This window comes from Eptesicus fuscus, chromosome 13 (genome assembly GCF_027574615.1).
Source record: "Eptesicus fuscus isolate TK198812 chromosome 13, DD_ASM_mEF_20220401, whole genome shotgun sequence".
Taxonomy (NCBI): Eukaryota; Metazoa; Chordata; class Mammalia; order Chiroptera; family Vespertilionidae; genus Eptesicus; species Eptesicus fuscus.
In genome coordinates this window covers 66,268,000-66,340,088 of record NC_072485.1, presented here as the reverse complement: position 1 = coordinate 66,340,088, position 72,089 = coordinate 66,268,000, and the positions used below count along the sequence as shown (strand labels likewise).

The 72,089-nt window shown below is 41.4% G+C and overlaps 7 protein-coding genes across 7 annotated transcripts in view; all 7 read left to right on the top strand.

Moving 5' to 3' along the window:
• The window catches only part of LOC103302304 (olfactory receptor 8K3-like), a 951-nt gene extending 353 nt beyond the window's left edge, over positions 1-598 (top strand). Inside the window, exon 1 of the mRNA XM_008159366.2 lies at positions 1-598. This exon is cut by the window's left edge and continues 353 nt beyond it. Within this exon, the coding sequence (XP_008157588.2) occupies positions 1-598 (598 nt within the window).
• A 7,510-nt stretch (positions 599-8,108) lies between these two features.
• LOC129151325 (olfactory receptor 8K3-like) lies at positions 8,109-9,071 on the top strand. The gene has a single exon (XM_054725703.1). It carries the CDS (start codon positions 8,109-8,111, stop codon positions 9,069-9,071), a length of 963 nt encoding a protein of 320 aa, XP_054581678.1.
• A 5,932-nt stretch (positions 9,072-15,003) lies between these two features.
• On the top strand, positions 15,004-15,951 carry LOC103302306 (olfactory receptor 8K3-like). Its single transcript, XM_054725702.1, has one exon. It carries the CDS (start codon positions 15,004-15,006, stop codon positions 15,949-15,951), a length of 948 nt encoding a protein of 315 aa, XP_054581677.1.
• A 7,663-nt stretch (positions 15,952-23,614) lies between these two features.
• On the top strand, positions 23,615-24,577 carry LOC103302307 (olfactory receptor 8K3-like). Its single transcript, XM_008159369.2, has one exon. It carries the CDS (start codon positions 23,615-23,617, stop codon positions 24,575-24,577), a length of 963 nt encoding a protein of 320 aa, XP_008157591.2.
• A 7,169-nt stretch (positions 24,578-31,746) lies between these two features.
• On the top strand, positions 31,747-32,688 carry LOC103302308 (olfactory receptor 8K3-like). Its single transcript, XM_028136201.2, has one exon. It carries the CDS (start codon positions 31,747-31,749, stop codon positions 32,686-32,688), a length of 942 nt encoding a protein of 313 aa, XP_027992002.2.
• Positions 32,689-40,661: 7,973 nt separating this feature from the next.
• On the top strand, positions 40,662-41,624 carry LOC103302305 (olfactory receptor 8K3-like). Its single transcript, XM_008159367.2, has one exon. The coding sequence runs from the start codon at positions 40,662-40,664 to the stop codon at positions 41,622-41,624; it is 963 nt and encodes a 320-aa protein (XP_008157589.2).
• A 23,887-nt stretch (positions 41,625-65,511) lies between these two features.
• LOC129151324 (olfactory receptor 8K3-like) lies at positions 65,512-66,466 on the top strand. The gene has a single exon (XM_054725700.1). The coding sequence runs from the start codon at positions 65,525-65,527 to the stop codon at positions 66,464-66,466; it is 942 nt and encodes a 313-aa protein (XP_054581675.1). The 5' UTR covers positions 65,512-65,524.
• The last annotated feature ends 5,623 nt before the right edge of the window (positions 66,467-72,089 follow it).

The following is a 72,089-nucleotide window of genomic DNA, read 5'->3' as shown; positions in this document are numbered from 1 at the left end:
GTCAGCAATGGCCTATGACCGCTATGTGGCCATCTGTAACCCCCTACTCTACACAGTCATCATGTCACCAAGGGTATGCTGGGCACTGGTAGCAGTACCCTATCTCCACAGTGCTTTTCTCTCTCTGATAACCACCATAAAGATTTTTATTTCATCTTTCTGTGGCCATAATATCATTAATCATTTCTATTGTGACAGTCTTCCATTGCTGACACTGCCATGCTCAAGCACACGTGAAATTGAGTTGATAATACTGATCTTTTCAGTGTTTAATTTGGTTTCATCTCTTCTGGTAGTCCTTGTGTCCTACATACTGATCCTCCTGGCCATCCTCAAGATGCACTCTGCAGAGGGCAGGCACAAGGCCTTCTCCACCTGTGGATCTCACCTGACAGTAGTGGTTATATTGTATGCGACTCTATTCTTCATGTATGTGCAGCCCAAGTCCAGTCATTCCTTTGACAGTGATAAAATGGCCTCTGTGTTTTACACTTTGATCATACCCATGCTGAACCCCTTGATCTACAGCTTGAGAAACAAAGAAGTGAAAGGTGCCCTGCATAGGATATGGAAAAACCTGAGCAAACGCCCCAGATGAAGTTAAATATAGACTGTGTGAGCAATAGGTTAGGTGTACAAGCTGTTTATGATATATGATAGGACTTAGAAAGCAGTGATCTATAAGAGGCATGGGAGATTAGAAATATAATTTTGTTGTTTTCACCTTATAGATGTTGAAGTAGTGATTATCCTCTGGTTTCAACTCTGATTTGTCCTCAGGTTGTACTGTAAGGGATCAAAGCCCCAATAACTGTTTCCACATTGCCAAGTACTTATTTTACTTGTATCTTACACAACATTTAAAGACAGGTGCCCATCAAACCAGCATAGTGACATACAGATGATGGCAGTTACTTTTATCAGTGGTGAACATATACACAGCAATGAATAATACATAAACAATTTGCCTTAATGACAGTTTAACTATATCTTCCTTTTGCTCAGTGGCATCTCAGATTCCTTTTAAAGCATACATAAACAATTATATGTTTTGGGAAGTAGAAATAATACTGTAATTATTTTCAAGTGACATTATTATGTACATTAAAAATCCAAAAGAATTATCAACCTGAAACATGAGAAACAATAAGTGAATATTGCAAGATTGGTGGATATAAGATAAGAAAGCATATAAAAGATCAATTTCCTATATACTAGTAAAAAGGAGATAAAAATAAAATTTTAAACTATTATTACACAACAAAAAATGTATAAAATAAAAAACATCCTGATGAATTATTTGCATTACTTAGTTGCTAGAAGCTACAAAATCATTACCAAGTTATTAAAAAAGACATAAATGTAGCAATATGCCATGTCCATTGATTGGAAATAACAAATGTGATAAGATCAATGCTCCCTAAATTTTTCTATAGATTTAATGCACTAACAGTTAAAAGTCCAATAGTATTTTTTAATACTCAAGTTGATATCAAATGTATGTGTAAATGCAAAATATCTAGGTTAGTTAGGGCAATATCTTAAAAGAAGGAAGAATACAAAGCACTTTTAATTACAGATATCAATATCTTTAATAAAACTAGGTTATTTGAAAATTGTGCCATCAGACCCGGGCACTGGAAGATAGCAGGATTAATTCCAAGTCAGGGCACGTGCTGGGGTTGAGGGTTCGATCCCTGGTCCAATTTTTATGGGAGGCAACCGATCTATTGATGATATATCTCTCCCTTGGATGCCCCTCTCTCTGTCTTCCTCCCTCTGTCCCTCTTGCCTCCCCTCACTCACTCCAAACCTGCCTCCCTCTCCAAAATCATATTTAAAAAACTGTGCCATCAGTGCAAGTAGAAGACCAATAAAATAAATGAAAATAATTCGTCCAATAAGTGACTTACATAAGTGACTTCACTTTATTCAAATATAAGATGCACTGCTATCTAATAAGGAAAGGAGGGTGTCTTAGTAAACTGACCTAGTTCATTTAGGTTTCCTGTGTAAAACATTAATCTTAGTCATTTACTTGCATCAAATGTAAGATTAATTATGAATATAAATGTGCAAACTAAAAGCACAAATTTTCTTGGAAAAAAAAGAATATCTTCATGACTTGGAATAAGCAAAGATTTCTTTATAAAGTTCAAAAATTATAACAGTGAAAAAGATACATAGATAGAACTATATACAAAATAAAAATTTGTATTTATCAAAATATCAACCGACACCACAGAAGAGATAAAATAAAATCCTGAGAGAACACTTCTGAAACACATATGCTCTACACAGAGTACTGATATCAGTAATTTGTAAAAGAAATTGCCAAACTGTTAAATTAAGTATGATTTAGACCATCAATGTACTGTGGGGGGAAGGGGAACCAGGGTGGTCAACACACCTGAAGAAATGCTTCACAACAAAAGCTATCAAAACAGCCAAAAATTCATAAATGTCTTCAAAATATCATTAATCATTAGCTAAGTATGTTAAGGTTATACTATGAAATCACTACACACCCAGCAGGATGGCTAAAATTCAAAAATTTGAACAATAGTTTAAAATGATGCCAATTTGGAAAGCAAATATTATTTTACTTCTTGAGGACATGCACATTGTTATAAAAACTGAAAAGCTAAGGGTAGAAATGACTAAATTTTAGTATGTGTATTCTCTATGAAGCAGCCATTCCATTCTTGAGTAATTCTGCCCACTGGAGGATAAAGTGTTTGTCAGATGTGGCCATCATAGGTGTTAAATGCGTATCAAGGGTAGAAGGGGTGGTGCATTTACAGGGTTGGGAAAAGTAGCTTTAAAGTTGTGACTACGCAAAAAACTTTATTCTTATTTTATTTTAATTGCAATTATCAGGAAATTTTATATATCAGGGCAATATTTTTATAAATAATATGTGATTATCTATAATAAATCCAAATTTAACATTTTATAATACCTAAAGAAGTGAAAAACATTTTATTTTCAAAGCATAAAATGGAATACAATGTTAATAATATCAGCAGTCATAAAACCCTGAAATTGGAAATAATTCTAATATTCAAAAATAGAATAATGGATAAATAATTTGTGATAAAATGGAACTACAAATAAAAATAAGGATGAGCACTCTAGAAATACCTATGACAATATATCAAGTGAAAGCCCAGACACACAAAAAACAATGTACAGGATTTCTTCTATACTGTATAAAGTAAAAAACATAGGTGAAAATAATCTATACCATTAGAAGTCAGACTGTGTGTGTGTGTAAGACAACAGTGCATAATACAAAGGAGAATGAAGGGTTATTTTGGAGTTCTGATAACATTTTGTTTATTTTAGTGGTTATAATTGCTATAATTTGGATCCTGACTACACAGTTGTGTTAATTTTATATACATTTACTAGAGGCCCAGTGCACGAAATTCATTCCCGGGGGGTATGGGGGGCCCTCAGCCAGCCTGCACCCTCTCCAATCTGGGACCCCTCAAGGGATGTCTAAAACGGCAGTCAGACATCCCTCTCACAATCCAGGACTGCTGGCTCCCAACCACTTGCCTGCCTACCTGTATGATTACCCCTAACCACTTCTGCCTGCCAGCCTGATCACCCCCTAACCACTCCCCTGCCAGCCTGATTGACGCCAAACTGCTCTCCTGCGAGCCCGATTGCCCCTAACTGTCCTCCCCTGCAGGCCTGGTCCCTCACCCAACTGCCCTCCTCTGCAGACCTGGTCCCCCCCAACTGCCCTGCCCTGTAGGCCTTGTCCCCCCAACTGCCCACCCTGCAGGCCTGGTCGCCCCTAACTGCCCTCCCCTGCCGGCCCAGTCACCCCTAACTGCCCTCCCCTGTCGGTCAGTCATCCCTAACTGCCCTCCCCTGCTGGCCTAGTTGCCCCTGCTTTCCCCTGTTGGCTGGGTCGCCCCCAACTGCCCTCCCCTGTAGGCCTGGTTCCCCTCAACTGCCCTCCCCTGCAGGGCTTGTCCCCCTTAACTGCCCTCCCTTGCAGGCCAGTGTCCCCCCCAACTGCCCTCCCCTGCAGGCATGGTTCACCCCAACTGCCCTCCCCTGCAGGCCTGGTTCCCCCCAACTGCCCTAGCTGTAGGCCTGGTCCCCCCCAATTGTCCTCCCCTGCAGGCCTAGGTCCCCCCCCCAACTGCCTCCCCTGAAATCCTGGTCCCCCAAACTGCCCTCCCCTGCAGGCCTGGTCCCCCCCAACTGGCCTCCCCTGCTGGCCATCTTGTGGCAGCCATCTTGTGTCCACAAGTGGGCGGCCAACTTTGACCACATGGGGGAAGCCATCTTGTGTGTTGGAGTGATGGTCAGTTTGCATATTACTCTCTTATTAGATAAGAAGATATCTGCTTCTCTGACCTGTTCTGTGGTCCAGGGACCCTTCATGGCCCATCTCCCATTTAACAGTTAGTCTCTAATACTCCAACTCAGCGCTTTAGCCATAGCTTTATTTGTATGTATTTGTTAACATGTAAATTATACTTTAATAAGTTAAATACACCACAAATAAGGGAAAATAGCTACACATATCTATTTTCCCTTATGAATTTCAAAACAATGTAAAACATTGTGCAAACAATTCTCCATTATGTCCTCAGTGGTAAAATCATAAGCAGACACTCATTTTATTTATTTTTTCAACTTTATTTTTATTACAGATGCCCCCCCCCTTCTCCTCCCTCCCCCCACCATATACATACACCTTGGCCCACCTCCACACACAACTTTGCCCACCTTCACTCACTTTTGTCAGTATCTATGGGTTATCCACATATGTTCTTTGGCTAATTCTTTCACCTTCTTTCACCCAGTCCCCCACTCCCTTCTGTTGCTCTGACAACTGTCAGTCTGTTCAGTGTATCCATGCCTCTGTTTCTGTTTTGTTTGTGAGTTTATTTTGTTCATTAGCTTCCACATGTAAGTGAGATCATATGGTACTTGACTTTCTCTGACTGGCTTATTTCACTTAGCAAAATAATCTCCAGGTCCCTCCATGCTGGTGCCAAAGGTAAGATTTCCATCTTTCTTATGGCCGAGTAGTACTACATGGTGTAAATATATCACAGCTTTTTTTATCCACCCATCTACAGCAGACACTCCTTTTAGAGGAGACAATTAAGGATTGCCAAAAAACTAAAATGCTCTCCTAAAGAAACAATAACCAAGAGAATGCAAGGAAAGGTACCTAACATAACTTCATTTGTGTGGGACTAGAAAGATGTCTGTACAATTAGCAGATATCCCATTGGCTTTGTTTGAAGTTTTCAAATGCTTTAAGCATAATTAACAAATTGTATCCTTTCCCCTCAGGGACGATCTCAAAGGACCAAGGAAACCCGTAAATTCTTCTTATTGGGTTATCTTAGGGACACATCATGGGGCAGCACAGTGAGATTCCTTCTTGGAGGTGAGTAGACTGTACCTGCTTCTCTGACCTGTTCTGAGGTCCAGGGACCCTTCATGGCCCATCTCCCATTTAACAGTTAGTCTCTAATACTCCAACTCAGTGCTTTAGCCATAGCTTTATCAACCTGCTTTAATAAATGAAGTTTCAACAGCTACTTTATTATGATTTTTGATGAAAGCTAGACATTTATGTTGATGTAGTAAATATGAGACCTCTGAGGAGCGAGGAAGCATTAAAAATCTCAAATCCCAATATCATAAGATTTGTTTTATCTTGGACCCTTAATCAAGATGTCAACTATGATATTGCTATTTGTAGTTAATTGAATGTGTTTCAGAATTAATAACCTCTATAGTAAGGTATATTCATAATGTTTTTCAGTTACCTCTAAATTAAAAAAATTTTATCAATATTTTAATCAATCATGTCATTTCCCTGTTTAAAATTTTCCACATGTATTCAAACTTTACAAATATCATTGCAAGGATCAATGTTATTTGAAAGTCACCACTTTTAGTGGGAGGTGAGGCCAAAGCAAAATATTAAAGCATAAATTGCACTACACTGCACCTCAGTCCCTCCATGTCATGGAGGGACAGAGGTGCAGTGTAGTGCAATTTATCCCCTCCCTCTCATATGCAAGCCTGGGAAGGGTCTTTGAAATGCCATCAAGTTGTATCATAACTAAATGCACATCTAACAGAAATTGGGAATAAATTTAAAATATACACAAATATAGACTTAAGTAAAGAACAGTCTTTGCAAAATTATAAAGCAGGAATATACATATGCCTAAAATTAAGGTTTCTTTTCCATTCTATTTACTAGTATTTATTTATTTAAATATATTTTTATTGATTTCAGAGAGGAAGGGAGAGGGAGAGAGAATGAGATAGAAGCATCAATGATGAGAGAGAATCATTGATTGGCTGCCTCCTGCTTGCCCCACACTGGTGATCGAGCCAGAAACCTGGGCATGTGCCCTGACCTAGAATCGAACTGTGACCTCCTGGTTCATAAGTAGATGTTCAACCACTGAGCCATGCCAGCCAGGCTCCACTCTATTTATTTTGTAGCTCTTTCTAAAATTCTCTATATTTTCACTCAAAAATGACTTGGGTGTTGAAATATCTACATTATGAATATTTTATTGATCTCTCGATGTATAATTCATTTATTGTAACTTATTTTAGATCTGAAAGCAGAAACTGGCAGAGGAAGGGAGACAGAGCTGGGGAACAGTTTAACTGATCTGAACTCTTAGTGCAATTTTATAGTGAAGGTCCAATGCTAAGCTCTTCCCCTTGCATTTGTTACTTATTTTGAGAGTATTGAGTAAAAACAAATTTAAGAGGTCAGAACCAGGTCATCTTCAGTTATCATATTAAATAATCTAGATCTAAATATAAATCCATGTAAAAAAAGAGGTTAGTGTTTCACTATCTCATATATTTTCTCACATGTAGAGAGACTGGTATTTACTAGCATCGATATAGAAAAGTGTCCAGGTTTTAATCTCTCATTTATTCCATGACACTTATAATGCTACTTATATAAGTGTATTACCTCTTGAGAATTAATTCGGTGTTCCTGAACAAGCCACAAATATTCTGGTTTCTGCCTCTTTCAGTCTCCTTATTCTGGATATTTAATATAATGTAATTGTACAGCATGTGACCTTTATTAGTTGGCTTCTTTCACTTTGCATAATGTCTTAAAGGCTCATTCATGTAGTAGCATGTATCAATACTTTTTTCTTTTATGAATTATTAATATTTCATTGTATGGATATACCATATTTTTTTAAGTGGATGTACTTTTGGATTATATCTATTTTTAACTATTATGAATAGTGCTATGAAGATTTACCTGTAACTTTTTGTGTGAACTTAACAAAGGTTTTCCTAACGTATGGGTATATATCTAAGAGTGGAATTGTTAGGTCATAAAGATAATTCTATGATTAGCTTATTGATAAACTATCAAAATGTTTTCATAGTGGCTTTTTCCACTTTAAATGACCTAGAAAAGTGTTCAAAGGTTCTAATATCTCCACACTGTTGCCAGCATTTGTACTTTTCTGTGTGTGTGTTTTTAAATAACCTTCCTAGAGGGTGTAAAACAGTACCTCAGAGTAGTTTTAACTTGCATTTTCCTAATGACTAATGTTGTTAAGCCACTTTTCATGTACTTATTGGTCACTTGTATGTTTTCCGTAATAAATGTCTGTTCAGGTCTTTTGCCTTTTTAAAATATGTGTGGGTTATTTACATTTGTTGTTGAGTTTTCCAAATCATTTGTATATTGTATATACTGGAACCTTCACAGATATATTACTTGCATTAATTTTACTTTGTGTGGGTCACATTTTAATTATTTGATAATGTCCATCAGTGCACAAAAGTCTGTTTTACAACTTTGATAACACACCTATTTCTGCATATTTACTTTTGTTGTTTTTTGCTTTTGTGTCAAATCTAAAAACCTGTAAGAGCTTTGTTGAGCTGGGAGAGAGATAATTGAGCTGTCAAGTGTTAGAATAGCCAGGTAAAGCAACAAGCCATGAATGAAATAATGAAACCTTTAGTTACTTATTACAATAGAAATCTCTAGGCATAGCTCATGACATTTATTGATTAGCTATATATTTATTCCCATTATAGGTTTCCTGAATGGCCTGATGGACAACCACAATCTAACTATGTTGAACGAATTCATTCTAATGGGGATCACGGACCTCCCAGAGCTGCAGGCTCCATTATTTGGGCTCTTCCTCATTGTTTACCTAGTCTCCTTGGTGGGTAACCTGGGCTTGATTATCCTGACCAAGATAGACTCCAAGCTACAAACGCCCATGTACTTTTTCCTGAGATACTTGGCTTTCACTGATCTTGGTTACTCAACAACTGTAGGACCTAAAATGCTAGTAAATTTAGCTGTCAATCAACATACAATCTCCTATAATTGGTGTGCTACCCAACTCACTTTCTTCAGTATGTTTATCACCAGTGAAATTTTTATTTTGTCAGCAATGGCTTATGACCGCTATGTGGCCATCTGTAACCCTTTACTCTACACAGTGATCATGTCACAAAGATTATGTCACTTGCTGGTTGCAATGCCCTACCTATACAGTGTCTTTTTGTCTTTGCTGGCCGTCATTAAAATTTTCATTTCATCATTTTGTGGCTGTAATGTCATCAGGCATTTCTACTGTGATAGTCTGCCATTGATATCTTTGCTCTGCTCAGACACACATGAAATCAAATTGATCGTTCTGAATTTTGCAGCTTTTAATCTAGTTTCATCTCTTCTGATAGTCCTTATGTCCTACATTCTGATCCTGGTTGCCATCCTCAGGATGAATTCTGCAGAGGGCAGGCACAAGGCTTTCTCTACCTGTGGATCTCACCTGACAGTCATAGTCATTTTCTATGGTACCCTATTCTTTATGTATGTGCAGCCCAAGTCCAGTCATTCATTGGATACTGATAAAATGGCCTCTTTATTTTACACTTTGGTCATACCCATGCTGAATCCCTTGATTTACAGTTTGAGGAACAGGGAGGTGAAAAATGCCCTAACTAGAACCTGGAACATTTATGCAAACATTCTATTGAAAATTCCCTGTAAGATATGGTAGCAATTAGTTATGTATTAGCTAATGTATACTAAGTGTCAATGCTTTAATCTTGTGTTGTTACATTCATGAAATGGGCAAGAATCAATGTGTGATAGGCCTAGAAATAAGAAAAGTATTTATTATTTTCAAACAAAATATATCACTAATAAACGACTGCTTTCTGCTTATACTTCAGTTATTAACCTATAAATATTCAAAGTCAGATTAGGTGCCATTTCTATATGTTCTCACATGTAACTCTATTTTTGCTTACATTAAACATTTATTTTTATAAAACTAGCCTCTATATTATATTCAAAATTAGATGGTATAGGCACACAAAAAAATACCTGATATATATATTTAAAAAATACCTGATTATATGAATAGATACATTCAAGGAAATACACTTACATTGTTAAGAGTAATAAACAAAATTTATCTATTTATGGAGCTAAGATTAAATCAGAATATTAGGCAGAATGAGAAGTAAGCTATATAATATGATGGATGGTATTGAGCAATATAAAAATGTAATAGAACATGCAGCCAGAATAGAGTTTAAATTTTAAGGCTGTCCATAAGGGTGACATTTAAATAAACACTGGAAGATATGAGTCAGTGGACTATATGGCTATCTAGGAGAAGACCATATAACAGAGAGAGAAGTGTAAATGCAACAGTTCTTAAATGACAATGTTGTTGTGGTATTATGTAACATCAGAATCAAAGGAAGTTGAAGAATAAAATGTGATTAGGACATAGAAGAGGTGATAATACACTTGTAACAGAAGTTGACCTTGTAGGACTATATAGACCATTGTAAAACTTGCCCTTTCTTCTGATTGATAAAAGGACCCTGAGGGTTTTGAGCCAATGAGTGATTAAATTAATCTTATATTAAATGACATGTTAGACTCTGTACTAATAATAGGTTGTAGGATACTAAAAAAGGAAGTGGGGAATCCTGAGAGAGTTCATTTAGTTGTGCTAATTGGGAGAGGACAGAAACTTAAGCCATGGCAGAAAGAGTCAGAAGATGAGAAATGAGTAGATTCTTAACACATTTTTTAAGGAAAGGTCAATAATATTTCTTCATATAGATGGGGTTTGTTAGAGGCTTGAAAAAATATTAATTATTTTTAAAGAATAGAAAAACTGGTTCCCAAGCTCACCTAATATATGCTGAATACTCTCTTTTGTTTCCAACTAATGTGGAATAATAGAGACTGGACTTGCCTTTCTATTAAAACAAGAACAAACACAAGATGCAAGAAACAATAATTTTCAAATCAATGATATTAGGCAACAAAACAGTTTCCCTGAGAGATGAAGAATAAGGGAGGTGAACTCTGATTACCCATCTCTCCTTTCTTAAGAGAGTTTCTAGGCCTCCCTATCAAGGTCAAAACCTAGAACACTTCAGCTGATGAGGCAGAGTTGACAGTCCAGTGAGACCAGGCAGCTAGAGTTCACAAGACAGAGTACTAAAGTCCAGGGGCTTCACAGAGAAAAGAAGGTAGGCATCTAACAGATAATCCTTCTCAGTTATTCAAGGGATGACTGATCAGCACATGCAAGTGGAAACCACCCAAGGCTAAAGAAAGAATCATATTGATATGGAATTTTTGGACTAGAACCCGGATTCTTTGTCCACTGGAGTAGAATAATGAATCCACGGATAGAAAGTGATATAGCAAAGGTGGAGATTTATTGTAGAACAAGTACAGACTCCCACATGGGGAGAGGGAAAGAGTCCCACAGAATGGACTCCCATGTGGGAAGGGGGAAAGGATCCCACTGAGTTCCTTTTCCCTAAGGCATATAAAGGCTGCAGATCTTGGTGCCTTGATATCCCCTCTGATTGGTCAATATTCCCTTTCCAATTGGTTACTATAGTGATTTCTGAGGCCCTCCTCCTTCATTGTCCCCCTATTCCTTCTGGGAGTTCTTCCTTCTTTATTTTGTAAATATAAACCTTTTTTGACTACTACCAGTTCCCTTGTCTTATGGAAATATACCTGTTGCTGCTTCCTTGTCTTATGGAAAAGTAACTGCACCTGGCTTCATTGTGTTGTGGAGATGTATCTGTTGCTGCTCCCTTGTCTTATGGATATGTAACCACACTTGGCATTCTTGTGTTATGGAAATGTACCTTCTCCCTATGTTTTTTTCCCATAGACCCCAATTCTAAAAATTCCCTAAGCATGGCTATATCACCCTAAAATTCCTGTTTCAATATGGAAAACAAATAAAGACAACAGTACTCAGAACTCAAACAGAGGCAGGAACTGTGACAATTTGTTACATAGAGTAGAAAAAATCATAATTCATGGGGTTTTATGTAGATTACACAAGAAGGTCTTACTCTGGTAGAGGAGAATAATTAGCCTAAACTGAACATTGTTTGTGATTTAAAAAAGTTATAAAAGGAACATCAGAAAGTAGATAGATAGATAGATAGACAGATAGATAGATAGATAGATAGAGATTTATATAGATATATACTAGTATATATATGCACACACAAATACACAACATATAAACATCTAAAGACCTTCAACTGATTGAATGAGGCCCACCCACATTCTGGAGGGTAATTGGCTATACTCAAAGTGTATTGATTTAAGTGATAATCACATCTAAAGAAAATCTTCACAGCAACCCTAGACTGATTTTTGACCAAAGAACCAGCCACCATAACCTAGCCATTAGACATAAAAAGTAATCATCAAAGCAGGAAAAAAAGAGAGAAAGTTAATCTGGAGTAAAATGTAAGAATTTAATGAAAAACAAACAAAAACAAATCTAACTTACTGATGAATACATTCCATCAATTCCCCTCCTTATACTTTGCTAAACTTTCAAATTCTTCAGGGACAATTAAGAAATTGCTTGGCATGTCTTCAGGGAGTGTATCAGACAGTGGGAATAATCTATAAATTGTTCTCACTATTTCCTGTCATGAAGCACACCAGGAAAAGCAAGAGAGAGGCTTCATCACAGGTAAGCAGATAGATATTTTATGTGTTGCTGTATTATACCAATATCCGGATAGTGTTGGTGACATTTGCAAGATAACAACTTTTTCTATGGAAAACCAAACTAAAATATTAGGGATTCTTATTGGCTTTAGTGCATAGTATGCTACTGATAATGCATGAGAAAAAAAGAGAACTGCTCTCCTTTCAATTCAGATTAGTTGTTCAAATATTTTCACAAATGCTAAAAAGCATCTTTGAAATGCTAGTGTCATTTATTCACAATAAGATGTTCAGTTCTTCACAATAGCAACTCATTTATGTTCCACTTGCAGTCAGGGAGTTGGGTCCTGGTGGAAAGAGGCAAGAGTGTACTAGGAACAGTCACCTCGATAATAGACTACTCGGGCTCTTTATCAGCATACTCGAGACAAAGAAGTTATGTGAAATTTATGTATCAGATAAATACTTAATCATATGAATAACAGAAGACAGAACCAAGAGACAAGAAAGCCAAACAAAAGAGTCAGGAATGGAAAACTAAAAATTCTGACAGAATTATCAAGCTGAATGTATTCAATTTCCAGTGTTATGTCCTTCCAGACCCTGAGTCATTTAGTGCCTCTAGGCTCTCCTTCTCAAAAATATTGTAATAATTATTGGATATTTAAATCCATGTATGAATGTGAATTTTTTTCTGATAAACTTGATGGGCAAAAAAAGAGTGTTTTCACCTTACATTGAGATGTGAAAAGCAATTTTTGGAGGGTAGAAGATTTTTAAGTTTTATGGTGATGGTACAAGGTACACTGTGTTCAATTGCCAGTGAAATCTGTCAGAAATCACATATCATTTCTCACCGAGTATATCTTTAACAATAATAATCTGATAGTCGACACAGGTAGTAAACTATGCAAACCTAATTTGGTGCTTCCTATAGAAACCTAAAGCTGGTGAGAGAGAGCCCTCCTTCCTTCCCTTATCTTACAGGAAAACCATCATCTACCGATGGAATTTTTTTTCTTTAGCCTTTCATTGCACCTAAAAAATTATATTGTTTCTTATTCCATTCACTTACATTTTTCTTAACAGTATTTCAGTATTTCTGACTTAAAATGGTAGGTACTTGGGAACAGGACAGTATATCAGAAGCTCATACCAGTAGAAGCAATGCTTTATGTGAAAAAAATGTGGATTTCCCATAAACACATTTAAAATGTAATGTTTTAATTTTGTATTTTTTATATGTTTTCTTATACCTAATTGAGGGATCCTATTTATACGTTCCTTGTAGCCAGAATCAATTGTATTGTTTTCATAGAAAATATCTATAGCATGTTTTATCCATTATTTATTTGATCTTAGAAGCCATTTTCATTTTACGTTGGCGTTACTCTAGTATTTTTGTAAACTGGTGGCATGTCAGGGATATTTCTAAATATATTTTTTAATAATTATTATTTATGTCTACCTTAAAAGCTTTTTTATACTATGGAGGAGTCCTTTGTGGCCAGACTTTAACATCATGGAATCCATATTTATATCTTTGAACTTTATCTTGCCAATATACTGTTGTATAATATAGTGATTTTACACCTATTTTTTTTTCAGTAGAGAATGTCTTTATCCAAAGGGAATGTTTATTTATTTATTTTTTCTTTTTATATTTTATTGATTTTTTACAGATAGGAAGGGAGAGGGATAGAGAGCTAGAAACATCGATGAGAGAGAAACATCGACCAGCTGCCTCTTGCACACCCCCCACCAGGGATGTGCCCGCAACCAATGTACATGCCCTTGACCGGAATCGAACCCGGGACCCCTCAGTCCGCAGGCCGACGCTCTATCCACTGAGCCAAACTGGTCTCGGCCAAAGGGAATGTTTACAAAAGTTCATTACATAAGACCAATTCCAGTGATCTTCCTTTCTCTAAATTTGCTCAGTTTTCTCATACTAGCTTAGGTTCCACTATGACAAAATATATATTTTATGTCACAAAAATAATAACGTATGTTAGTTATAATACACCCAAAGAAAAGGAGATATGTTAGGTTTTATGTGAATTTTTATTAAATATTGTAAGAAAGGAAAAAGATCAATTATTTAATTCTACCATAAAATACAATAATATTTATTTTGAACATTTTAAAATTAATGTTTGTATATTATAAACAAAATTGCAATGTCTACATTATTGAATACTTATAAATATTGGAATATATGACTATGAAACTTAAATATTAAAAATGGCATCTGAAATAGTTGTAGGTGATACTTTAGCATGACAAATCAATTTGACTTTTAGTAAATTAAATGAAATGAATATGTATAAAATGAGGGGATTCTAAATGTTTCTACAAATAATAGGAATTTGGATTTATAAATTCTATTATGTAATTAACATAGGTTCATGTCACATTGTGTGATTATAATTTGATAAGTGCAATTATATAATTGTCATTGCATAAAAGACAACAGAAAAGCTTAACAATGAACTACAAACCTAATGCCTACAGTTTTCAACATTTTTTATATTTACTGCCTTTTTCTATGTTTATATCTATATCATTACATATAACAGGGTTTGCCACCATTGGACTTACTGGCATTTGGGGCTATAAAATTCTTTGTTGGGGGTATACACTAACACAGTAGGGTAATTAGCAACCTCACTAGACGCCAACCATGTGTTCCAGTAGCACAGGTCCTTCAGTTGTGACAACCGAAATGCTTCTAATATTATCAAATTTAAAGGGGGACAAATTACCCCCGTGGAAAAGACAAAATCTCCAACGTTATTCTTGTCTCTGTTTTTATTTGTGGGAAGTGGATTATTTTAATATAGCCTAACAGGTATATTAGGATTTATTTTATTTATACAACTTTGTAAAAAAAATTGCTAGATGATACTACATAAAAGTTATTGACTATATGAATGTCTTTATCCAGAATAGGTTTTCTGATAAACCTGATGGACCAACAAAACCTAACAGTGCTAAAAGAATTCATTCTAATGGGAATCACAGACCACACTCAGCTGCAGGCCACCTTCTTTGGGGTGTTCCTCATCATCTATGCAGTCTCCGTGGTGGGCAACATGGGCATGATCATCCTCACCAAGATGGACTCCAGGCTTCAGACACCCATGTACTTCTTTCTCAGACACCTGGCTTTCACTGATCTTGGTTATTCAACAGCTGTGGGACCCAAAATGTTGGCAAACATTGTAACTAAACAAAAGACTATTCCCTACAATTGGTGTGCAACCCAGCTAGCATTCTTCATCTTGTTCATCATTAGTGAACTTTTCATTCTCTCCGCGATGGCCTATGACCGCTATGTGGCCATCTGTAACCCTCTACTCTACACAGTCATCATGTCACCAAGCGTATGCTGGACACTGGTAGCAGTCCCCTATCTCTATAGTGCTTTTCTCTCTGTGATAATCACCATAAAGATTTTTATTTCATCTTTCTGTGGCCATAATATCATTAATCATTTCTATTGTGAGAGTCTTCCCTTGTTGACACTGCCATGCTCAAGCACACGTGAAATTGAGTTGATAATACTGATCTTTTCAGTGTTTAATTTGGTTTCATCTCTTCTGGTAGTCCTTGTGTCCTACATACTGATCCTCCTGGCCATCCTCAAGATGCACTCTGCAGAGGGCAGGCACAAGGCCTTCTCCACCTGTGGATCTCACCTGACAGTAGTGGTTATATTGTATGCGACTCTATTCTTCATGTATATGCAGCCCACGTCCAGTCATTCCTTTGACAGTGATAAAATGGCCTCTGTGTTTTACACTTTGATCATACCCATGCTGAACCCCTTGATCTACAGCTTGAGAAACAAAGAAGTGAAAGGTGCCCTGCATAGGATATGGAAAAACATGAGCAAATGCCCAGGTGAAGTTTAATATAGACTGTGTAAGCAATAGGTTAGGTGCACAAGCTTTTTGTGATATATGATAGGACTTAGAAAGCAGTGATCTATAAGAGGCATGGGAGATTAGAAATATAATTTTGTTGTTTTCACCTTATAGATGTTGAAGTAGTGATTATCCTCTGGTTTCAACTCTGATTTGTCCTCAGGTTGTACTGTAAGAGATCAAATCCCCAATAATTGTTTTCACATTGCCAAGTAGTTAGGTTACTTGTGTCTTACACAACAGTTAAATACAGGTGCCCATGATACTGGCATAGTGACATACAGACGGTGGCAGTTACTGTTATCAGTGGTGAACACATATACAACAATGAATAATACATGAACAATTTGCCTTAATGACACTTTAACTACATGTTCTTTTTCCTCGGTGCCAACTCAGATTACTTTTAAATCATGCATGAACATTTATATGTTTGGGGAAGCAGAAATAATAGTGTAATTATTTTCAAGTGACATTATTGTGTACATCAAAAATCCAAAAGAATTATCAACCTGAACATGAGAAACAATTAAGTAAATATTGCAAGATTGGTGGATATAAGGTAAGCAAGCATATAAAAGATTAATTTTCTATATACTAGTAAAAAGAAGATGAAAATAAAATTTAAACTATTGATTACTCAATGAAAAAAATTGTAAAATATTTAAAGAACATCCTAATGAATACTTTGCATTACTTCACTGCTAGAAGCTACAAAATCGTTACTGGGTTATTAAAGGAGACATAAATGTAGCAATATACCATGTCCATTGATTAGAAATAACAAATCAGATGAGATCAATGCTCCCTAAATTTTTCTATAGATTTAATGCCCTAACAATGAAAATTTCAATAGTATATTTTGATACTCAAGTTGATATCAAATTAATGTGTAAATGCAAAACTTTTAGGGTAGGCAGGGAAATATCTTAAAAGAAGGAAGAATACAAAGTGCTTATAATTATGGATATCAGTATCTTTAATAAAACTAGATTATTTGAAAATTGTGCCATCAGGCCCTGGACATGGTAGCTTGGGTGGTTGGAGCATCATCCCAGGCATTGGAATGTCGTGGGATTAATTCCAAGTGTGGGCACATGCTGGGATTGAGGGTTTGATCCCTGATCCAGATGTTTATGGTAGGCAACCAATCTATTGATGATACATCTCTCTCCCATGGATGCCCCTCTCTTTGTCTCCCTTCCTTCCTCCCTCTTTCCTCGCTTCACTCCCTCCAACCCTGCCTTCCTCTCTAAAATCATATTTAAAAAACTGTGCCATCAGTGCAAGTAGAAAGACCAATAAAATAAATGAATATGATTTGTCCAATAAGTGACTTACATGTGTAATTTCACTTGATTTAAATAAAAAAATGCACTGCTATGTAATAAGGAAAGGAAGGTTTCTTTTTATATATATATATATTTTATTGATTTTTTTAGAGAGAAAGGGACAGGGATAGAGTTAGAATATCAATCAGCTGCCTCCTGCACACTCCCTACTGGGCTTGTGCCTGCAACCTAGGTATATGCCCTTGATCAGAATCGAACCTGGGACCCTTCAGTCCACAGGCCGACGCTCTATCCACTGAGCCAAACCAGTTAGGGTAGAACGGTTTCTTAGTAAACTGACCGAGTTCATTTAGGTTTCCTGGGTAGAACATTAATCTTAGACATTTACTTGCATCAAATGTAAGGTTAATTACGAATATAAATGTGAAAGCTAAAAGCACAAAGTTTCTTGAAAAACAAGAATATCTTCATGACTTGGAATAAGCAAAGATTTCTTTATAAAGTACAAAAATTATAACACTGAAAGATACATAGGTAGCACTATATCCAAAATAAAAACTTGTATTTATCAAAATATCAACCGACACCACAGAAGAGATAAAATAAAATCCTGAGAGAACACTTCTGATACACATATGAGTACTGATATCAGTAATTTGTAAAATAAATTGCCAAACTGTCAAATTAAGTATGATTTAGACGATCAATGTACTGTGGGGGGAAGGGGAACCAGGGTGGTCAACACACCTGAAGAAATGCTTCACAACAAAAGCTATCAAAACAGCCAAAAATTCATAAATGTCTTCAAAATATCATTAATCATTAGATAAGTATGTTAAGGTTATACTGTGAAATCACTACACACTTAGCAAGATGGCTAAAAATTAAAAAAATTGAACAATAGTTCAAAATGTTGATGCCAATGTGGAAAGTAAATATTATTTTACTTGCTTGAGGACGTGTACATTGTTATAAAAACTGAAAAGCTAAGGGTAGAAATGACTAAATTTTAGTATGTGTATTCTCTATGAAGCAGCCATTCCATTCTTGAGTAATTATGCCCACTGGAGGATAAAATGTTTGTCAGATGTGACCATCATAGGTGTTAAATGCTTAACAAGGGTAGAAGGGGTGGTGCATTTACAGAGATTGGGAAAAGTAGCTTTAAAGTTAAACTACACAAAAATGTATTATTATTTTATTTTAATTACAATTATCAGGGAATTGTATATATCAGGGCAATATTTTTATAAATAATACTAGAGGCCTGGTGCATGAATATCGTACGTGGGTGTGTGTGTCCCTCAGCCCAGCCTGCACTCTCTCCAATCTGGGACCCTTCGAAGGATGTCCAACTGCCTGCTTAGGGCAGTTGGACATCCCTCTCACAATCCAGGACTACTGGCTTCCAACCGCTCGCCTGCCTGCCTCCCAGATTGCCTCAAATGACTTCTGCCTGCCAGCCTGATCACCCCCTAACCACTCCCCTGCCAGCCTGATCGATGCTATATGCTCCCCTGCCAGCCTGATTATTCCTAATTGCCCTCCCCTGCCAGCCTGGTCACCGTTAACTGCCCTCCCCTGCCAGCCTGGTTGCCCCTAACTGTCCTCCCCTGCAGGCCTGGTCACTCCCAACTGCCCTCCCCTGCTAGCTCGGTTGCCCTCAACTGCCCTCCCCTACTGGCCTGGTCACCCCTAACTGCTCTGCCTTGCCAGCCTGGTGGACCCTAACTGCCCTTCCCTGCTGGACTAGTCACCTGTAATTGTCCCCCCTGCAGGCCCGGTCACCCCTAACTGCCCTCCCCTGCAGGCCTGGTCACACTTAACTGCCCTAACCTGCCAGCCTTGTCTCCCCTAACTGTCCTCCCCTGCAGGCCTGGTCATACCCAACTGCCCTCCCCTGATGGCCTGGTCATCCCTATCGGCTCTCCCCTGCATACCTGGTTCCCCACAAATGCCCTCGCTGTTGGCCTGGTTTCCCCTAACTGCCCTCCCCTGCAGGCCTGATCGCCCCCAACTGCCCTTCCTTTCAGGCCTGGTCCCTCCCAACTGCCCTTCTCTGCTGGCCTGATCACACACAGCTGTCCTCCCCTGCTGGTCATCTTGTGGCAGCCATCCTGTGTCCACATGGGGGCGACCATCTTGTGTGTTGGAGTGATGGTCAATTTGTATATTACCTCTTTATTAGAAAGGATGTGATTATCTATAATACATCCAAATTTAACATTTTATAAATACCTAAAGAAGAGGAAAAAGTTTTATTTTCAAAGCATAAAATGGAATACAATGTTAATAATATCAGCAGTCATAAAACCTTGAAATTGGAACCAATTCTAATATTCAAAAATAGAATAATGGATAAATAATTTGTGATGAAATGGTACTATACATAAAAATAAGGATGAGCACTCTAGAAATACCTATGACAATATATCAAGTGAAAGAGCCCGGACACACAAAAACAATGTACAGGATTTCTTCTATACTGTATAAAGTAACAAACATAGGTGAAAATAATCTATGCTATTAGAAGTCAGAACTGTGTGTGTGTAAGACAACAGTGCATAATAACAAGGAGAATGAAGGATTATTTTGGAGTCCTGATAACATTTTATTTATTTTAGTGGTTATAATTGCTGTAATCTGGATTCTGCCCATATAGTTGTGTCAATTTAATAAATATTCATTTATGATGTATGCATTTGTTCATATGTATATTATACTTACTAAGTTAAATACACCACAAATAAGGGGGAAATAGCTACACATATCTATTTTCCCTTATGAATTTCAAAACAACGTAAAACATTGTGCAAACATTTCTCCATTATATCCTCAGCGGTAAAATCATAAGCAGACAATCATTTTATTTGTTTTTTATTTTTTCAACTTTATTTTTATTACAGATGTCCCCCCTACTTCCTAGCCCCTCCCGCACCATATACACACACTTTTGCCCACCTCCACACTCAACTTTGCCCACCTTCACTCACTTTTGTCAGTATCTATGGGTTATCCATATATGTTCTTTGGCTAATTCTTTCACCTTCTTTCACCCAGTCCCCCAATCCCCCCCTGTTGCTCTGACAACTGTCAGTCAGTTCAGGTTCAGTGTATCCATGCCTCTGTTTCTGTTTTCTTCGTGAGTTTATTTTGTTCAATAGACTCCACATGTAAGTGAGATCATATGGTACTTGACTTTCTCTGACTGGCTTATTTCACTTAGCAAAATAATCTCCAGGTCCCTCCATGCTGATGTCAAAGGTTATTTTTTAAGTGCCAAAGGTAAGATTTCCATTTTTCTTATGGCCGAGTAGTACTACATGGTGTAAATAAATCAGTTTTTTTATCCACCCATCTACAGCAGACACTCCTTTTAGAGGAGACAATTAAGGATTGCCAAAAAACTAAAATGCTCTCCTAAAGAAACAATAACCAAGAGAATGCAAGGAAAGGTACCTAACATAACTTCATTTGTGTGGGACTAGAAAGATGTCTGTACAATTAGCAGATATCCCATTGGCTTTGTTTGAAGTTTTCAAATGCTTTAAGCATAATTAACAAATTGTATCCTTTCCCCTCAGGGACGATCTCAAAGGACCAAGGAAACCCGTAAATTCTTCTTATTGGGTTATCTTAGGGACACATCATGGGGCAGCACAGTGAGATTCCTTCTTGGAGGTGAGTAGACTGTACCTGCTTCTCTGACCTGTTCTGAGGTCCAGGGACCCTTCATGGCCCATCTCCCATTTAACAGTTAGTCTCTAATACTCCAACTCAGTGCTTTAGCCATAGCTTTATCAACCTGCTTTAATAAATGAAGTTTCAATAGCTACTTTGTTATGATTTTTGATGAAAGCTAGACATTTATGTTGATGTAGTAAATATGAGACCTCTGAGGAGCGAGCAAGCATTAAAAATCTCAAATCTCAAGATCATAATATTTGTTTTAACTTGAACCCTCAATCAAGATGTCAAATATAATATTGTTATTTGTAGTTAATTGGATGTGTTTCAGAATTATTAACCTCAATAGTAAGGTATATTCATAATGTTTTCCAGTTACCTCTAAATTAAAAGGGTTTTATCAATATTTTTATAAACCGTGTTATTTCTCTGTTTAAAATTTTCTACATGTATCCAAACTTTACAAATATCATTGCAAGGATCAATGTTATTTGAAAGTCACCACTTTTAGTGGGAGGTGAGGCCAAAGCAAAATATTAAAGCATAAATTGCACTACACTGCACCTCAGTCCCTCCATGTCTGGTAAGAGGACATCACCTCCCTCTCACATGCAAGCCTGGGAAGGGTCTTTGAAATGCCATCAAGTTGTATCTTGAATAACTAAATGCACATCTAACAGAAATTGGGAATAAATTTAAAATATACACAAATACAGACTTAAGTAAAGAACAGTCTTTGCAAAATTATAAAGCAGGAATATGCATATGCCTAAAATTAAGGTTTCTTTTCCATTCTATTTACTAGAATTTATTTATTTAAATATATTTTTATTGATATCAGAGAGAAGGGAGAGGGAGAGAGAATGAGATAGAAACATCAATGATGAGAGAGAATCATTGATCTGCTGCCTCCTGCTTGCCCCACACTGGTGATCGAGCCAGAAACCTGGGCATGTGCCCTGACCTAGAATTGAACTGTGACCTCCTGGTTCATAAGTAGATGTTCAACCACTGAGCCATGCCAGCCAGGCTCCACTCTATTTATTTAGTAGCTCTTTCTAAAATTCTCTATATTTTCACTCAAAAATGACTTGGGTGCTGAAATAGGTACATTATGAATATTTTATTGATCTCTCAATGTAGAGTTCATTTATTGTCACGTATGTTAGAGCTGAAAGCAGTATCTGGCAGAGGAAGGGAGACAGAGCTGGGGAACAGTTTAACTGATCTGAACTTTTAGTGCAATTTTATAGTGAAGGTCCAATGCTAAGCTCTTCCCCTTGCATTTGTAACATATTTTTAGCGTATTGAGTGAAAACAAATTTAAGAGGTCAGAACCAGGTCATCTTTAATTATCATATAAAATAACCTAAATATAAACAGAGATCCATGTAAAAAAAGAGGTTAGTGTTTCACTATCTCATATAGTTTCTCACATATAGGGAGACTACTATTTACTAGCATCGATATAGAAAAGTGTCCAGGTTTTAAACTCTCATTTATTCCATGAGACTTATAATGTTATTTATATCCACTAAATACACTAAGTGTATTACCTCTTGAGAATTAATTCGGTGTTCCTGAACAAGTCACAAATATTCTGGTTTCTGCCTCTATCAATCTCCTTATTCTGGATATTTCATATAATGCAATTGTACAGCATGTATAGTTGGATTCTTTCACTTTGCATAATGTCTTAAAGTCTCATTCATGTAGTAGCATGTAACGATATTTTTTCTTTTATGAATTATTAATATTTCATTGTATGGATATACCATACTGGCTATATTTTTTAAGTGGATGTACTTTTGGATTATATATATTTTTGACTATTATGAATAGTGCTATGAAGATTTACCTGTAAGTTTTTATGTAAACTTAACAAAAGATTTCCTAACATTCTGGGTATATATCTAACAGTGGAATGGTTAGGTCATAAAAATAATTCTATGATTAGCTTATTGATAAACTATCAAAATGTTTTCATAGTGGCTTTTTCCACTTTAAATGACCTAGAAAAGTGTTCAAAAGTTTTAATATCTCCTTACTGTTTCCAGCATTTATAATTTTCTGTGTGTGTTTTTTGAAATAACCATCCTAGAGGGTGTAAAACAGTACTTGAATGTAGTTTTAACTTGTAGTTTTCTACTGACTAATGCTATTAAGCCACTTTTCATGTACTTATTGGTCACTTGTATATTTTTCGTAATAAGTGTCTGTTCAGGTCTTTTGCCTTTTTTAAAAATATGTGTATTGTTTACCATTTTGTTGCTGAGTTTTCCAAATCATTTGTGTATTGTATATACTGGAACCTTCACAGATATATTACTTGCCTTCTTTTTACTTTTTGTGGGTCATATTTTAATTATTTGATAATGTCCATCAGTGCACAAAAGTCTGTTTTATAATTTTGATAAAGCACCAATTTCTGTATTTTTACTTTTTTGTTTGTGCTATTGTGTCAAATCTAAGAAACCTGTCAAGAGCTTCGCTAAGCTGGGAGAGAGATAATTGAGCTGTCAAGTGTTAGAGTAGCCAATTAAAGCAACAAGCCATAAATGAAATATTGAAACCTTTAATCACTTATTACAATGGAAATCTCTAATCATAGCTCATGACATTTATTGATAAGCTATGTATTTATTCCCATTTCAGTTTTCCTGAATGGCCTGATGGACAACCACAATCGAACAATGTTGAACGAATTCATTCTAATGGGGATCACGGACCTCCCAGAGCTGCAAGCTCCATTATTTGGGCTCTTCCTCATTGTTTACCTAGTCTCCTTGCTGGGTAACCTGGGCTTGATTATCCTCACCAAGATAGACTCCAAGCTACAAACACCCATGTACTTTTTCCTGAGACACTTGGCTTTCACTGATCTTGGTTACTCTACAACTGTAGGACCTAAAATGCTAGTAAATTTAGCTGTCAATCAACATGCAATCTCCTATAATTCGTGTGCTACCCAACTCACTGTCTTCAATATGTTTATCACCAGTGAAATTTGTATTCTGTCAGCAATGGCCTATGACCGCTATGTGGCCATCTGTAACCCTCTGCTCTACACAGTGATCATGTCACAAAGGTTATGTCACTTGCTGGTTGCAATGCCCTATCTATACAGTGTCTTTTTGTCTTTGATGATCACCACAAAAATTTTCATTTCATCATTTTGTGGCTGTAATGTCATCAGGCATTTCTACTGTGATAGTCTGCCATTGATATCTTTGCTCTGCTCAGAAACACACGAAATCAAATTGATCATTCTGAGTTTTGCAGCTTTTAATCTAGTTTCATCTCTTCTGATAGTCCTTGTGTCCTACATTCTGATCCTGGTTGCCATCCTCAGGATGAATTCTGCAGAGGGCAGGCACAAGGCTTTCTCTACCTGTGGATCTCACCTGATGGTCATAGTCATTTTCTATGGTACCTTATTCTTTATGTATGTGCAGCCCAAGTCCAGTCATTCATTGGATACTGATAAAATGGCCTCTTTATTTTACACTTTGGTCATACCCATGCTGAATCCCTTGATTTACAGTTTGAGGAACAAGGAAGTGAAAAATGCCCTAACTAAAACCTGGAGCATGTGTGCAAATATTCTGTTGAAAATTCACTGTCAAATATGGTAGCAATAAATCATGTATTAGCAAATGTATACTACGTGTCATTGCTTTAATTTTGCGTTGTTTCCTTCATGAATTGGGCAAGAATCAATATTTGACAAGTATTGAAATAAGAAAAGTATTTATTATTTTCAAACAAAAGATGTTACTAATAAATGACTACTTTCTGCTTATACATCAGATATTAACCTATAAATATTCAAAGTCAGATTAGGTGCCATTCCTATATGTTCTCATATGTAGCTTTTTTTGCTTCCATTGTATATTTATTTTTATAAAACCAGCCTCTATATTATATTCAAAATTACATTTTATAGGCACACAAAAAATACCTGATATATATAAAAAATACCTGATTATATAAATAGATAAATTCAAGGAAATACACTTACATTCTTAAGAGTAATAAGCACAATTTATCTACTTATGGAGCTAAGACAAAATCAGAATATAGGCAGAATGAGAAGTAAGCTCTATAATATGGTGGATGGTATTGAGCAATATAAAAATGTAATAGAACAAGCAGCCAGAATAGAGTTTAAATTTTAAGGCTGTCCATAAGGGTGACATTTAAATAAACACTTGAAGATATGGATATCTAGGAGAAGACCATATCACAGATAGAGAAGTATAAATGCAACAGTCCTTAAATGACAATATTGTTGTTGTATTATGGAACATCAGAATCATAGGTGGTTGAAGAATAAAATTTGATTATGGAATAAAAGAGGTGATAACAAACTTGTAACAGAAGTTGTCCTTGTAGGACTATATAGACCATTGTAAAACTTGCCCTTTCTTCAGATTGATAAAAGCACCATGAGGATTTTGAGCCAATAAGTGATTAAATTAATCTTATGTTAAATGACAAGTTAGACTTCTGTACAAACAACATACTATAGAATACTAAAGTTTGGAATTGGGAATTCCAGAGCGAGTTCATTTACTTGTGATAACTGAGAGAGGACAGAAACTTAAGGCATGGCAGAAAGAGTCAGAGGATAAGAAATGAATAGATTCTTAACACGTTTAACATATTTTTTTAAGAAAAGTCAATAATATTTCTTCATATTGATGAGGTTTGTTAGAGGTTTGAAAAATATTAATTATTTTTAAAGAATGGAAAATCTAGTTCCAGAGCTTACCTAAGATATGCTGAATATTCTTTTCTGTTTTCAACTAATGTGGAATAGTAAGGACTGGACTTACCTTTCTAGTAAAAACAAGAACAAACAAACACAAGATGTAAGAAACAATAGTTGTCAAAACAATGATGTTAGGCAACAAAACAGTTTCCCTGAGAGATGAAGAATAATGGAGGTAAACTATGATTACCCAGCTTTCCTTTCTTAAGGAACTTTCTAGGCCACTCTGCCAAAAGGTCAAAACCTAGAATACTTCAGCTGATGAGGCAGAGTTGACAGTCCAGTGAGACCAGGCAGCTAGAGTTCACAAGACAGAGTACTAAAGTCCAGGGGCTTCACAGAGAAAGGAAAGTGGGCATCTGCAGATAATCCTTCTCAGTTATTCAAGGGGTGACTGATCAGCACATGAGAGTGGAAAACACCCAAGGCTAAAGAAAGAATCATGTGAAAAGACAGCAATACTCAGAACTCAAACAGAGGCAGGAACTGTGCCAGTTTGTTACAGAGTAGAAAAACTCTTAATTCATGGGGTTTATGTAGAATACACAAGAAGGTCTTACTCTGGTAGAGGAGAATAATTAGCCTAAACTGAACATTGTTTTGTGATTTTAAAAACTTATAAAAGCAACATCTGAAAGGAAATATATATATACACACACTAGAGGCCTGGTACACAAAATTTGTGCACTTATGGGGCCCTGCTCCCCAACCCTCCAATATTCATGTATTTTTGTATATGTGTGTATGTATGCACTGTTGGTTTTTTTTGTTAATCCTCACCTAAGGACATTTTTCATTGATTTTTAGAGTAGAAGGGAAGGAGAGAGACAGAGAGAGAAACATGGATGTGAGAAAGACATATCAATTGGTTGCCTCCTGAACATGCCCTGACCAGATCAGGCCGAAATAGCACTGCCAACAGGGCCGACTGCTGGCAGCCCACTGGGGCTCAGATGTTGAGCGTATGGCAATTTTCTGTTTCTGCTTCCATATCTGGTAGAGGTCCCGCTTGTAGGAGCTGCTGATGTAGCCACCACTTTCTGTCTTGATCTTCTTCTTGTCCTCTTGTCCTGACTGTCCCACAAACCGCTTCTTCTTCCAGTCCCACTTGAGCTGCTGCCGGCCCCTGGTCAGGTTCAAAGGCACCTCTGGTCCCCACCAACGCTTAGGACCCATTCACTGTCGAAATCTTTGAGCTGATAGGGGACATAGAAATCCTGGTCCAGCTGCCGGGCCTCCTCCTTCCACCTCTTGGCTCCCCGTTCAGGTCCTGGCTGTTGCCGTTTTCGGCCCACAACCTCTATGAGACATCCTCCATGCTCTCTCCCGCCACCTCTTCCTCCTCCTCCACCTCTTTCCCAGGCTGCTCCGCCTGCCACTCTGGCAGCTCGGGGCTGGACCAGCCAGGCCCTCCTGCCGCTCCTGCCAGCCCTGCCGGAAGCTGGCGATGGCCTTGAAGTCCTTCTGCCGCTTGGCCCACATCACCTGGCTGCTCAGGTCCCGGCTGGAGGCGTTGATCTCAAAGATGGTCGCCTGTGAGCGGTACTGCTTGATGCTGTCCCACCAGCCTCAGCTGCTGCAGCTCCTCCTCCTCAAAGCTCAAGCTGAAGAGGGGTTGTAGGCCCAGCCCCGCAAGGTCCAGCTCCTTGGCCTGCTTAATGGACTCTGGCAAGTACACCAGCTCCCCGCTTTTTGGCCTTGGAGCTGGAGCAGACACCCCTCCCCACTTTAGATGGCAGGGCAGCCGGGTGTCCACTCCGTCTCCCCACTTTCGATGGTAGGGGAGCCGGGTATCCGCGGCAGTCCCCCTCAGCGGCCACTGATCCGGATTGGCCGCCCGAGTGCTTGCCCCGCGCCTCTCAACAGCCGGATCAGCAGTGCTTGCCCTGCGCCTCTCAATGACCGGATAGGCCACCCCGAGTCTCGCCCCCAAGCCTCCTGCTGCCCAATCGTGGGCATAATGGAGTGATGGTTATTTGCATATTACCCTATTATTAGGTAGGATGATATACTAGAGGCCCGTACACAAAAATTTGTGCACTGAGGGGGGGTCCATCACCCCGGCCTGCCCCCTCTCACAGTCCAGGAGCCCTCAGGTGATGTCCTACTGATGGCTTAGGACCTCCTCTGGGAGAAGCAACCGGCCCATCACCCACTGCTGGCTGCTATAACTGTGGGGCCTGAGCCCTGGGCCTCGCAGCCGCCAAAGCTCATGGCTGCCTGAGCCCACTCCTGCCTGAGCCCCAGGCCTCACAGTCATCGCCATGGCTGCCTGCCCTTGGCCCTCACATCTGCCGCCATGGCTGCGTGCCCTTGGCCCTTACAGCTGCCACCATGGCTGCCTGCCTTTGACCCTCGTAGCCACTGCAACTTTGTCGGGAAGGACATCGGAAAGACATCTGCTCTAATTAGCATATTATCCTTTTATTAGTATAGATATCCTATCTAATAAAGAGGGCATATGCTAATTGACAATCATGCCCTCACAAAGATGGCGATGCCCAGGGGCAATAAGGAGGAAATATGCTAATTGACTGCCACGCTCTCAAAGATGGTGGTGCTCACAGCCACAAGATGGCCACGCCCAGTTACCTCAGCCCTGCCGGGGCGGCTGGAGTGCAGCACGGCCAGGCCTGCCCCCAGGAGGGTCTGGCCACACAGCACACCTGCCTCTGGAGTCCCCCAGTCCCCTCTGTCCACCAGCTGCCCAGGGCCAGCCCAAGGAGCAGGCAGGCCTTGGAAGTCAGGTGCCTAGCAACCCAGGGCTGCCCGAGGCTCAGGTAACCAGGGACGGCTGAGGCTTGAGCTGCTGGCAGTGGCATCAGTAGAGGTGTGATGAGGGCATCGCCGTCCCCTGATTGCCGGCTTGCCTCACACCCCTGAGGGCTTTCAGATTGTGAGAGGGGTCAGGCCGGGCTGAGGGACCCTACTCCAGTGCATGAGTTTTCATGCACCAGTTTTCTAGTGTGTGTGTGTGTGTGTATTGGATATTTAAATCAATGTATAATGTGAATTTTTTCTGATGAGCTTGATGGGCAAAAAAAAGGGTGTTTTCACCTTACATTGAGATGTGAAAAGCAATTTTTGGAGGGTAGAAGATTTTTAAGTTTTATGGTGATGGTACAAGGTACAGTGTGTTCAATTGCCAGTGAAATCTGTCAGAAATCACATATCATTTCTCACCAAGTATATCTTTAACAATGATAATCTGATAGTCGACACAGGTAGTAAACTATGCAAACCTAATTTGGTGCTTCCTATAGAAACCTAAAGCTGGTGAGAGAGAGCCCTTCTTCCTTCCCTTATCTTACAGGAAAACCATCATCTACCGATGGAATTTTTTTTTTTTAGCCTTTCATTGCATCTAAAAAATTGTATTGTTTCTTATTCCATTCATTTACATTTTTCTTAACAGTATCAGTCTTTCTGACATAAAATGGTATGTACTTGGAAACAGGATAGTATATCAGAAGCTCATACCAGTAGAAGCAATAATTTATGTGAAAAAAATGTGGATTTCCCATAAACACATTTAAAATGTAATGCTTTAAATTTTGTATTTTTATATGCTTTCTTATACCTAATTCACTGACAATTATTTATATTTTCCTTGTAGCCAGAATCAATTGTATTGTTTTCATTTTTTAAAGAAAATGTATATAACATGTTTTATCCATTATTTATTTGATCTTAGAAGCCATTCTCATTTTATGTTGCCATTACTCTAGTATTTTTTTAAACTGGTGGCATGTCAAGGATATTTCTATACATTTTTAAAAATTATAATTATTTATGTCTACATTAAAAGCTTTTTTATACTATGGAGGAGTCCTTTGTGGCCAGACTTTAACATAACGGAATCCATATTTATATCTTTGAACTTTATCTTGCCAATATACTGTTGTGTAATATAGTGACTTTACACCTATTTTTTTTTCAGTAGAGAATGTCTTTATCCAAAGGGAATGTTTACAAAAGTTCATTACATAAGACCAATTCCAGTGATCTTCCTTTCTCACAATTTGCTCACTTTCCTCATACTAGCTTAGGTTCCACTATGACAAAATATATATTTTATGTCACAAACAACATAATGTATGTTAGTTATAATGCACCCAGAGAAAAGAAGATATGTTAGGTTTTATGTGAATTTTTATTAAATATTTTAAGTAAGGAAGAAGATCAATTATTCACAATAACAACACATTTATGTTCCACTTGTAGTCATGGAGTTGGGTCCTGGTGGAAATAGGCAGGAGTGCACTAGGAACAGTTACCTTGATAATAGACTACTCGGGCTCTTTATCAGCATACTCCAGACAAAGAAGTTATGTCACACAAAAAGAATGTATGTAGATATATGTAAAGGTAATCCATTTCAGCAACATACTGTCTGTATTTAAAAAATAAAAGTAGACGCACAAAATAAAAATGACATGTATTTGCTATTAGAGGGATATTTCCAGGTACCATAAATACATTGAAACATTTAATTCTTATCTATCTCCCCAACCATATTATGAAGAATAATTGATTTTGTTGATGAGTATAGAAATTAAGAAAACTTACATCATTAGCCCTAAGAATTCCTTAGTATATCCAACAAATGTAAGTATAACATAGACTGTAACTGCCTATGTATATTTTCCTATACACATAACATCTACTATGATTTTTAAGTGTTTCCATAAGATACACGTTTGTCCAATATCGGTCATGTGCTAAATTTGTCATCCTGCATCAACAGTAGACATAATGGCTTTAAAAGGAATATGTTTTATTTTTTAAATTCTACCATAAAATGTAATAATATTTATTTTGAACCCTTTTAAAATTAATATTTGTGTGTTACAAACAAAATTGCAATGTCTATAATACAGAATACTTACAAATATTTGAACATATGATTATGAAACATAAACATTAATAAATGGCATCTGAAATTGTAGTAGGAGATACCTTAACAGGACAAAGCAATATGAGTTTTAGTAAATTAAATGAAAGGAATATGTTTTAAATGAAGGGATTTTAAATGTTTCTCCACATAATTGGAATTTGGACTTTAAAAATTCTATCATGTAATTAATATAGGTTCATGTCACATTGTATGATTATAATTTATCAAGTGCAATTATGTAACTGTCATTGCATAAAAGACAACAGGAAAGCTTAACAATGAACTACAAACCTAATGTCTACAGTTTTCAACATTTTTTTATATTTACTGCTTTTTGTATGTAAAATCTTTATCATCCTATCTAATAAAGGGATAATTAACCATCACTCCATCACAAAGCTGGCAGCTCCCATTGCCACAATGCGGCAGCGCCCAGTACCCTCAGCTTTGCTAGAGTGCCCCAGTCCTGGGAGGGCGGCCGCAGAGAGCGGCCTGGTGGAATGCTTGCTTCATCGTCCCACCTGTGGCCAAGGAGACCCTCTGAGCCATGGAGAAATTCTGGGCAGCACGCACAGAGAAGACAGGCCCTGCAGAGAGCAGAGAAACACAGGTACTGGGCTTAAGCCGGTAGGGCTCCCAGATTGGAGAAGGTGCAGGTTGAGCTGAGGGACCCATACCCCCATGCACAAATTTTGTGCACTGGGCCTCTAGTTACATATAACAGGGTTTGCCACCATTCGACTTACTGGCATTTGGGGCTGTAAAATTCTTTGTTGAGGGTATACACTAAGACAGTAGGATAATTAGCAACCTCACTAGACGCCAACCATGTGTTCCAGTAGCACAGCTCCTTCAGTTGTGACAACCAAAAAGCTTCCAATATTATCAAATGTTAGAGGGGGACAAATTTCCCGCCATGGAAAACACAAAACTCTATCTCCAACTTTATTCTTGTCTCTGTGTTTATTTGTGGGAAGTGGATTATTTTAATACAGCCTAACTGGTATATTAGGATTTATTTAACTTGTACCAACTTTGTATACAAAAAAAAAAAAAATTGCTAGATGATGCTACATAAAAGCTATTGAATATGTGAATGTCTTTATCCAGAATAGGTTTTCTGATAAACCTGGATGGACCAACAAAACCTAACAGTGCTAAAAGAATTCATTCTAATTGGAATCACAGACCACCCTCAGCTGCAGGCCACCTTCTTTGGGGTGTTCCTCATCATCTATGCAGTCTCCGTGGTGGGCAACGTGGGTATGATCATCCTCACCAAGATGGACTCCAGGCTTCAGACACCCATGTACTTCTTTCTCAGACACCTGGCTTTCACTGATCTTGGTTATTCAACAGCTGTGGGACCCAAAATGTTGGCAAACATTGTAACTAAACAAAAGACTATTCCCTACAATTGGTGTGCAGCCCAGCTAGCGTTCTTCATCTTGTTCATCATTAGTGAACTTTTCATTCTCTCCGCGATGGCCTATGACCGCTATGTGGCCATCTGTAACCCCCTACTCTACACAGTCATCATGTCACCAAGGGTATGCTGGACACTGGTAGCAGTACCCTATCTCCACAGTGCTTTTCTCTCTCTGATAACCACCATAAAGATTTTTATTTCATCTTTCTGTGGCCATAATATCATTAATCATTTCTATTGTGACTGTCTTCCATTGCTGACACTGCCATGCTCAAGCACACGTGAAATTGAGTTGATAATACTGATCTTTTCAGTGTTTAATTTGGTTTCATCTCTTCTGGTAGTCCTTGTGTCCTACATACTAATCCTCCTGGCCATCCTCAAGATGCACTCTGCAGAGGGCAGGCACAAGGCCTTCTCCACCTGTGGATCTCACCTGACAGTAGTGGTTATATTGTATGCGACTCTATTCTTCATGTATGTGCAGCCCAAGTCCAGTCATTCCTTTGACAGTGATAAAATGGCCTCTGTGTTTTACACTTTGATCATACCCATGCTGAACCCCTTGATCTACAGCTTGAGAAACAAAGAAGTGAAAGGTGCCCTGCATAGGATATGGAAAAACCTCAGCAAACGTCCAGGGTGAAGTTTAATATAGACTGTGTAAGCAATAAATTAGGTGTACAAGCTGTTTGTGATATATGATTGGACTTAGAAGGCAGTGATCTGTAAGAGGCATGGGAGAGTAGAAATATAATTTTGTTGTTTTCACCTTATAGATGTTGAAGTAGTGATTATCCTCTAGTTTCAACTCTGATTTGTCCTCAGGTTTTACTGTAAGAGATCAAAGCCCCAATAACTGTTTACACATTACCAAGTAGTTATGTTACTTGTATCTTACATAGCATTAAAATACAGGTGCCCATCATACTGGCATAGTGACATACAGATGATGGCAGTTACTGTTATCAGTGGTGAACACATATATAGCAATGAATAATACATGAACAATTTGCCTTATGACAGTTTAACTATATCTTCCTTTGGCTTGGTGGCATATCAGGTTCCTTTTATAGCATACATAAACATGTATATGCTTGCAGAAGCAGAAATAATAGTGTAATTATTTTCAAGTGACATTATTGTGTACATTAAAAATGTAAAGGAATTGTCAACTTGAAACATGATAAATAATAAAAGCATTTCGCAAGATTGGTGGATATAAGGTAACCAAGCATATAAAAGATCAATTTCCTCTACACTAGTAAAAAGGAGATGAAAATAAAATATAAAACTATTGATTACACAACAATAAAATTTGTAAAATACTTAAAGAACATCCTAATGAATTCTTTGCATTACTTCACTGCTAGATGCTACAAAATCATTACTAGTTTATTAAAGGAAACATAAATGTAGTAATATACCATGTCCATTGATTGGAAATAACAAATGTGATTAGATCAATGCTCCCACAATTGTTCTATAGATTTAATGCACTAGCAATGAAAAGTCCAATAGTATTTTTTACTACTCAAGTTCATATTAAATTTATGTGTAAATGCTAAACTTTTAGGGTAGTCAGGGAAATATATTAAAAGAAGGAAGAATACAAAGTGCTTATAATTATAGATATCAATATCTTTAATAAAACTATATTTTTTGAAAATTGTGCCATCAGGCCCCAGCACTGGTAATTCGGGTGGTTGGAGCATCATCCAAAGCACCAGAAGGTCGCAGGATTAATTCCAAGTCTGGGCACATGCTGGGATTGAGGTTTTGATCCATGGTCCAAGTGTTTATTGGAGGCATCTGATCTATTGATGATATATTTCTCTCCAATGGATGCCCCTCTCTCTGTCTCCCTTCCTTCCTCCCTCTTTCCTTCCATCACTCCATCCAACCTTGCCCTCCTCTCCGAAATCATATTTAAAAAACTGTGTCATCATTGCAAATAGAAAGGCCAATAAAATAAATGAAAATAATTTGTTCAATAGGTGACTCACACATATAATTTCACTTGATTTAAATAAAAAATGCACGCTATGTAATAAGGAAAGAAGGGTTTCATAGTAAACTGATCTAGCTCATTTAGGTTTCCTATGTAAAATATAAAACTTAGTCATTTGGTTGCATCAAATGTAAGATTAATTATGAATATATTATATTCATAAAAAATAAAGAAATCTAAAGCACAAAGATTCTTTTTTAAAAAAGAATATCTTCATGACGTGGAAAAAGCAAAGATTTCTTTATAAAGTACAAAAATTATAACACTGAAATATACATAGACTAGAAGCCTGGTGCCTGAAATTCATGCAAGGGTTGGGGGTTGCAGTTGTCCCTCAGCCCAGCCTGCACCCTCTCCAATCTGGGACCACTCGAGGGAGGCAGTTCAATATCCCTCTCACAATCCAGGACTGCTGGCTCCCAACCACTCGCCTGCCTGCCTGCCTAATTGCCTCTAACCACTTCTGCCTGCCAGCCTGATCACCCTCTAACCATTCTCTTGCCAGCCTGATTGACACTTAACTGCTTCCCTGCCAGCCTGATTGCCCCTAATTGCCCTCCCCTGCCGGCCTGTTTGCCCCTAACTGTCCTTCCCTGCAGGCCTGGTCACCCCCAACTGCCCTCCCCTGCATGCCTTGTTCCCCCCAAATATCCTCCCCTGCCGGCCTGATATCATCCCCAACTGCCCTCTCCTGCAGGCCTGGTTTCCCCAACTGCCCCCCCTTGCAGGCCTGGACCCCCCCTACTGCCCTCTCCTGCAGGCCGGGTTGCCCTCAACTGGTATCCTCTGCAAGCCCAGTCATCCCGAACTGCCCTCCCCTGGAGGCCTGATTGCCCCCAACTGCGCTCCCCTGCTGGCCTGATTGCCCACAACTGCCTGCCCCTTGCCGGCCATCTTGTGGTGGCCATTTTTGACCACATGGGGGCAACCATATTGTGTGTTGGAGTGATGATAAATTTGTATATTACCTCTTTATTACATAAGATATCACTGTATACAAAATAAAAATTTGTATTTATCAAAATATCATCAGACACCACAGAAGAGATAAAATAAAATCCTGAGAGAACACTTCTGATACACATATGAGTACTGATATCAGTAATTTGTAAAACAAATTGCCAAACTGTTAAATTAAGTATGATTTAGACGATCAATGTACTGTGGGGGGAAGGGGAACCAGGATGGTCAACACACCTGAAGAAATGCTTTACAACAAAAGCTATCAAAACAGCCAAAAATTCATAAATGTCTTCAAAATATCATTAATCATTAGCTAAGTATGTTAAGGTTATACTATGAAATCACTACACACCCAGCAGAATGGCTAAAATTAAAAATTTTGAACAATATTTCAAAATGTTGGTGCTAATGAGGAAAGCAAATATTATTTTACTTACTTGAGGACATGCACATTGTTATAAAAACTGAAAAGCTAAGGGTAGAAATGACTAAATTTTAGTATGTGTATTCTCTATGAGGCAGCCATTCCATTCTTGAGTAATTATGCCCACTGGAGGATAATGTGTTTGTCAGATGTGGCCATCATAGGTGTTTAAACGCTTATCAAGGGTAGAAGGGGTGGTGCATTTACAGGGTTGGGAAAAGTAGCTCTAAAATTGCAACTACGAAAAAAAATTATTCTCGTTTTATTTTAATTACAATTATCAGGGAATTGTATATATCAGGGCAATATTTTTATAAATAATATGTGATTATCTGTAATAAATCCAAATTTATCATTTTATAATACCTAAAGAAGAGGAAAACGTTTTATTTTCAAAGCATAAAATGGAATACAATGTTAATAATATCAGCAATCATAAAACCTTGAAATTGGAACCCATTCTAATATTCAAAAATAGAATAATGGATAAATAATTTGTGATGAAATGGAACTATACATAAAAATTAGGATGAACCATCTAGAAATACCTATGACAATATATCAAGTGAAAGCCCAGACACACAAAAAACAATGTACAGGATTTCTTCTATACTGTATAAAGTAACAAACATAGGTGAAAATAATCTATGCTATTAGAAGTCAGACTGTGTGTGTGTGTGTGTAAGGGAACAGTACATAATAGAAAGGAGAATGAAGGATTATTTTGGAGTCCTGATAACATTTTATTTATTTTAGTGGTTATAATTGCTGTAATCTGGATCCTGACTACACAGTTGTGTTAATTTTATAAATATTAATTTATGATGTATGCTTTTGTTAATATGTATATTATCTATACTAATAAAAGGTAATATGCTAATTAGACTGGGAGACCCTCCAAGAGACCTTCCGGATGTTCTTCTGGACAAAGCCATTGTGGCGGTGCTGAGGTAGAGGTGGTTAGAGGCCAAGAGCAGAGGGCAGTTGTGGGTGATCAGGCCAGGATGGGAAGGCAGTTGTGGGTGATCATGCCAGTGGGGGGGAAGGGGTGTGTGGCCATTTGGGGTGATCAGGCTGGTGGGGGGTGGCAGTTGAGGGTGAGTAGACCAGCAGGGGGGCCAGTTGGGGGCAAGCAAGCTGTCAGTGGGGGTCGGATGGGGGTGATCAGGACAGCAGGGGGGGGCAGTTAGTGGTGATCAGGCCAGCAGGGGTGCAGTTGGGTGTGAGCAGGCCAGTGGGGAGGGCAGGTGGGGGTGAGCAGGCCAGCAGCGGGGGCAGTTGGGGGCAAGCACACTGGCATGGGGGGCATTTGGGGGCAAGCAGGCCAGAGGCAGGGGCCAATTGGGAGCGAGCAGGCCAGCAGGTAGAGTGGTTAGGGGCAATCAGGCAGGCAGGCAGGTGAGCGGTTAGGAGCCAGCAGTACCGGATAAAGAGAGGGATGTCCGACTGCCAGTTTTGGCCCGATCCCTGTAAACCAACAGTAGGACATCCTTCGAGGGGTCCCAGATTGGAGAGGGTGCAGTCAGGGCTGAGGGACACCCCCCCCACACACACCCATGCATGAATTTCGTGCACTGGGCCACTAGTACTTTAATAAGTTAAATACACCACAACTAAGAGGAAAATAGCTACACATATCTATTTTCCCTTATGAATTTTAAAACAATGTAAAACATTGTACAAACATTTCTCCATTATGTCCTCAGTGGTAAAATCATAAGCAGACACTCCTTTTAGAGGAGACAATTAAGGATTGCAAAAAAACTAAAATGCTCTCCTAAAGAAATGATATCCAAGAGAACACAAGGAAAGGTACCTAACATAACTTCATTTGTGTGGGACTAGAAAGATGTCTGTACAATTAGCAGATATCCCATCGGCTTAGTTTGAAGTTTTGAAATGCTTTAAGCATAATTAACAAATTGTATCCTTTCCCCTCAGGGACCATCTCAAAGGACCAAGGAAACCCGTAAATTCTTCTTATTGGGTTATCTTAGGGACACATCATGGGGCAGCACAGTGAGATTCCTTCTTGGAGGTGAGTAGACTGTACCTGCTTCTCTGACCTGTTCTGTGGTCCAGGGACCCTTCATGGTCCATCTCCCATTTAACAATTAGTCTCTAATACTCCAACTCAGAGCTTTAGCCATAGCTTTATCAACCTGCTTTAATAAATGAAGTTTCAACAGCTACTTTTTTATGATTTTTTATGAAAGCCAGACATTTACATTAATGTAATAAATATGATACCTCTGAGTGGCAAGGAAGCATTAAAAATCTCAAATCCCAAGATCATAATATTTGTTTTAACTTGGACCCTTAATCAAATATGATATTGTTATTTGTAGTTAATTGGATGTGTTTCAGAATTATTAACCTCAATAGTAAGGTATATTCATAATGTTTTCCAGTTACCTTTAAATTAAAAAGATTTTATCAATATTTTTATAAACCGTGTCATTTCTCTGTTTAAAATTTTCCACACATATCCAAACTTTACAAATATCATTGCAAGGATCAATGTTATTTGAAAGTCACCACTTTTAGTGGGAGGTGAGGCCAAAGCAAAATATTAAAGCATAAATTGCACTACACTACACCTCTGTCCCTCCATGTCTGGTAAGAGGACATCCCATCCCTCTCACATGCAAGCCTTGGAAGGGTCTTTGAAATGCCAATAAGTGTTATCTTTAATAACTAAATGCACATCTAATAGAAATTGGGAATAAATTTAAAATATACACAAATACAGACTTAAATGAAGAACAGTCTTTGCAAAATTATAAAGCAGGAGTATGCATTATGCCTAAAATTAAGGTTTCTTTTCCACTCTACTTATTAGTATTTATTTATTTAAAATTTTTTTTATTGATTTCAGAGAGAAAGGGAGAGGGAGAGAGAATGAGATAGAAACATCAGTGATGACAGAGAATCATTGATCTGCTGCCTCCTGCTTGCCCCACACTGGTGATCGAGCCAGAAACCTGGGCATGTGCCCTGACCTAGAATTGAACTGTGACCTCCTGGTTCATAAGTAGATGTTCAACCACTGAGCCATGCCAGCCAGGCTCCACACTATTTAGTAGCTCTTTCTAAAATTCTCTATATTTTCACTCAAAAATGACTTGGGTGCTGAAATAGGTACATTATGAATATTTTATTGATCTCTCAATGTAGAATTAATTTATTGTCACGTATGTTAGAGCTGAAAGCAGTATCTGGCAGAGGAAGGGAGACAGAGCAGGGAAGCAGTTTAATTGATCTTTACTCTTAGTGCAGTTTTATAGTGAAGGTCCAATGCTAAGCTCTTCCCCTTGCATTTGTTACATATTTTGAGAGTATTGAGTAAAAACAAATTTAAGAGGTCAGAACCAGGTCATCTTTAATTATCATATAAAATAATCTACATATAAATAGAAACCCATGTAAAAAAAAGAGGTTAGTGTTTCACTATCTCATATTTTCTCACATATAGAAAGACTGATATTTACTAGCATAGATATAAAAAAGTGTCCAGTTTTTATTTTATTTTATTGTTTAAAGTATTACAAATAGTAGCACATATGTTTCCTTTTTTCCCCATTGAGCTTCCCCCGACTTCCCCTACTCCCCAGCAAATGCCCTCATCCCCCCTAGTGACTTGCAATCATTGGTTATGCTTCTATACATGCATACAAGTCCTTTGGTTGATCTCTTTTTGTTCTTTATATTCCATAAATGAGTGAGATCATGTGGTATTATTCTTTCCTGACTGGCTTATTTCACTTAGCATAATGCTCTCTAGTGAACTCATACAACTTAACAAAAGGATGATAAACAATCTAATAAAAAAATGGGCAAAGGACCTAAATAGACATTTTTCCAAAGAGGACATTCAGAAAGCCAAGAGACATATGCAAACATCCTCAAAGTCACTAATCACCCAAGAGATGGAAATTAAAACAAGAATGAGGGACCATCTCACACCTGTCAGAAGGGCTATCATCAAGAAATCAACAAAGTACAAGTCCTGGAGTGTCCAGTTTTTAAACTCTCATTTATTCCATGAGACTTAGAATGTTATTTATATCCAATAAATACACTCAGTGTATTATCTCCTGAGAATTAATTCAGTGTTCCTGAACAAGCCACAAATATTCTGGTTTCTTCCTCTATCAATCTCCTTATTCTGGATATTTCATATAATGCAATTGTACAGCATGTGACCTTTTATAGTTGGCTTCTTTCACTTTGCATAATGTCTTAAATGCTCATTCATGTAGTAGCATGTATCAATACTTTTTTCTTTTATGAATTATTAATATTTCATTGTATGAATACACCATACTGGCTATATCCTTTTATAAGTTGATGAACCTTTGGATTATATATATTTTTGACTATTATGACTAGCGCTTTGAATATTTACCTGTAAGTTTTTGTGTAAACTTAACAAAGGTTTTCCTAATTTCTGGGTATATATCCAAGAGTGGAATTTTTGGATCATAATAACAATTCTATGATTAGCTTATTGAGTAACCCTCAAAATGTTTTCATAGTGGCTTATTACAGTTTAAATGACCGAAAAAAGTGTTCAAAGATTCTAATATTCCACACTGTTGCCAGAATTTGTAATTTTCTATTATTTTTTAATAAAAATCCTAGAGGGTGTAAAACAGTACCTGTGTAGTTTTAACTTGTATTTTTCTAATGACTAATGCTGTTAAGCCACTTTTCATGTCCTTATTGGTCACTTGTATGTTTTCTATAATATATGTCTGTTCAGGTCTTTTGCCTTTTTAAAAAAATATGTGGGTTGTTTACCATTTTGTTGTTGAGTTTTCCAAATCGTTTGTGTATTGTATATACTGGAAACTTCACAGATATATTACTTGCATTTTTTTTTTTTTTTACTTTGTGTGGGTCGTATTTTAATTATTTGATAATGTTCTTCAGTGCACAAAAGTCTGTTTTATAATTTTGATAAAGCACCAATTTCTGTATTTTTACTTTTTTGTTTGTGCTATTGTGTCAAATCTAAGAAACCTGTCAAGAGCTTCGCTAAGCTGAGAGAGAGATAATTGAGCTGTCAAGTGTTAGAGTAGCCAATTAAAGCAACAAGCCATAAATGAAATATTGAAACCTTTAATCACTTATTACAATAGAAATCTCTAGGCATAGCTCATGACATTTATTGATTAGCTATGTATTTATTCCCATTACAGTTTTCCTGAATGGCCTGATGGACAACCACAATCGAACAATGTTGAATGAATTCATTCTAATGGGGATCACGGACCTCCCAGAGCTGCAAGCTCCATTATTTGGGCTCTTCCTCATTGTTTACCTAGTCTCCTTGCTGGGTAACCTGGGCTTGATTATCCTCACCAAGACAGACTCCAAGCTACAAACACCCATGTACTTTTTCCTGAGACACTTGGCTTTCACTGATCTTGGTTACTCAACAACTGTAGGACCTAAAATGCTAGTAAATTTAGCTGTCAATCAACATGCAATCTCCTATAATTCGTGTGCTACCCAACTCACTGTCTTCAATGTGTTTATCACCAGTGAAATTTGTATTCTGTCAGCAATGGCCTATGACCGCTATGTGGCCATCTGTAACCCTCTGCTCTACACAGTGATCATGTCACAAAGATTATGTCACTTGCTGGTGGCAATACCCTATCTACACAGTGTCTTTTTGTCTTTGCTGATCACCACAAAAATTTTCATTTCATCATTTTGTGGCCGTAATGTCATCCAACATTTCTACTGTGATTGTCTGCCATTGATATCTTTGCTCTGCTCAGACACACATGAAATCAAATTGATCATTCTGAGTTTTGCAATTTTGACTCTAGTTTCATCTCTTCTGATAGTCCTTGTGTCCTACATTCTGATCCTGGTTGCCATCCTCAGGATGAATTCTGCAGAGGGCAGGCACAAGGCTTTCTTTACCTGTGGATCTCACCTGACAGTCATAGTCATTTTCTATGGTACCTTATTCTTTATGTATGTGCAGCCCAAGTCCAGTCATTCATTGGATTCTGATAAAATGGCCTCTTTATTTTACACTTTGGTCATACCTATGCTGAATCCCTTGATTTACAGTTTAAGGAACAGGGAGGTGAAAAATGCCCTAATTAAAACCTTGAGCATGTGTGCAAATAATCTCTTGAAAATTCACTGTAAGATATGGTAAGAATTAATTATGTATTAGCCAATGTATACTAAGTTTGATTGCTTCAATCTTGTATTGTTACCTTCATGAAAAGGGCAAGAATCAATGTGTGATAGTATAGAAATAAGAAAAATATTTATTATTTTCAAACAAAATATATCACTAATAAATGACTACTTTCTGCTTATACATCAGATATTAACCTATAAATATTCAAAGTCAGATTAGGTGCCATTCCTATATGTTCTCATATGTAGCTTTTTTTGCTTTCATTATATATTTATTTTTATAAAACCAGCCTCTATATTATATTTAAAATTGTATGGTATAGGCACACAAAAAATACCTTATATATATAAAAAAATACATGATTATATAAATGGGTTGATTCAATGAAATATGCTTACATTGTTAAGAGTAATAAGCAAAATTTATCTATTTACGGAGCTAAGACAAAATCAGAATATATGCAGAATGAGAAGTAAGCTATATAATATGATGGATGGTATTGAGCAACATAAAAATGTAATAGAACAAGCATCCAGAATAGAGTTTCAATTTTAAGGTTGTCAATAAGGGTGGCATTTAAATAAACACTTGAAGATATGAGTGAGTGGACTATATGGCTATCTAGGAGAAGACCATATAACAGAGAGAGAAGTGTAAATGCAAGAGTTCTTAAATGACAATATTGTTGTTGTATTATGGAACATCAGTATCAAAGGTGGTTGAAGAATAAAATGTGATTAGGACATAGAAGAGGTGATAATACACTTGTAACAGAAGTTGACCTTGTAGGACTATATAGACCTTTCTGAAACTTGCCCTTTCTCCTGATTGATAAAAGGACCCTGAGGATTTTTAGCCAATGAGTGATTAAATTAATCTTATATTAAACTAGTGGCCTGTTGCATGAAATTCATGCATGGAGTGGGGGTTCCCTCAGCCCAGCCTGCACCCTTTCCAATCAGGGACCCCTTGCTGACAGTCTGACATCCCTCTCACAATCTGGGACCACTGGCTCCTAACTACTCACTTACCTGCCTGCCTGATTACCCCTAACTGCCTCTGCCTGCCTTCCTAATTGCCCCTAACCCCTCTGCTTGCCTGCCTGTTTGCCCCTAACTGCCCTCCCCTGCCTGATCTTGTCCCCAACAGCACTCCCTTGCTGGCCTGAGCTCCCCCGCTACTGCCCCCTCCTGCTGGCCTGATCTCGCCCCCATCTGCCTTTCCCTGCTGGCCGGATCTCGCCCCCATCTGCCCCCTGCTGGCCTGGTTGCCCCCAACTGCCCACTCTTGCTGGCCTGTTTTGCCTCCAACGGCCCTCCCCTGCCGGCCTGATCTCACTCCCAACTACCTTCTCCTGCTGGCCTGGTTCCCCTCAACTGCCCTCCCCTTCTGGCCTGATCTTGCCCCCAATGGCCCCCAACTGCCCTCTCCTGCCAGACTGGTTGCCCCCAACTGCCCTCCCCTGCTGGCCTGATCTTACCCCCTCCCACCCTCCTCTGTTGGCCAATTTGGTTCTGATTGGTCAGTTTCTATGCCAGTCAGCGTCAAAAGCTCCGCCTCCTAGGCAGCCATTGGCTCCTCACACTTCACCCAGATTTGGTTCTGATTGGTCAGTTTCTATGCCAGTTAGGTCTCTCCGCCTATCAACGGGGCCTGATCAGAAAGGCGGGACTGATCAGTAGCCCTGTTGGAGGCCTGGAGAGAAATGGAGGCAAGGCTGCTGGCTGGCCTGGAGAGAAAGAAAGAGATAAGTGCTGATCAATAGCTGCCACACAGGCTACAGATCAGACACTGCTTCTCTCTTCAGGCCTCTCTCTGGGCCTGATTCGCAGCCCCCTCAGCAGTCAGTGCTGGGTCACCATGCCTGCAGTTGCAGTAGTCAGGGCTGGGTTGCCATGGCAACCCAGTGCTGACAGCAGGACTGACTTCATGGTTGTGGAGCCTCCGGTCCTGATGGAACCAGGGTTTTTAATACTAGGATGACAACTTAGACTTCTGTAAAAACAATAGATTATAGGATGCTAGAAAAGGAAATGGGAAATCCTGAGGGAGTTCATTTAGTTGTGATAATTGGGAGAGGACAGAAACTTAAGCTAGGGCAGAAAGAGTCAGAGGATAAGAAATGAGTAGATTCTTAACACATTTTTTAAGGAAAGGTCAATAATATTACTACATATTGATGGGGTTTGTTAGAGGCTTGAAAAAATATTATTTTTAAAGAATAGAAAAACTAGTTCCAGAGCTCACCTAAGATATGCTGAATACTCTTTTTTGTTTCCAACTAATGTAGAATAATAGGGACTGGACTTACCTTTCTATTAAAACAAGAACAAACACAAGATGTAAGAAATAATAGTTTTTAAAACAATGGTATTAGGCAACAAAACAGTTTCCCTGAGAGATGACAAATAAGGGAGATGAACTATGATTACCCAGCTTTCCTTTCTTATGAGAGTTTCTAGGCCACCCTGCCAAAAGGTCAAAACCTAGAATACTTCAGCTGATGAGGCAGAGTTGACAGTCCAGTGAGACCAGGCAGCTAGAGTTCACAAGACAGAGTACTAAAGTCCAGGGGCTTCACAGAGAAAGGAAAGTGGGCATCTGCAGATAATCCTTCTCAGTTATTCAAGGGGTGACTGATCAGCACATACAAGTGGAAACCACCCAAGGCTAAAGAAAGAATCATATTGATACAGGATTTTTGGACCAGAACCCAGATTCTTTTTCTGCTGGAGTCAAATAATGAATCCTTGGACAGGGGGTAGTATAGCAAAGGTGGAGATTTATTGTAGAACAAGTACAGATTCCCACATGGGGAGAGAGAAAGAGTCCCACAGAATGGACTTTCATGTGGGAAGGGGGAAAGGATCCCACTGAGTTCCTTTTCCCTAAGGCATATAAAGGCTTCAGATCTTGGTGCCTTGATATCCCCTCTGATTGGTCAATATTCCCTTTTGAAATGGTTACTATAGTGATTCCTGAGGCCCTTCTCCTTCATTGTCCTCCTATTCCTTCTGGGAGTTCTTCCTTCTTTATTTTGTAAATATAGACCTTTTTTTGGCTAATTCCAGTTCCCTTGTCTTATGGAAATATACTTGTTGCCACTTCCTTGTCTTATGCAAATGTTACTGTACCAGGATTCCTTGTGTTATGAAGATGTATCTGTTGCTGCCTCCCTTGTCTTATGGAAATGTAACTACACCTAGCTTTCTTGTGTTAAGGAAATGTACCTTCTCCCAATCTGTAGCCCTAGGTTTTTTTCCATGGACCCCAATTCTAAAAATCTCCTAAACCTGCCTATATCCCCCTAAAATTCCTGTTTCAATATGAAAAAATTAAAAACAGCAGTACTCAGAACTCAAAAAGAGGCAGGAACTGTGACAATTTGTTACATAGAGTAGAAAAACTCATAATTCATTGGGTTTTATGTATACACAAGAAGGTCTTACTCCTTATCTCAAGTAGATCCCAGGAAAGGATCTGGGTTGTTTATCTAAGGCATCCCTTGAGATAAACTTGAACCATGCAGGTGTGGGACATTCAAGTCATTGCTAGAGAAGAGGCTACTCTACTCAAGCAGGACCAAGGCAGTCTTAGGACCAAAAAGACCAGAAGCTTAAATTTAAATTTTAAGTGTACGCAAAATAATTTAATTAACTGCTGGAGGAATTACACCACATGAAACATATGCAATTGCAAATCACACAGCACTTTATTATTCACACAATTCCTGATGCTGTGGGTACAGGCTTACATGGGGATCCTGGTGGTGCTGTCCTCTGGGGTCTGGTAGCTGGGCTGGTCCAATCAGGATGTAGGGGTCTGGCATTCCTCACCCGAGAGTTCGGTCATGTCTCAATCAGGAGTTACTAGCCATTCTTCTGTCATCAGGCAGGAAGAGGAACGTGGAGCAGCGTCGCTTGCCAGACTGTCAGAAGGACGTGCCTTTGTGGCTGTCTTGACAGGCGAGCACTGGGCTGATCAGGATCCCCATTTTATTTTATTTTATTTTATTTATTTTTTAAATATATTTTATTGATTTTTCACAGAGAGGAAGGGAGAGGGATAGAGAGTTAGAAACGTCAATGAGAGAGAAACATCGATCAGCTGCCTCCTGCACACCCCCTACCGGGGATGTGCCCGCAACCAAGGTACATGCCCTTGACTGGAATCGAACCCGGGACCCTCCAGTCCGCAGGCCGACGCTCTATCCACTGAGCCAAACCGGTCAGGGCAGGATCCCCATTTTAAAGATTTTATCACATTTGCAGCAGTCCAGGTGGCTATCAATGAATTAAGTCAATGCACACGTTTATCTCAAACAGGGCAAGGGGCTACATGTGGTTATCTAGGGAGAGTATATCACTCACTCAAGTGGTTATCTTGACAAGTCACTCTGAGTTATTTACTGAAGTTCAAATCCTTATCTATGAGGAACACGTGCTTTAGGGCAGTGGGGAATGTGTCCTTATTATCACACTTTAAGTTTCAAGGAACGTTAATTTAAACGTTTTTGAAAGATGAAACAGAGGGCCGGAGACCATGGGATACCAGGACACAGGCTTTATTGTGAAAGGTTTGCGACGCAGGAAACAAGACACAGAGTCCAGGCGATGGAAAGGGGGGGGAGGTTTTAATCTTGCGCTCCCGGGCGAAACTCACCGGTCCGAGAGTGGGCCAGGGGAGTTCGCGCCAAAACAGGGGCTTAGGTACTTCCTTTATACAGCCGTTTGGTGAGGGGAGGGTGGAGGGCGTGAGAGGTGTGGAATTCCTGCCTCCGGCAGGGGTTTGGGAAGGCTAGCAAGGTTCTGGGAAGGCGCCAGTTATCTGCCAGTTATCTTCATCACCATCTACCTTGCGGATGCTTGCATGGCTGTGGTCTTTCCCCCCTGCCTCCACCTAACATCCCGGCCTTTTTGGTGATAGTGGGCGCCGAAATCATCCTGGCTACTTCCTGCTGACCAGGGGCGAAGAGGGTGGGGGAGGTTAAAGGCCAGGGTCAGGCAGAGGCGGGTTGAGGGGCAGCCGAGTGTAGGGATGGAGCAGGAGCTGGTTTACAGTCACCCGAGACATTTCTGCAATCCGGGAGCGGATGAATTTGAGGAGGCAGGGAGCTAGGGAAAAAAAGACACAGATGAGAATTAGGGGCCCTACCAGGGGTAAGATCCAGGTGGCTAAAGGGCTCTGGAGCCAGCCGAAGAGAGAGTTGTCCTGGGAGTGTCTTGCACGTAATTCTTTACTCAGCTTAGTCAGGGTCTGCACGTTCTGTTCCACCACTCCGGACTCATTGATGTAGTAGCAGCATTCTTCTTGAAGGAACATGCAGGTTCCTCCTCTTCCCGCAGTAAGGAGGTCTAAGGCCCTTCGGTTCTGCAGGGCTATTTGGGCTACCGATGTTACTTGCCGCTGCAGGGAGGCTAAGGAGGTAGTAGTAGACTCCAGGGCTATCTGGAGTTTGTCATTGAAATCCTGAGCAGAGATTATGCTGTTCCCAAGGGCCCCCCCAGCGAGGCCTATCGAGGCAGCGATACTTACCCCCAACATGACAGGGAGGAAGGCGGCCCGGCGGGCCCGGGGGTGGGATGAAGGGAGCAACCAGGCAAGCTCCGACTCTCCATACAAGGTTAGCTGGGGAACTACTGTGACCCCAAAGCAAGGCCCGGGGTCAGAGGAGTTTATGCAGTTGCTTAAGGTGCCGTTGCACCAAAAGAAGGTACCCGGGCTGGCCTTGGTGGGACTGGCTGCAGTGTGGTTTTGGGTACAGTTCCAAGTGACCCGTCCCACAGTTACCGGGTTGCTGGTCTGGTAGCATATCCGTGGGGGTAAGGTGGGTTCTGGAGTTTCGGGTTCCCAGAGGGGAATGCCAGTCAGAGGAGGCTGACATTCACCATGTCCTTGGGTTCCTGAAGGAGTCATGAGTGGGACGGCAGCCAGCAAAGGTCTTTGGAGAGAGACACATAAAAAGCAGTGCGAGACATTGGGCAGGGTATGGGTCTCGTTAAGGAATAGTAGAGTGTGTTGGATAAGTTGGAGCCAAGAAGACAGGACTTCTACCCGGGGGGAATCAGGCAGCTTCCCTTTAAGGGAATGTTCGGCCTGTAGGATGCTTTTGGAGACCTGGATTTGGGCCTCCTGGGCCATGACATATTCCCGGGAGATGTAGATGGTCCCTGAAGGGGTTGAGCTCCAACCACCCCCATATAGTTTTCCCATAACGCCTGCAACCCATCGCTGGTCCCAGGGGTCCCGGACCCTGATGTTGAAGGTCCCGTCCTTCCAGAAGAAGGGACCAGACCTGACCTCATTGTAGGCATCATGGATGACACAGCCTGACCAGCGGCAACCCCCATAGGTGTTGACGTCTCGATTACACCTCTCTGGGTTCCGCTGGTCGTAAGCAAAGCAGGCGTATGGTCGGCCACCATTGGACACTGACCGGAGGTTGACAGCAATCAGGATCTCCGCCTGGCATCCGGCCAGAGGGCAGTCCTGAGATCCTACCTGTCGGGTGACTTGTGTGCTGTCCTGGTTGTAGGTTTCATGGACCTTGAACCTCCACACATAAGCAGGTGTAGGAGGGTGTAGGTTGCCCAGGGCTGGGAGGAGAAGAAGGAGGGGGAGGGCGGCTAAGGCGGACCTTAGTGGGGCCCAACACCTCACATTTATAGAAGTCATGCTGCTCCGGGGTCCTCTTGAGTCTGGAGAGGTGGTGCCACGATGGATCTCCAAGTAGTTTGGCTGCAGTGGGGGTTGTGAGGATAACTGTGTGAGGTCCCGTCCACCTGGGTTCCAAGGCCTTGGGATGTAGATTCTTAAGGAGAACTGAGTCCCCGGGCTGGAGGGGTGGTCCTCGCGAGCCTTGGTTAGCTGGTTCTGGCCTGGGCAGAAACCTGTCAGCGTGTTCCCGGAGCAGCTGCCTGAGTAGAGACAGGTATGGAAGATAAGTAGCCAAGAGAGGAGGATCAGTAGGGAGACGATGGTTGAGCAAGAAGGGTCTCCCATATAGGAGTTCAAAAGGGCTTAAGAAGGTGGGGCTCCTTGGTGTAGCCCGGATTCTGGTCAGGGCCATGGGCAGGAGATCCGGCCAGGAGCTGCGAATTTCTAGAGAGAGTTTTGTTAGATGGTCTTTAAGGAGGCCATTGGCCCTCTCGACCTTACCCGATGATTGTGGGCGGTAGGGTATGTGCAGTTTCCAGGAGATGCCAAGTGAGGTGCTAACCTGCTGAACGACCCTTGATATAAAAGCCGGGCCGTTGTCTGATTGTATGGAGGTGGGGAGGCCGAACCTTGGGATTATGTGTGTTATTAGGGTCTCAGCCACAACCTCAGCAGTTTCCTTGTGAGTAGGGAAGGCCTCTACCCACCCTGTCAGGGTGTCTACCATGGTAAGCAGATATTTGGTCTTCTTGTGGGGAGGCATATGGGTGAAGTCTACCTGCCAGTCCTGCCCTGGGAGGTGTCCCCTCATTTGATGGGTAGGAAAGTTGGGGCGCATTCCTCCCTGGGGTGAGACAGCTGCACACGTGGAGCAGGAGGAGCAGGTACTCATGATTGCCTCTCGCAGTGTGGGCGAGGTGAAGAGGGGTTCGAGGAACCTCCAAAGTGCCAGTGGTCCAATGTGCAATGACTGGTGGACCTGTTGGGCAATGGCCCCTACCTGAGCCTTGGGAAGGGCAATCTTGTTATTTATGAAGATCCATCCCTCAGGACCAGAAGAGCCTCCCCGTTGTAGGAGTTTAGTTTTTTCTTCTTCTGTATACTGAGGGGTAATGGAGGGAAGGGAAAGGAACAGGACCGGGGCTGGGGACTCTTCACCCTGAGTTAAGCCTCTGGCCACCGCGTCTGCTCGGGTGTTTCCCCGCGTAACCATCGAGGAGTCAGTCTGATGGCCCCGGCAGTGCACGATGGCTACCTGGGAGGGAAGCTGTAAGGCATCAAGTAAGCGGGTTATGAGTTTAGCGTTGATAATAGGTGAGCCTTTAGTGGAGAGAAAGCCCCTCTCCCTCCAGATAACCGCGTGGCAATGGGCTATCAAAAAGGAATATTTGGAATCTGTATATATGTTTACCCTCCTCCCTTTGGCCAGATGCAGGGCCCTGGTCAGCGCAATGAGCTCAGCCTTTTGAGAGGTGGTACCCTCTGGGAGCCGGGCTGCCTCCAGGGTCCGCTCGAGTGTTACTACTGCATAGGAGGCTTTCCGACGTCCCTGGGGGTCTAGGCACGAGCTTCCATCCACAAACAGAGTTAGGTCAGGATTAGAAAGAGGAATATCTGAGAGTCCCGCCCGAGGTTGAGTGAGGGCCTCGACGACCTCGGGGCAGGAGTGCGTTGCCACAGGTTGGGTGGAGGTAGCAGGAAGGAGAGTGGCTGGGTTCAGGGCTGGAGACTGAGTTAGGGAGATGTCAGGACTCTCGAGGAACAGGAGATGGAGTTCCTGCATTCGAGAGGGGGCAAGGAGAGATAAGGATCGGTGTGACAGAAGATCCTGTAGCCTATGGGTAGAGAAGACCTGTAAGGGTTGCTGGAGGCAGATCTTCTGGGCCTCCTTGGTGAGAGCTGCGGCTGCAGCCAGAGCCCGGAGGCAGGGCTGCCATCCCCGAACTGTAGGATCAAGCTGTCTGGACAGGTAGGCTACGGGGGTGAAGGCTGGCCCTAGGGGCTGGGTGAGAACCCCCATAGCTATTCCCTGTTTCTCATCAGTAAATAGTTGGAAAGGCTTAGAGATGTCCGGGAGAGAGAGAGGCGGGGAGGCCAGAAGGGCATCTCGGAGCTTAGAAAAAGCCTGGCGAATGAGGGAGGGTGAGGAGAGGGGGCCTATTGGTGTTTCTTTAGCGGCCTGGTATAGAGGCTTAGCTAAGAGAGCAAAATTGGGGACCCAATGGCGGAAGAATCCTACCAGCCCTAGAAAGGACAAGATCTGTTCTGCAGAAGTGGGGGGCTGTAGGTCTCGTATTGCCTGTGCTCGGTCAACTGTCAGTCCTCGGGAATTGGGAGTCAGACATATTCCCAAGTAAGTGACGGTGGGGGCCGACAGTTGTGCCTTGGCAGGAGACACACGGTATCCTTTGTCCCCTAGAAAGTTGAGGAGGCTAGCTGTCTGCCTCCGAGAAATGTCTAAAGAGGGACTGCAGAGAAGGAGATCATCTACATACTGGAGAAGAGTGCTGGGTTCTAATGAGCATTGTCGGAGGTCTCTGGCTAAGGCCTGGCCAAACAGATGAGGGCTGTCTCTGAATCCCTGGGGCAGAACCGTCCAGGTGAGTTGGTGGGATACCTGCTCGTCTGGGTCCTCCCAAGTAAATGCAAACAGATGGTAAGAGTCTGGATCCAGAGGGATGGTGAAGAAGGCGTCCTTGAGGTCAAGGACAGAAAAGTGGGTGGTACCAGATGGGATGCGGGAAAGGAGAGTGTAAGGATTGGGGACCACCGGGTGGATGGGGACCACCGCTTCATTGATTAGTCGGAGGTCCTGCACCAGCCGGTAGGTCCCATCTGCCTTCCTAACGGGGAGGATGGGGGTGTTGCAGGGAGAGTCAATAGGTATGAGGAGACCCTGCCCCAGAAGCCGAGTAATGAGAGGTTTGAGGCCTCGGCGATGAGTTAGGGAGATAGGAAACTGGGGACGGGAGGGAAATGAGGTGGGGTCCTTAAGTCTGATCCTGACCGGGGTATGATGTCTAGTAACCACTGGGGTAGAGGTGTCCCATACTTTTGGGTTGACAAGGGACGCAGGTAGTGGGGGATCAGTGTTCTCGTGAAGGGAGGGAGCCAGGAGCGGAAGAAGCAGGGAGGCTGAAGGACTCCGAGTGAGCTGTAGAGTGGCCCCTAGTTTGGTGAGGATATCTCGTCCTAAAAGGGGCACGGGGCATGAAGGCATGACTAGGAATGAGTGGGTTATGGGGGTATTGTCGAGGAGACAGGGAAGGGGTCCGGTGGCCAGTGGGCAGGTGGATTTGCCGTCAATACCCATGACCGAGATCGTGGAAGGGAACAGTGGCCCGGAAAAGGAGGGCAAAACAGAAAAGGTAGCCCCTGTATCGATCAAGAAGGAGATCTGCTTACCCGCTACCTGGAGCTTTACCCGAGGCTCGACGAGGGTGATGGGGGTCGCCGAGTCTGGGCATCTTCAGTCTTCAGCCAGTCCCAGCATGGCCAGCGGCGGGTCATGACCTGGAAGGGCGGCCCCTCTACGTTGAGACGCAGAGGGCCCGTCACTTTTCCAGGGGCAGTCACTTTTCCAGTGGCCGCTTTGACCACACACCGGGCAGGGCTTGGTTGGAGCCCGGGGTTGGGGGCATTGCCTAGCCCAGTGGCCTTCGTTTCCGCACTTGAAGCATCCTCCAGGTGGCGCTCTTCCTCTCGTTGCACCCCCACCACGCACAGTCCCTCTTGGACCATGTGTGGCTGTCGGCCTCAGGGCTGCTACCAAGGCTCGAGTTTGCAGGTTCACCTTTTGTCGAAGGCGGGCCTCCCTATCTGATTCTGCCTGATCCTCACGGGCATTGAAAACCTTAAATGCCATATTCACCAGATCCCGGACAGGGGTCTGAGGGCCATCCTCTGCCTTTTTTAACTTTTTTCGAATATCTGGGGCTGACTGCGAGATGAAGTGAGTGGCTAGAACTGTTGCTCCGGCCGGGGACCCAGGGTCCAGACGAGTATATAAGGTCAGAGCCTCAGTCAGCCTGTTAAGGAAGACTGCAGGGTTCTCATCTGGTCCCTGAGTAACTTCCCTCAGCTTGTCAAAGTTAACTATCTTGTGGGAGACGGCCTGTAGGCCGGCTATTAGGCATTGGAGCATCTGGTCGCGACGTCGGCGCCCCTCCCGCCCTTCGGGGGTATCTAGTTGGTACTCCCAGCCTGGTTCCTGACGAGGAACGGCCTGGGCCCCCACCGGCATAGAGGCATCTGTAAGGTGGATCTGGTCTGCGTGGTCCGTCGCCGCTCCTAGGACTCTTTCCCTCTCATCTGATGTTAGGGTAGAAGAAAGAATGACATGGATGTCATGCCAGGTGAGGTCATAGGCCTGAGAAAGGTATCGGAATTCCTTGACGAATGCGGTGGGGTTGGTGGAAAAGGACCCCAGCCGCTTCTCAATCTGGGAGAGATCCGACAGAGAGAAGGGAACATGGACCCTGACCACTCCCTCAGCTCCTGCAACTTCCCGGAGGGGGCAGAGGAGAGGAGGAGCCCGGGAGCGGGTGTGCCTGCTGACTGGGGAAGCAGGCGGGGGTGGGGGAAGGGGAAGGTCAGCAGGTAATGAAGAAGGCTCTGGGGGAGGAGGCGGCGGAGGGAGGTCGGGGAGTGAGGATGGGGGAAGGGAGGGAATGGACGGCAGGGCAGAAGGAGGCCGGGCTGGAGGAGCCCTGACATAGGGAGGCGGGCGAGTCGGAGGGGAGGAAAGATTCTCAGGGGGTTCAGACAAGGCAGAAAGTGGAGGGGTGTCGGTCGGCAGAGGGGGTTTCTCGCGAGCTAGGAGGACCTGGGCGGTGGAACAGGAGGAGCAGAGGGAGGGACGGGAGCGCAGACTGAAAAAGGCCTGGACATACGGAATCTCCAGCCACTTCCCAGCTCGTTGGCAGAAATTATTAAGGTCGGTCAGGATGTTAAAATCAAAAGTCCCATTTTCAGGCCATCTTGACCCGTTGTCCAATTCATACTGAGGCCATGCCACGGTACAGAAGTAAATGAGGCGTTTAGGACGCAGATCCTGGGACAGGCCCAGCTTAGCCAGATTGTTGAGTAGGCACCCGAGTGGCGCCTGTGAGTCAATTTTGGATTTCTGGTTGCCCATTTTGAAACCTAGGGTCAGTAGCGAGGCCCAAGGATCAGCGTCCCAATCGTTGAGCCAAGGCTACGGACGGAATCCGAGGGATGGTGGGAGACGTCTCTCGCCGACCCCCTGGGATCAGAGTGAGGCCAAAAGGCCGGAGACCGAGGTGGAGTAGGAACGTCTTCACTACACCCCAGGGTCAGAACCTTTCCTGGAAAGGTCCGGAGGGCTATGCCCGGAAAGCAATCTCTGACGCGGACCGCGATTTACGGACAGAGACGCCGACGGAGGACCCTAGGAGTCAACAGGGACTGGGACTCACCAACTGACGCTGCCGAGCTGGAAAGAAGCCTGAGGGTTCCGCGGAGACAAGTGGGGAGGGGTACCCCAAATGGGATACACACTCAATCCCCACCCGGGTTTCGGCACCAGATGAAAGGTTTGCGACGCAGGAAACAAGACACAGAGTCCAGGCGATGGAAAGGGGGGGGAGGTTTTAATCTTGCGCTCCCGGGCGAAACTCACCGGTCCGAGAGTGGGCCAGGGGAGTTCGCGCCAAAACAGGGGCTTAGGTACTTCCTTTATACAGCCGTTTGGTGAGGGGAGGGTGGAGGGCGTGAGAGGTGTGGAATTCCTGCCTCCGGCAGGGGTTTGGGAAGGCTAGCAAGGTTCTGGGAAGGCGCCAGTTATCTGCCAGTTATCTTCATCACCATCTACCTTGCGGATGCTTGCATGGCTGTGGTCTTTCCCCCCTGCCTCCACCTAACATATTGGAGATCACCCTGCCAGCCGCCTTCCAGAGGGGGAGGGGGAAAGGGAAGAGAGAGTGAGAGAGAGAGAGAGAGAGAGAGAGAGAGAGAGAGAGAGAGAGAGAGTGCCAGGGTGAAAGTGCCTTTTAAGGGGAGGAAAGGAGGGGACGGGGCTTAGGGTACTCAGCTCATGCTGATTGGTGGTTTCATGTAAGGTACATGGTTAGGGGCCTAGGGATTTAGGAATTGGGGTCTTAGGGTTTATGGCAGGTGCTGATTGGTGGTTCAATGTACAGTCCATATAAGGTGTTCAGGAATGTCCTGCTGCAGGTGGAGTTTACGTCATACTCCATCCATCAGTTGGGGGAAGGGAGGATCTATCATTCCAGGCTTTTGCTAATATTAAAAAAATTGAGAGTCCGGGCAGGGTCAGGGGATGAAGGTCCGTCTTCCATAGCTACTTCCTGCTGAGAGGGGGCTTCATTAGGGGCGTCTACCCGGGGTCTCAAGGGTTCTGGTGTTAGGTTCTGAATTCAGTGCCAGATAGATATCTCCCACCTTCTGGTTGGTGAATGCCTGCATTCTGTTCTGCAAAAGACTAGAAAACAGCGCATGAGAAAGGGGGTTAAAGAGTAAAATTAAGAGTATAAATACCAGTGGGCCTAATAGTGGGAGGAGCCATGAGGTAAGAGAGCGAAAAACAGGTAGTGTTTTCCATGCTGGACAAGGGGTGCAGCAGCATGATTTCCCCAAGAGACTGGTTGGTGAAGTCTTGAGAGCGATCCTGTTGAGTCACTTGGGAGGTAAAAGCTGGTCCTGAGGCTGCCATAGCGTCACTTGTCTGGTTTTGCTGCTTTTCTGGGTCTGGAGCTGAAATACAGCTGAGACCTAGATGTTATTTTTAGGGGGAAAAGAGTAGGTTATCCTGGGGGTGAGGTTCTTGTTTTCCCAGTTTTGCCCCTTGCTGGGCATTCACATGTTTCTGGGGCCACATGTTTCTTGTAGGTCCTGAGACAGGGTTTCAGAATAGGTAGAGCAGTGGTTAAGCTCCCTGTGGCAGTTCCAACTCCTGCTGTGATGCTGAGGGTTAGGAGGAGAGGGATGATCTGGACTGCCCTTTTGTGTCAGATATGATGAGTTACAGGGACAGGTAAAGACTGATTATTGGGAGCTACATCTACATTGGGTGAGAGATAGATGAGAGTACAGGTTCCTGTCCAGCTGATGGGGAGACAGATGTATGTGTTTTCCTCACAGGGGAAGGAAAATCCCTGATCATGGAGACAAGCTGAAAGGTGTAGGGAGAAGAGGTGGGCTAAAGGGTGTAAGATTCATTTTTCTAGTTCCGCACTCCAAGCTGAGAGGGTAGTCACCATGGCGCTACCAATAAGGGTTGATAGATGAGTGATTGAGATTGTGTTGCAGTGAAAGTGGGAGGGAAAGGGAAGGAAAGGAGTAGTGGAAGCCAGGGACCTGGATGGTTGGATAAGAGGTTAGACACTGTATTCTGGTTTAGCTTAAGAAGTATCCAGCAACCTTGTCCTGCCAGGCTTGGAGACTAAAGCCTCATTTTCTTGCTGAGAGTTCCTTCTTCCTTTCTTTTTTTCTTTCTTTATTTCTAAAAGGCAGGGGGCAGGGGAGGGAGCAGGCTCTGCAGCCGGTTCCCAGGCTAGCCAGGCCTCTAGCCGCTTGAGTCCCAAATGGTCACATTCTTCCTACAGATAATGATCATAGAGGAGATAAGGTGTTTACATTCCAAGGAATGGCTTGGCCTTTTGGGGTAAGAGAGTGAAGCTGAGGTAGGTGACTGTGGTTTGAGACAACTGGGTTTTATGAGGGGATGCATGGTAGCCCTGGCTGGGCACCAAGGTAGAATGAGAAAAGAGTGAATGGGGGAATTTAGTAATATGCAGTGTAGACATGAGGTGGCTAATGGCTGTGAGACTAATCCGTCAACCCCCATAATAGAGACTGAGAAGTGGACAAGGGTCCCAGCGAATTCAGAGAGGGCAGAATAAGTGGCCCTAGTGTCAATTAAAAAGGAGATCGGCTTACCTGCCACCACAGTCGTTCCCCGAGGCTCTGTCCTGGTGATGTAAGTCTGTGGGGCCCTGTCAGGGCCTGGGCAGCTTCTTCGGTGGCCAGTCCCAGGAGGTCTGGGAGCTCCAAACCGGATCCAGAGGGCGGCCTTGCTGGACTGGCTGAGGCCAGACCCAGAGGAGCCAGACTACAGTCTGAGTTCCAGTGGCCTTCCCTTCCGCACCTTGGGCAGGGCCCAGGTGGGGGTCTCGGGTTTGAGCAGGACTTGGCTCAGTGGCCTTCCTTGCTGCATTTGAAGCATGGGCCTGGAGGAGGCTTAGCCCCTGACTTACCCGCGGTTGGAGGACTGGCACTTCAGCTTCAGCCTTGGCTGATCTCGCCTTTGATTTTGGATTTGGGTCTCCTTGTCTCTATTATTAAAGACCTTAAAGGTCAGGTTAATGAGATCTTTTTGAGGGGTTTGTGGACCTGCAGTTGCGGCATATGTCTGGGAGTAAAGGTGGTCAGGTCAGTGGAAAAAGAAACCTGAGATGCCTCTCAATCTGTGAGGCTGGACATAGAGAATGGGACATGGACTCAAAGAGTGTGCCCTCAGTTCCTGCTGCCTTCCTCAGGGGTAGAGTGGACTCGAGAGTAGAAGAAGCTGTTGAGGAAGGCAGTCTTTGGGCCTGAGAATGAGTGTTAGATGGAAAGGCTGTTTTAGAGCTCAGGTTCTCAGGATTTGGGCTCTCAGGGACTGGGGAGAAGGTGGCTGCTGGTTAAGAGGGTCTGAAGAGAGAGTCTAGACGTTTTTCAACTTGAGAAAGATCAGAGAGTGAGAAGGGAAATGGCCAGCCACCTGTGAATTCGTTTGCTGGAGGCCACAGGAGCGGAGATTAGGCAGAGAGCACAGGGGAAGGCGGGGGGGGGGGGGGGGGGGGGGGGGGGGGGGGGGGGGGGGAGTGTTAGAATTCTCAGAGGTAGAAATGCCCCATCCTGCCTCCCATAATGAGGGCAGGACCAGGAGGGGCTTTGCAGGGAGACTGAGGACTCAGGAAGTGAACATCCTGAGGGAGAGAAAGGGCCTGTAGCTGCCGCAGGTCAGTGGGCGGGACCAGTGAGTGTAAAGGAAAAATAAAGTTAAACGTACTCCCGGAGTCCTCCAAGGACTCCTGCACTCCACTCCAGTGGCATTGACCTGGGAAAAAAAGTGTTTAGTCAGAGAGGGACAGGTTTAGGATTGTAAGGAGGTGGCGAGATTGAGACACGAGTAGAGAATGGATCCACTGGGTTGAAAGAGTCAGAAGGCAGAGAAAGGGGTTTGAGAGGGCAAAGAGGACTTCACGAACGAGGAGGATCAAGCGAGGGGGGAGAGCGGGAGGGTGGGTGTGGAGGGGAAGCCTGATCGTAGGAATCTCGAATGCTTCCCAATCCGGTGGCAAAAATTATCTAGATCTCGGAGGATATTGGAATTTTCAGGCCACAGAGAGACATTGTTGAGTTTATATTGTGGCCAGGTAGAGCTTCTTTGAGGTTACGAGAGGGTTTGGATTGAGGGGTTCCCTTGACCGGAGGGAAAGGGCCACCGAGAAGTTGGGGAAGGAATAAGAAGCGTCCTTCTTTTCCCTCTGCCAACCTGTAGAAAAAAGGACAGGAGAAGGTTGCAAGGTCCTCACCCTGAACCTTTCCCGTGGAGTAGAGCAGAGTTTTCCCGGCCAGGTACCTGGGCTTTTGTAGAAAGTAGAACGTAGAATGTAGAACGTAGAACGTGTAGCGCGTAGTTGGGAAACTCTGAGGCCCTTCCAGGTCAAGGGAACCAGGGGGGGGGGGGCGGCGGGTTTGGAAAATCCCTGAAGCCTACTGGTTAGAAGGAAGCGATGAGATTCCCATGTGTCCTGGTACGGCAGGGTTTGAGGAGTGTTCTGAGCAGGCCAATCGACTCAGAACCATTCCCCAGAGCAGAACCAGAGCAGGAGTCAGAAGCTCGGGGCTAGGTTCGAGGATAGTCCATGCTCACCCAGTTTCGGCACCATGATGAAAGATGAAACAGAGGGCCGGAGACCATGGGATACCAGGACACAGGCTTTATTGGAGATCACCCTGCCGGCCGCCTTCCAGAGGGGGAGGGGGAAAGGGAAAGAGAGAGAGAGAGAGAGAGAGAGAGAGAGAGAGAGAGAGAGCGAGCTGGGGTGAAAGTGCCTTTTAAGGGGAGGAAAGGAGGGGACGGGGCTTAGGGTACTCAGCCCACGCTGATTGGTGGTTTCATGTAAGGTACATGGTTAGGGGCCTAGGGATTTAAGAATTGGGGGCTTAGGGTATATGGCAGGTGCTGATTGGTGGTTCAATGTACAGTCCATATAAGGTGTTCAGGAATGTCCGGCTGCAGGTGGAGTTTACGTCATACTCCGTCCACCAGTTGGGGGAAGGGAGGATCTATCAGTTTTAAAACTTTCTTAATATTTTTGGGGCATTTTAAAAGAATTTTTAAACATTTCTATATATTACTATGACACTCCTGAAAGGAGATAGATAGATAGATAGATAGATAGATAGATAGATAGACAGATATATACATAGATAGATAGATAGATATCCTATACAATAAAGAGGTAATATGCAAATTGACCATCACTACAACACAAAAGATGGTCGCCTCCATGTGGTCAAAGATAGCCGCCCCCATGTGGACACAAAATGGCCGCCACAAGATGGCCAGTAGGGGAGGGCAGTTGGGAGGGCCAGGCCTGCAAGGGAGGGCAGTTGTGGGCATTCAGGCCTGTAGGGGAGGGCAGTTAGAGGTATTCGTGTCAGCAGAGGAGGGCAGTTGGGGGTGACAAGGCCTGCAAGGGAGGACTGTTGTGGGAAACCAGGCCTGCAACCAGACTGGCAGGAGAGGGCAGTTGGGGGCAACCAGCCCAGCAGGGGAGGGCAGTTGGGGGGGATGAGGCCTGAAGGGCAGGGCAGTTAGAGGCAATTGGGCTGGCAGGGGAGGGCAGTTGGAGGTGACCAGGCCTGCAGGGGAGGGCAGTTGGGGGGAACCAGGCTGACAGGGGAAGGCAGTTAGGGGTGACCAAGCCAGCAGGAGAGGGCAGTTAGGGGTGACTGGGCCAGCAGGGGAGGGCAGTTAGGGGCAACCAGGCCTGCAGGGGAGGTCAGTATGGAATGACCAGGCCTGCAGGGGAGTGCAGTTGGGGGGGGGGATCAGGCCTGCAGGGGAGGGCAGTTGGGGGTGACCAGGGCTGCAAGGGAGGGCAGTTAGGGCAACCAGGCCTGCAGGGGAGGGTAGTTAGGGGTGTCCAGGCCAGCAGGGGAGGGCAGTTGGGGGTGACCAGGCCAGCAGGGGAGGGCAGTTAGAGGTGACCAGGCTGACAGGGTAGGGCAATTAGGGGCAATTGGGCTGGCTGGGGAGGGCAATTGGAGGTGACCAGGCCTGCAGGGGAGGAAAGTTAGGGGCAACCAACCCAGCAGGGGAGGGCAGTTAGGGGTGACTGGGCCAGCAGGGGAGGGCAGTTGGGGGGACCAGACCTGCAGGGGAGGACACTTAGGGACAACCAGGCCAGCATGGAAGGGCAGTTGAGAGCAACCCAGGAGATGGCAGTTAGGGGTGACCAGTCCTGCAGGGGAAGGCATTTGGGGGTTAGCAGGCCTTCAGGGGAGGGCAGTTGGGAGAACCAGGCTGGCAAGGGAGGACAGTTATGGGTGACTGGGCCAGCAGGGGAGGGAAGTTAGCAGCAACCAGGCCTGCAGGGGAGGACAATTAGGGATGACCAGGCTGGTAGGGGAGGGCAATTAGGGGCAATTGGGCCAGCAGGTGAGGGCAGTTAGGGGCAACCAGAATGGCAAGGGAGGGAAGTTAGGGGTGACCAGACCTGCAGGGAAAGGCTAGTGGGGGTGACCAGGCCTGCATGAGAGGGCTGTTGTGGGAAACCAGGCCTGCAGGGGAGGGCAGTTAGGGGTGACCATGCTGGCAAGGGAGGACAGTTATGGGTGACTGGGCCAGCAGAGGAGGAAACTTGGGGGCGATCAGGCCATCAAGCAATGACAGTTAGGGGTGTCCAGGCCTGTAAGGGAAGACAATTGGGGGTTGCCAGGGCAATTGGAGGACAGTTAGGGTTGACCAGGCTGGCAGGAGCGGTCAGTTAGGGACAACCAGGCTGTCAAGGGAGGGCATTTAGGGGTGACTGGACCAGCAGGGGAAAGCAATTGGGGGCAACCAGGACTGAAGGGATAGACAGTTGGGGCGACCAGGCCTATAGGGGAGGGCAGTTAGGAGTAATTGGGCTGGTTGGGGAGGACAATTGGAGGTGACCAGGCCTGCAGGGGAGGAAAGTTAGGGGCAACCAACCCAGCAGGGGGGGGCAGTTAGGGGTGACTGGGCCATCAGGGGAGGGCAGTTGGAGGGACCAGGCCTGCAGGGTAGGATAGTTAGGGCAAAAAGGCCAGCAGGGGAGGACAGTTGGGGGCAACCCACTCATTAGGAGGTGGCAGTTAGGGGTGACCAGTCCTGAAGGGGAAGGCATTTGGGAGTTAGCAGGCCTTCAAGGGGGGGGGCAGTTGGGAAAACCAGGCTGGCAAGGGAGGACAGTTATGGGTGACTGGGCCAGCAGGGGAGGGAAGTTGGTGGGGATCAGGCTGGCAAGGAAGGGCAGTTAGGGGCGACCCGGCTGGCAGGGTAGGGCAGTTAGGGGTGACCCGGCCAACAGGGGAGGGCATTTAGGGGTGACCAGGCCAATAGGAGAGGGCAGTTAGGGGTCACCAGGCCTGTAGGGGAAGACAGTTGGCAGTAACCAGGCCTGCAGGGGAGGACAGTTAGGGTTGACCAGGCTGGCAGGGGAGGGCAGTTAGGGCCAATTGTGCCAGCAGAGGAGGTCATTTAGGGGTGACCAGGCTGTCAGGGGAGGGCAGTTAGGGCCGATTGTGCCAGCAGGGGAAGGCAATTGGGGGCAACCAGGCCTGCAGGGGAAGACAGTTAGGGGTGACCAGGCCAGCAGGGGAGGACAGTTATGGGTGATCAGGCCAGCAGGGGAAGGTAGTTAGGGACAACCAGGCTGGCAAGGGAGGGAAGATAGGGATGACCAGGCCTGCAGGGGAGGGCATTTTGGGTTGACCAGGTGGTAGGGAAGAGCAGTTAGGGGCAATCAGGCCAGCAGGGGAGCAGTTAGGCATCGATCTGGCTGGCAGGGGAGTAGGTAGGAGGTGATCAGGCTGGCAGGCAGAAGCAATTAAGGGCTATCAGGCAGGCAGGCAGGCGAGTGGTTGGGAGCTAGCTTTCCTTTATTGTGAAAGGGATGTTTGACTGCCCATTTAGGCCCTATACCACCAGGATCAGGCCTATACGGGCAGTCAAACATCCCTACTGGGCTCCCAGATTCGAGAGGGTGCTGGCTAGGTTGAGGGACACACACCCCCTCGTGCATGAATTTCATGCATCAGGCCTCTAGTAGGTATATATATATATGTCTATACAGTATAGACATATATATATGTATCTATATATGCACACCCACATACACAACATGTAAACATCAGGCTTTACTATTTAAAAACCTTCAACTGATTAAATGAGGCCCACACACATTATGGAGGGTAATTGGCTATACTCAAAGTGTATTGATTTAAGTGTTAATCACATCTGAAGAAAATCTTCACTGCAACATTAGACTGATTTTTTACCAAAGAACCAGCCACCATACCTAGCCATTAGACATAAAAAATAATCATCAAAGCAGAAAAAAAAAAAAAGAGAGAAAACTAATCTGGATTAAAAGGTAAGAATTTAATACAAAAACAAACAAACAAATCTAACTCACTGATGAATAAAATTAACAAATTCCCTTCTTGTAGTTTGTTAAACTTGCAAATTCTTCAGGGACAATTAGGAAATTGCTTGGCATATCTTCAGGGAGTGTATCAGACAGTGGGAATAATCTATAAATTGTTCTCACTATTTCATGTCATAAAGCACACCAGGAAAGCATGAGAAAGGCTTCATCACAGGTAAGCAGATAGATATTTTATGTGATGCTGTATTATACCAATATCTAGATAGTGTTGGTGACATTTGCAAGATAACAACTTTTTCTATGGAACACCAATCAGGACTTCTGATTGGCTTCAGTGCATAGTATGCTATTGATGATGCATGAGAAAAAGAGAACTGCTCTCCTTTCAATTCAGATTAATTGTTCAAATATTTTCACAAATGCTAAAAAGCATCTTTGAAATGCTAGTGTCATATTGCTCATGTGAAATTTATGTATCAGATAAATACTTAATCATATGAATAACAGACGACAGAACCAAGAGACAAGAAAGCCAAACAAAGAGTCAGGAATGGAAAACTAAAAATTCTGACAGAATTATCAAGCTGAACATGTTCAATTTCCAGTGTTATGTCCTTCCAAACCCTGAGTCATTTAGTGCCTCTAGGCTCTCCTTCTCAAAAATATTGTAATAATTATTGGATATTTAAATCAATGTATGAATGTGAATTTTTTCTGATAAACTTGATGGGCAAAAAGGATGTTTTCATTTTACATTGAGATGTGAAAAGCAATTTTTGGAGGGTAGAAGATTTTTAAGTTTTATGGTGATGGTACAAGGTACACTGTGTTCAATTGCCAGTGAAATCTGTCAGAAATCACATATCATTTCTCACCGAGTATATCTTAAGCAATGATAATCTGATAGTCGACACAGGTAGTAAACTATGCAAACCTAATTTGGTGCTTCCTATAGAAACCTAAAGCTGGTGAGAGAGAGCCCTTCTTCCTTCCCTCGTTTTACAGGAAAACCATCATCTACCAATGGAATTTTTTTCATTAGCCTTTCATTGCACCTAAAAAGTTATATTGTTTCTTATTCCATTCATTTACATTTTTCTTAACAATATTTCAGTATTTCTGACATAAAATGGTAGGTATTTGGGAACAGGATAGTATATCAGAAACTCACACCAGTAGAAGCAATGTTTTATGTGAAAAAAATGTGGATTTCTCATAAACAAATTTAAAATGTAATGCTTTAAATTTTGTATTTTCCATATGCTTTCTTATACCTAATTCACTAACTCTTATTTATATTTTCCTTGTAGCCAGAATCAATTGTATTGTTTTTATTTTTTTAAGAAAATGTATATAACATGTTTTATCCATTATTTATTTGATATTAGAAGCCATCCTTATTTTACTTTGGCATTGCTCTAGTATTTTTTTTAAACTGGTGGCATGTCAGGGATATTTCTAAATATATTTTAAAATTATAATTATTTATGTCTACATTAAAAGCTTTTTTATAATATGGAGGAGTCCTTTGTGGCCAGACTTTAACATAATGGAATCCATATTTATATCTTTGAACTTTATCTTGCCAATATACTGTTGTGTAATATAGTGATTTTACACCTATTTTTTTTTCAGTAGAGAATGTCTTTATCCAAAGGGAATGTTTACAAAAGTTCATTACATAAGACCAATTCCAGTGATCTTCCTTTCTCTGAAATTGCTCACTTTCCTCATACTAGCTTAGGTTCCACTATGACAAAATATATATTTTATGTCACAAACAATATAATGTATGTTAGTTATAATCCACCCAGAGAAAAGGAGATATGTTAGGTTTTATGTGAATTTTTATTAAATATTTTAAGTAAGGAAGAAGATCAATTATTCACAATAACAACACATTTATGTTCCACTTGTAGTCATGGAGTTGGGTCCTGGTGGAAAGAGGCAGGAGTGCACTAGGAACAGTCACCCCAATAATAGACTACTCGGGCTCTTTTTAAAAAATATATATTTTATTGATTTTTGCAGAGAGAAAGGGTGAGGGATAGGTAGAAACATCAATGAGAGAGAAACATTGACCAGCTGCCTCCTGCACACTCCCTACTGGATATGTGCCTGCTCCCAAGGTACATGACCTTGACCGGAATCAAACCCGGGACCCATTAGTCCTCAGGCCGACGCTCTATCCACTGAGCCAAACTGGTTAGGGCTACTCAGGATCTTTATCAGCATACTCCAGACAAAGAAGTTATATCACACAAAAAGAATGTATGTAGACATATATAAAGGTAATCCATTTCAGCAACATACTGTCTATACTTAAAAAATAAAAGTAGACACACAAAATAAAAATGACATGTATTTGCTATTAGAGGGATATTCCAGGTACCATAAATACATTGAAACATTTAATTCTTATTTATCTTCCCAACCATATTATGAAGAATAATTGATTTTGTTGATGTGTATAGAAATTAAGAAAACTTACATCATTAGCCCTAAGAATTCCTTAGTATATCCAACAAATGTAAGTATAACAGAGACTTTAACTACCTATGTATGTTTTCCTAGTCACATAATATCTACTATGATCTTTAAGCATTTCCATAAGATACACATTTGTCCAATATTGGTCGTATGCTAAATTTGTCATCCTGCATCAACTGTAGACATAATGGCTTTAAAAGGAATATGTTTTATTTTTTAAATTCTACCATAAAATGTAATAATATTTATTTTGAACACTTTTAAAATTAATATTTGTGTATTAGAAACAAAATTGCAATGTCAACGATATAGAATACTTGCAAATAGTTGAACATATCATTATGAAACATAAACATTAATAAATGGCATCTGAAATTGTTGTAGGAGATACCTTAACAGGACAAATCAATATGAGTTTTACTAAATTAAATTAAAGGAATATGTTTTAAATGAAGGGATTTTAAATGTTTCTACACATAATTGGAATTTGGATTTAAAAAAATGCTATTATGTAATTAACATAGGTTCATGTCACATTGTGCGATTATACTTTAGTAAGTGCAATTATGTAATTGTCATTGCATAAAAGACAACAGAAAAGCTTAACAATGAACTGCAAACCTAATGCCTACATTTTTTATATTTACTGCCTTTTTCTATGTTAAATCTAAATCATTACATATAACAGGGTTTGCCACCATTGGACTTACTGGCATTTGGGGCTGTAAAATTCTTTGTTGGGGGTATACACTAACACAGTAGGATAATTGCAACCTCACTAGACACCAACCATGTGTTCCAGTAGCACAGCTCCTTCAGTTGTGACAACCAAAGAGCTTCCAATATTATCAAATGTTAGAGGGGGACAAATTTCCCCCCATGGAAAACACAAAACTCTATCTCCAACTTTATTCTTGTCTCTGTGTTTATTTGTGGGAAGTGGATTATTTTAATACAGCCTAACTGGTATATTAGGATTTATTTTACTTATACCAACTTCGTATACCAAAAAAAAAAAAAAGTTGCTAGATGATACTACATAAAAGCTATTGAATATGTGAATGTCTTTATCCAGAATAGGTTTTCTGATAAACCTGGATGGACCAACAAAACCTAACAGTGCTAAAAGAATTCATTCTAATGGGAATCACAGACCACCCTGAGCTGCAGGCCACCTTCTTTGGGGTGTTCCTCATCATCTATGCAGTCTCCGTGGTGGGCAACATGGGCATGATCATCCTCACCAAGATGGACTCCAGGCTTCAGACACCCATGTACTTCTTTCTCAGACACCTGGCTTTCACTGATCTTGGTTATTCAACAGCTGTGGGACCCAAAATGTTGGCAAACATTGTAACTAAACAAAAGACTATTCCCTACAATTGGTGTGCAGCCCAGCTAGCGTTCTTCATCTTGTTCATCATTAGTGAACTTTTCATTCTCTCCGCGATGGCCTATGACCGCTATGTAGCCATCTGTAACCCCCTACTCTACACAGTCATCATGTCACCAAGGGTATGCTGGACACTGGTAGCAGTCCCCTACCTCTACAGTGCTTTTCTCTCTCTGATAATCACCATAAAGATTTTTATTTCATCTTTCTGTGGCCATAATATCATTAATCATTTCTACTGTGACAATCTTCCCTTGTTGACACTGATATGCTCAAGCACACGTGAAATTGAGTTAATAATACTGATCTTTTCAGTGTTTAATTTGGTTTCATCTCTTCTGGTAGTCCTTGTGTCCTACATACTGATCCTCCTGGCCATCCTCAAGATGCACTCTGCAGAGGGCAGGCACAAGGCCTTCTCCACCTGTGGATCTCACCTGACAGTGGTGGTTGTATTCTATGCAACTCTGTCCTTCATGTATATGCAGCCCAAGTCCAGTCATTCCTTTGACAGTGATAAAATGGCCTCTGTGTTTTACACTTTGATCATACCCATGCTGAACCCCTTGATCTACAGCTTGAGAAACAAAGAAGTGAAAGGTGCCCTGCATAGAATATGGAAAATCCTGAGCAAACACCCCAGGTAAAGTTCAATATCAAATGTATATATCATAAATTAGGTTATAGAAGCTGTTTATGATGTATGATAAGCCTTAGAAAGCAGTGATGTTAAGTAGGCCTGGGAAACTGGAAATGTTTTTTTTTTGTTTTTTTTTGTTTTTTTTGTTATCAACTTGTTCATGTTCACCTAATAACAATTGTTCTCATATCAGATGCAGATTGGTACAATATCTGCAAATCAACAAATGTGACACACTATGTAACTAAAATGAAGGATAACAGTCACATGATCATATCAATAGATGCAAAAAAATATTTTATAAAATCCAGCACCCAATTATGATAAACACTCTCAGCAAACTCGGGATAGAGCAAAGATATCTCAACATAATAAAGGCCATATATGGGAAACCATAGTCAACATCATATTCAATGGGCAAAAGGTACAAGCATTTCCCTTCAGATCAGGAACAAGACAGGGATGTCCACTTTCACCAATCTTATTCAACTCATTACTGGAAGTCCTAGCCACAGCAATGAGATAAGAAGAAATAAAAGGCATTCAAATTGGAAAGGTAGAAGTAAAATTGTCATTATCTGCATATGATATGATACCGTATATAAGGAACCCTAAAGATTCCACCAAAAACCTACTAGAACTGATAAATGAATTTAGTAAAGTAGCAGGATGCAAAATAAATATCCAGAAATCAATTGCATTTTTATATATCAATTATGAACTATCAGAAAGGTAAACTAAGAAAACAATTCCATTTATGATTGCTTCAAACAGAACAAAATACCTAGGAATAAATTTAACCACTGATGTAAAGAGACCTGTACTCTGAAAATTATAAGGCACTGAAGAAAGAAATTTAAGAACATAAAAATAAGTGGAAGCATATACTGTGTTCATAGGTAGGAAGAATTAACATCATTAAAATATCCATAATATCCAATCTACAGATTCAACACAATTCCTATCAAGATATCAATGGTGTATTTCACAGAAGTAGAACAAATATTTCAAAAATTTATATGGAACCACTAAAGACCCCGAATAACACAGTGATCTTGAGAAAGAACAAAGTTGGAAGAATCAGGCTACATAATATCAAATTATTACAAGGCCATAGTTATCAAAATAGCGTGGTATTAGCATAAAAACAGACATTAATTTTCTTTATACTAATAAACACAAGTAAAATTGTTCTAAACTGTCAATTACACAGGAAAATCTGTAAAATCTTAACAAAAAATCTAATGAATGCTTTGCATGGCTTTATTGCTGGAAACTACAAAAACATTACTGAGTTATTGAAGAAAACATAAGTGTAGCAATATGTCATGTCCATTGGTTGGCAGAAATAAATGTGATGTGGTTAATACAGTACTCCCTAAATTTCTCCATTGGTTAATGCAGTAACAATCAAAATTTCAGTATTTTTTTGACACTCGAGTTGATATCAAATGTATGTGGAAATGCAAGTATCTGGAATAGCCAGGCAATATGTTAGAAGAAAGAATATGAGGGATTTCCAATAAAAGGTATCAATACTTTAAATAAAAATAGATTATTTTTCAGACTTAACCCATTTTTAATACCGTAATCAATAAAGAAAAAACTAGATTATTTTTTAAATTGTTTCATCAGTGCACATATGAATAGAAAGACCAATAAAATGAATAAAAATAAAGTGTAAAAATAGACTCACATTTGTAACTTCACTTGATTTAAACAAAAGCTGCACTGCAATGTAGACAAAATAAAGGTTTCTTAGTAAATAGGTTTCTTATGTTAGTCATTTGCTTGTATCATGTGTAAAAATTAATTGAGATATATTATGACTATACATGTGAAAACTAAAACCATGAAATTTCTTGAAAAGAAAAGTGAAATAATACCTTGCAAAGATTTCATAAAGAGGGTACAAAATATAATAACATTAAAATATATAAATATTACTCTAACTAAAATAAAAACTTGTAATTTGGGAGATTAAACCGTTATCAGAGATAACATTGGCAAATATGTTCTCCCATGCAGTGGGCTTTCTTGTTGTTTTGTTGATGGTTTCTTTTGCTGTGCAGAAGCTTTTTATTTTGATGTAGTCCCATTTGTTTATTTTCTCCTTAGTTTCCATTGCCCTAGGAGCTGTATTGGTAAAGATATTGTTACAATAAATGTCTGTTATTTTGCTGCCTATGGCTTCTCCAAAATTTATAGGAAACTCATACAACTTAACAAAAGGAAGATAAACAATCCAATCCAAAAATGGGCAATGGACCTAAATAGACACTTTTCAAAAGAGGACATACAGAAGGCCGTAGAGACATATGAAAACATGCTCAAAGTCACTAATCATCTGAGAGATGCAAATCAAAACAACAATGAGGTACCATCTCACACCTGTCAGAATGGCTATCATCAACAAATGCAAGTGCAGAGAAAAAGGAGCCCTCTTGCATTGCTGGTGGGAATGCAGACTGGTGCAGCCACTGAGGAAAACAGTATGGTGTTTCTTCAAAAAATTAAAAATGGAACTCCCATTTGACCCAGTAATCCCACTTCTAGGAATATATCCCAAGAAACTAGAAACACCAATCAGAAAGGATATTTGCATCCCTATGTTCATAGCAGCACAATTTACAATAGCTAAGATTTGGAAACAGCCTAAGTGCCCATCAGCAGATAAGTGCATTAGAAAGCTGTGGTACATCTACACAATGGAATATGACACTGCTATAAAAAAAAAGAAGGAATTTTTATCATCTGCAACAGCATGAATGGAACTGGAGAGCATTATGCCAAGCGAAATAAGCCAGTCAGAGAAAGATAAATATCACATGATTTCACTCATTAGTGGAATATAATGAACAACATAAACTGATGAACAAAAATAGAACCAGAGTCATAGAAGCATCTAACAGGCTGTCCAACCTATGAGGGAAAGGGTGACGGGGTAAGATATCAACCAAAGGACTTGTATGCATGCATATGAGCATAACCAATGGATACAGAAAAGGGGGGTGGTGAGGGCATGTACTGGGGGATGAGGGTGGCCGGGGAGAGGTCAATGGAGGGAAAAGGAGACTTATGTAATACTTTAAACAATAAAGAATTTAAATTAAAAAAACTTGTATTTATAAAAATATAGCATACAAAGAATGAAAGAACCTGATTGAAAACCATGTACCCCATGAAGTACAGATATCAGTCATTTGTAAAATAACAACTTGCCTAACTCCTAAAATCAGTAAACCTTTTGGAAGCAAAGAGAGGGGCAGGGCGGCAGCAAACACACCTGAAGAAATACTTCACAAAAGAGAATATCAAAGCAGTGAAAAGACACATCAATGTTTTTCCCCAAATCATTAATCATTAGACAAATGCAAGTATGACTATACTGTGATATCACTACCTACCCTTCAGGATGGCTAAAATTCAAAAGTTTGAACAACAGTTCGAAATGTTGATGAGAATGTGAAGTAACTAGAATGATTTTACTTTGAGAGAGTAAGTTGCTATAAACACTGTGGAAAAATAAGACAGTAAAAACTAAAGTTTAGTATGTATATTCTCAATAATGCAGCAATTTTATTACTGAGTAAGCATGCCTACTAGAGGATAAGTAATAGCATGTTTTGGTAGATGTAATTATTAGAGATGTTAAATTTTAAAAATCCAGATGCTTGGGGTAAACATATCATGGACCGTGAAAAGAAAGATTCCTTTGATATGAACCATAATAAGGGAGTTTATCTGCTGAGCTGGACTCCCCATGGTCAACTGAGGGCTTAAATTTGATGCGTTATAATAAGAGTCTAGCAGCCATTTCCAATAGGAAATGCCCAGGTACTCAGTATACCAAGAACAACCTCAGAATAAACTCTTGGCTTCCCACACTATGTCCTGCTTTTTTATGCCATCTGGGTCCATCACTGAAGGGAAGCCCTGGTTTTGCCTTTTGACCAATAGCCTGAGACATGCCTGGTATAATCATAACTTCCTAAATTATATCCTCATTTGCATTTATATGGACCAATTAGAACTATATAATTTGAAAACCTCATTTACAGGAAACCAAAACAGGAACTATGGGTGAGAAAATTAATTCTCTATAAAATGTGACTTCTTTGGACAATATAGGTTGCTACCTGAATCTGTGTCTCCTAAGATGCACAAATAAATGCTTTTATTCCTTATTACAGTCTAAAATCAATTTTGGTTGATAATATAATGGCATGTTCACATAATGCATACTGCACACAAAATGATAACAATATAAGATTTAAAAAGATGGATTGAGCTTCTTTAAATAATTCTGTTCATCAAAATTTATAGTGTGAAAAGGGAAACTCATAATAAAATAAAATATATTATCAGAATTACATAATCAGATGTGTATATCTGACCTCATATGAAAACTATAAAAGTAATTCTTACAACTGGAAAAATAGTTGACATGAAATACAATACAAAGGTGATAAAAGATATGAACAAACACTTTTCAAATAAAATATAAAACCAGCCATCAAACATATGAAAAGATTTTCAATTTCATTCAGCATCAGGACAATTCAAATTAAAATCACTATGATATCCAGCCACATCATCCAGAGTGTTATGAAAAAAAACAGTGGAAAGTATTAAATCTTGACAAGGTTATTGATTTATCATAACTACTTGTGATACTTAACCCAGGTTCATTCAACTGCCTGCAGCTTGAGAACCAGCAACAGAGAGACAAGGTTTGGTGAAAGGAAAGAGGTTTATTCAAGAGTAGACAGTTTGAGAAGGCGGCAGACTAACGTTTCAAAGACCATCTTAACAATTGGACTCAGGGGTTTTTATAAAAAGGGAGGGGGAAGAAAATACATAACAAAGGAGAGGTTTGAGAGTTGTCTGTTGAGGGGACTATGTATAAGTCAGCACAGTCTGTTCGGATAACTGGTCAAGCCATGGTCTGGTTTGCATCACCCTGTTTTTTGTGTTTTTTAAATGATTGAAGGTCAGCAAACCTCCTGGAGCCAGAATGTCTGGAAACTGAAGTCTGCTTCTTTTGAAGTTAGTTCCTAGAATTTTTAAGCAAACAGTTACATATGAGTTAACAGGTCATCATTTACAAAAACAACCTTAATGGAATGGTGGGTGAGTTACATTTGCACTGCTGGTGGGAACACACCTTGATGTAACTGAGATAGGCTGAACCACTCTTAAATGAATCTTTCAGTTACTTCTTGACCCTCTCCTAGATAAGATTAAAGTTTGCCTTCAGGTACTCCCCAAACCAATGCGCCTGCACCTGTGCCAGTCAGTGCCAGCCCAGGTTGGGAATCTGAAGTACAAAAAGATCCACTCTGTGTCTGCAGGAGAAAACCCAGCTCTGTAAAAGCCAGACCCCAGCAGCAGTTCTGGGAGCCATACTCTGTCAAGTTCACTCCTTCTATCTTCCTCTCACCCAGTTCTTAGTAAACTTCTCTTTTGAATCAATTTGACCTTCTCTCTTGATTTCTATCCTGGGTGAGGGAGAAGAACCCCCTGCCACTACATAATCACTCTGGAAATTCATTTGGCAGCATTTGCTGAATATGCATATTCTATGACTCAGCAATGTAAAGAATAAATGACTCAGTGTAAAGAATATA

Bases quoted from the DNA above. Each gene is read 5' to 3' on its own strand.
- LOC103302307 (XM_008159369.2), top strand. From the start codon at position 23,615: ATGGACAACCACAATCGAACAATGTTGAACGAATTCATTCTAATGGGG.
- LOC129151324 (XM_054725700.1), top strand. From the start codon at position 65,525: ATGGACCAACAAAACCTAACAGTGCTAAAAGAATTCATTCTAATGGGA.
- LOC103302306 (XM_054725702.1), top strand. From the start codon at position 15,004: ATGGACCAACAAAACCTAACAGTGCTAAAAGAATTCATTCTAATGGGA.
- LOC103302305 (XM_008159367.2), top strand. From the start codon at position 40,662: ATGGACAACCACAATCGAACAATGTTGAATGAATTCATTCTAATGGGG.
- LOC129151325 (XM_054725703.1), top strand. From the start codon at position 8,109: ATGGACAACCACAATCTAACTATGTTGAACGAATTCATTCTAATGGGG.
- LOC103302308 (XM_028136201.2), top strand. From the start codon at position 31,747: ATGGACCAACAAAACCTAACAGTGCTAAAAGAATTCATTCTAATTGGA.